We start from the raw sequence: 72,089 nt of genomic DNA, 5'->3' as shown, positions 1-72,089 counted from the left end.
GCAGCGTCTTGTAAGTAGAGAAACATTTTGTGAGAAGGGAAATAAAATATTTTCTAAGTGTTAAGAAAATTTTCAAGCTTCACTCTCAAATCTCAAAATACAGCACACAACTAGCAAACACTCTCAGTTCGACACTGTTCTCAATGATTATCATTATCGTTGCTATTTTCAATGCCGTATGCATTTGGCATTGTCACTCAGTCATCTCTCTTTGCTGATGACACCCAAACACTCGCAGTTCGATGCTATTCTCAATGACTATCACTATCGCTGCTATTTTCAATGCCCTACGTATTTGACATTGTCACTCAATCATCTCTCTTTGCTCCAGTGAAACTAGTCTTGACGAAACCCAAATCGAAATGAGAATAATAGCCACGACACTTTTGATAGCTGAAAGAAACCCAATCTCTTGCCATGAAAGAAAAACAAAATCACAGTTGCCGAAATTGAAACCTTAGCTTTCACTGTCAATTGAAGCTTCACTCCCTCTAGTAAGTCACTGCTATATTTACAGGTATTTAATTTTCATTTCATCAATTAGATTGCCTAAAGCTAACTGATTTATTGTTAGAATTCTGAAGTGGCAAGGCTCGAGATTTAGATGGACAGAGTTTGGTCCCACCACTCCTTACTAGTAATTATAATTTTCACTATTCATTCTACTTTTACGTAAAGTAGTCAATATTACTAAGAAATTGAAAAAGAATCCTATTATATATATATTTTGTTAATTAATTTACTAATATATTTTGGGGATCAGTTAGGTTTGGTTAAAAATTGTGGGTTATGAGGTGCACATGCTGTGGTTTTGGGTAATTATCAATTGTCTAAATTTGAATTCTCACATCTTTGTATCCCATTTACATGATGAAATGAGAAAGGAATTATTTGGATATCATAGTTGTGATTTTCTTTGTGGGTGAGCGAGATAGAGCTTGAGTTTAGATATACTTTGGTTGTGAAGAACTTTTTCCAATTTAAGACTCTCTTTATACCGTCAAATTGGCTTTACCGTTAGTTTTCTTATCCCTTTGCCTGGCTGAAAAAACATTAGTGAGCTTTTAGAAAGTCTATGGTAATAACAAGTGAGCTGTTTTAAGATTTTGCACCATGTTTTAGTGAACTTTACAGTAGATAGGATGGGTTATTGTCCTTTACAGGTGGGCTGCTTCATGTGAATAGATGCCCTGTTTTTTTTGGGACAAAAAGCTACTTCCTTCTAACTTCTAAGCTGTTGTTGACTATATTTTCAGTTCATATTCAATGTTAAGGATTGAAAAGAAAATATTGTTGTTTGTTTTTTCAATTCATTTCATTTAACTGCTTTCACTATTTTTTTTTTTTACTGGATTACCTTTTTAGGTGTGTATATTAAATGAGGCTATTCCAAGGAGTGTCAAGTCAGTTTTTAAAGCATGAGAACAGCGTTTGAATTCTTCTGGGATAATTTGTGCACTTGTACACTCTTTTATGGTTCATCTTTTATCTAGACATTGGCTTGTTTCCTTAAGAAATGTGTATGAAACATGGATGCGTACTCGCAGGTGAATGTGCATGTATGTGATTGAAAAATATTTGTTGCTGCACAGAGTCTAGTCGCTGCTGATTTCCAACTTTTAAGTATGTTATAAATGTTCAAGCATTGAATCATTCATCTAAAGTTCGGTTGATTTCAGAAAAGTCCTCATTCTTGCACCATAACCATAGACTTTTGTACTTGAGATCTAGTTCTATGTCTCCATTTTGAATTAAAATTATGTTGATTGAGTTCCATGTGGTATTGATTTGCTTTCGATTTATTGGCATGATTTTTTCACATTACTATTAGGTAAACATTTCTATTAAGGTGATTGATTATGACTGGTTATTTTTTGAAGTTCTACTGAGGATGCAGAATTATTGAAGATGTGCCTCAAAGATGCTACAGAAAGTTGTTTTATAGTCTATTGGAAGTTGTTTTCTGTTAATTGATTCCTTTTACCCTAGTGTCATTTTACTGGGATAGAATTTCACTTGTAAACAAGTGTACGCATCATTTATATGCCTTTTTTTTGTGAAAGTAATGTTGATATCACACCCTGTGCTTAGGATAACCACCCTAATTAAGCAAAGTAGATTTGGCCGTGATACACAATACTTCTTGCTACTTATATGACTAGTGCTCTTAGATTAATATCTATATCAAACTAGAAAACCGCTATGGTACAGCCTTTTTTTTTTTTTTAATGATAGTGCAATTTGTTTTAGTTATTTATCAATACTAGTCCCGTTATTATTAATATCTATATCAAACTAGAAAACCACTGAGGTACAACTTTTTTTTTTATTGTGCAATTCATTTCAGTTATTTATTAATATTAGTCAAGTTATTATTCTAGTTTGTAATGTTATAAATACACAAATTAATATTCTTACCAGTTTCTAATTCAAAATTGGAAATTGTATTTGAAAAAAGAGAAAAGACGCCAACCTTTTGTCGGAGAAGTTACAATAAAATATGCAAGTCTAGTGGATTAAGATGATGTTTTGGGGGAAATATCAATATTTAGCATGCTATATTTATTTTATGACGTATCAAAACAATTCTTTATCACATTCCCTGTTACGCTCATGTGATCTTCATTGTGGACGCAGGAACATTTGCAAAGTAATGACGGTGATCCAAAGTTACATGTTTATATTCCGTAAATGCCTAGTTTTTGTTTCAAAATCTTTTACCTTTGCTCTAAGAATAAACCGTAGCTGGGATCTCAAGGGTCAGAGAAATAGATATTTATTTTCGTAATCACTCATGTTTCCAAATGTCGTTTTAATTTTGTATCTTCTCATATCCCAAGTGGATTGGTTCTTTCTAAACCCCTTTTATATCCCACCAATCAATATGTCTGATAATAATTTGTATGAAATTGATGTTAAAATAAGCAATATGTTGAAATATTGCTTATGAAATTGATGTTAACATAAACAATATGTTGAAATTTACTAATTTCATAAATAAGCTTTGTTGAATGAAGTGAAATTCATAATTAAAATACTAAGGACTTTTGTTCCAATTATTCATGATGATTAAAATACTAAGGACTTCTGTTGCACTTATTCATATTTTTTTCTCATTTAATGGAACAATAATGTCTCTTACTAGGAACAATCAGAGACCATCTTAGGTCAAAAAGATAATATTTGCTCAACTTTGTATACAAAATCAATTTTTGTTTTTCTACAAAGAATTTGATATCTATATTTCTGCACCTATAATTCTATTACATAAATTTTTTCTTAAAGCCAATCTATTTTTTTCTTAGAGTAAAGATGCTCTCGAAATTAATGTTTCATATTATTTTTTCTTAAGAATTGTTTGCCTAAAGTTTTTTTTTTTTTATGTACTAAAATGCTTATTGAGAATCATCCTTCCACTTGATTTTATGATCAAGAGCATTTCAATTGTTGGTGGTGCTGATGGAACAAGTCCTTCGAAGATGAGAGTGTGAGTTTGAATTTATGAACTTTATGTGATAATGCTCTATCAATAATCAAATGTAATACTATCTAATTTAGAAAGAAACTAAAATAGAAATTGTTCACATCATAGTAAGTGGAAACGATCAAATGATCTTAGAAATATAAATTTTACATGGAATTTTCAATGGCTTATCATAAAATTTTCAATCTGTATTCTTTTTGTGTGTCTGATCTAGGTTAGGATTAGATGGTTAGTGGATTGAGCAAAAATTGCTCAAAGTTAGTCCCTCGTTGCCATGCCATAAAGGCTTTACTCAAATTTTAAATTTTTTTATTTCTAAACCTTGAATTGTTTTTAATAGATTAAGTGTGTATGAGCCTTTTTTTTCTTTTTTTTTCATTTTAAAATAGATTCGTCAATTCAGAGGGCATTGACTTCTCAGATGATCAAGATATGCAAGCTCTTTAGGTATGCCTCATGTTGCCTCATCAATGCAATTTTAACAAAATTTTCATTTCAACTTATCTAACACATTTGTACCATTTGTTCCAAGGAATGAGATTTGATTGAGAATTTACAAGGAGTGTTAGAATACCAAATAAGGTAATCATTGATTACTACTCAATTTTGTTGACATGCAACAAAGGCTTTGTTTTCAAACACTTCATTTCAATACTTTCATCATAAGAGCAATTGAGGCAACGAGGAGTAATCTACTGAATTTGAGTGCTTCCCATATGTTAGCAACTTACCATTGTTTGGTTGATATCGTCTTGTCTTTCTGGACAAAAAATTCCATCTTCTTTTCATTAATTATGAATTGTTTTAATGTCATGTTACTCCAAACCTTAGATATTACAAATTTTAAAGTGTGGCCAATATCACATTACACTTCCCCGACGATTTTGGAGCTGACACAACTCAGATATGCTACATCCTAAAAGGGGAAGCCACCCAGGTTATTTATTGGTTGAGAACAAATTCGATAAATTTTAAAGCTAGCTATTATTCAATTGTATAGTATTATTATCTATATGCATTGTCACAAACTTTGAATTTGATGAAATTATATTTTACTTGTGCAATTACGTACCTTGTTACACTTGTTATGTTGGAATTTGATGAAGATGGTGGTGAAACAATGGCTAGACAACCGAAGAGGGGGGTGAATTGGATTTTTAAAAATTATAAAACACTAAAATAAAAAATTAATGTAAATTTCTAATATGAACAAATCAATAGTAATAAAATAATAATAAATTTCTAATAAAATCAAACAAATAGCAAATAAATACTAGCAATCAAAATGTAAAGAGAGAAGGAAAAGAATACGTAGTCCATCAAAACTTGCCTAGTCCTTGCATCCAAGCTCATCACGCTTGAAGATTCCACTAAAGAAGTCTTACAACCTAAGGTTTCAACAAGATTACACTTGACTTCAAAGGTGTGAATGAACCTTTACAACTTGAGGTACAACCTTCTCATCCTAAGTGTTTCCCACATTCTCAGCTACTCAATTTTGATATTGAGATGAAAGTTACACAGATTTGTCACTCACACAATCTATGTGCTTACAAATGAAAGCTCAAAGTGTGATTTGATAAAGGAATAAATAAATTCTAGCTAAGAAAAGATTGAATATGCAATTATAGGCTTGATGATAATCATTGAACGCCTTCTAATTAGAATCTGAAGAAGTCTTTTAGTAATTTGAGGAGAAAACTGTTGTTACTGACTTTCTGAAAGGAAATCGGATTGCCATTTTGACTTTGTGCAAGTTACTGTTATATTGCAATTTAAATAGTCGGATCACCATTCTGAAGTTGTCAGTTAGCCATTTAATTCTAAAGAGTTCACTAATTGGAGTCGGCTTATCACTTGCAGATAACAGTTTGTTGTTTGATTCAAGAAGCTCACCTGTTTGAAGTCGACTTGCTGTTTGTGATAACGATTTGCCGTTTTTAGATAAATTCCATTATGAAATTTATCGGTTAGCTATTTCAAATAAACAATTCACTGTTTTTCTCCAAAATCTCAAATTTATTTGAAGTTATATCCAATTTTGAAGACTCCAACAATCTTATCTAATAACAACAATTTTTTTAGAAACTTTATTTTATGAAAAACTATTTTGTTAAGAAAAATATTAACCAATTGATTTTCGAACCACATGATTTGTTATCATCAAAATCAATATTATAAAAACATTTATATCAATAAGTGGGTATTGCTAGAGTTGGCTACCTTTTTCTTTGATTAAAGTCTTGGGTATTAATGCAACTTTGCACATTTACCATCTTCTTAGATTAGTAATTGCTATATGCTTCACCAAAACTATTAGAATGGATGTTTTTAGTCTAGTTAGTGTTGTTGGCTTCCTCTTGTGTTGCTAGAAATGAAACTGTTATTGGCTACCTTGTGTTGCTGGAAATGAGTGTGTTGTTGGCTTCCCTATGTTGTTGGGAAATGACCTGATCAAGGTTTATTAATCTAAAAACTGCTAATCTTCTACATGTTGTTAGAATTTATTTTTTATGTTGTTGCACTACTCTTCTATTTATGTTGGACTTGGCACTTGTATTTGGATAAAATTAAGTTTGTTGACAATTATCAATGATTATTCAATGTTATTCATTTCATTTTCTTTGTCAGTAAATTTATAATTACAATATTCGTTAGGGTAAATTTCATCCTACCCCCTTATTAAATTGACATACTTTAATTTCCTCCAAAAGTATAAAAACTTCAACTTAACCCCTAAATCTATTAAATTTAATCATTGACTGACATTGATTCACTAAAGTACGATAATACCGTTGTTAGTTACAGAAATATGTTATCTTATTATTATACTTATGTTGGAGAGATATATCTTTTATACCCCTACTATTTCTATAATAAAACTAACCCAAACTTTATGTGCATCACTAACAAAAATCACCCGTAATCTCATTTTTAGAAAATAAAACAAAATCTCAATAATAATATTTCATAAACCAAGAATATTTCATGTTGACCCAACCAAAAAACACCCAAACACCTCCTTCTACACACAATTACAAAGAAAATCTTACCTTCCCTTACCTATGAAGATTCTCAAATTTAAACAAAACTTATAAATTTTGAAATTAAAAATCTATAAAATTATAAAAAAGGAAATTTCTCTCTCTCTCTCTCTCTCTCTCTCTCTCTCTCTTCATCTTTCTTCTCCATCTTCTTCGATCCATTCCTTGTTCATCTTCTTCTTTGTTCATTTTTTTTCTTTTCTCTTTCGCACAGTTAAGCAACTCTACAACTACTTTTAAATCCAAATCAGCCCAGCAAAGCCATGCTCATTGCCTACCAAAACCCATGTCCGTGCAAGGTAAAAAAATAGAGATTTGACTTTTATTATTTAGATGACCTTAACAAAAATGTATAAATACAATTTTAACCTTTTGATTGTTAAAACTAATGGAAAAATATCAGATTTTAGGGGATAAATTGAAGTTTTCATATTTATAGAGTGTAAATTAAAGTATTTCAATCTAATAGGGGACAAGATGAAATTTATCCTATTCACATTTTAACAATCTAATTAATTAGCTGAATTGTGAAATTTTATTTTCTAAATCAATTGCAGGATTTTTATTAAAATGATAACAATTTCATGGTAGAAACAAAATTTTCATTTTTATTAATTATAATTTTCATTTATGAATCAATTGTAAAAAGAATTCAATTAATTATAATTTCAATTTTCATGCCAAAATTAAGATTTCCGGCCAAACATTCAAAATATAGCGCGTGAAATTCAAGAAAAGAGCTAAATTCAAATTTGTTATATTTCCCTTTAAATAAAATTATGATGGTTGTTTGATTAGTTATATTTATCACAGGCTATGACTATTATTATTCTGTCATCAATTCTTGACGTTAGCTTCAATGATGGTATGAACAACCGTCATCTATCTCCTAAGATGACAACTTTTGCCGGTCATAATATGTGCTTTTTCTTGTAGTGTGTGCAAATTAATTTTATCATAAAATTTTAATTAAATAAAAGACACTAAGGGCTTTTTTTATTTATAAAAGTATGATATTTTCTTAATTTCATATATTTTATAAATTTTGCTCATTTATTTTATGTAACTTAAATGAGACATTTACATTTGAATATAAAAAGTAAAATTTTTATTGACTTTAGTCTGAATAAAGTTAGGCATAAATAAGAAGTAAATATCCCAAAGGTACCTATTAAACAAAAAAATTTCCCATATTTTGAAACCTGATCCCTCTTTTCTTTTTTTTTTCTTTTTTTTTTGGTCCCTTATAATTGACGCTTCATATTATTCTCTCTAAAGTTTCATTTCGTTTATTTTCATTAACATTGGAGCTCTTCTTATATAATACTCTTTTATCTAATTTGTCACGTACTTAAAATTTTGTTTTGGATGTTGAAAGCTTGGCTGATATTGAAACTATCTGTTTCATCTCTTTTTCTTGTTTCACCAACTTCTTCTTCTCTCGTCATCTCTCTTCCTCTCTTTTTCTCTTTTTTTCATATTTTGTCTTTTATAAATCATTTAAGTACTTCTAAAATACTCCTGTAAAATATTTTAAACAGTATCGAGTATGGGCTAATCTATAATAGCTCCATAATAATTTTTAGCCAAAAAAAATAAATGTCTACATTTTTTTTATGAATTCAGTAGAGAAAAATGACTGTTAGACCAGTGGGGTATTTCATATAAGTAAAAACCAAAACTGTAATGTTTCCTGTTGCGGTCTTATGTATCAATCAATATATAAATACTTGAAAAAGAGATTATTATTATTAAAGTTAATGGTAAAGATGTGAAAGTTATGTGTAACTTAACTGGCGTATTAAATGATTTAGTTATGCGGTTGCAACATGTTAGGTAATCATACCTAATGACATGGCCCCTACTGGGCATTGAAAAATTTTAAATACATTTTTAAAATTAGCCTATTATTGATTTGAAACGCCAAAAAATTTCCTCTAAATTTTAAAAATATAAAAAATTTCACGTATTAATGTTTTATGGCTTTATGTGTTTTGAGCTTTTCACTTTTAAAACATAAAGAACAGTAAAACAATCCTCAAATTTTTAATTTGTCCAAATCACTCCTTCCATTCATCGAGTCCCTCCCTCTCCATTTCCTCAAACTTTTACGCAGGGAGATAAATTTCTACACATTTTATTATTTAGTTAATTTGTCATTTCAGTCAAAATTTGAGGTTTTTTCTTTTCTTGTTATTTGCCAAATGGTGTTAATTCGAAAGAATTTGATAGAACTTTTTAATGATTAAGAGGAAAATTTAATTAAGTTTACTAATATATTTTATTAAGTTACTTAATGCTAAGTTGTATTCATATTAGTTGATTCATTAGCTAAACAACATTATATATTATGTTTTTATTGCCATTATGGCCGTGTATTGATAAATATCATTACTTTTCTAGATAATGTGATTAGCTATATTTTTAAAATAGTATTAACCAACAAATGCAAATTTGAAAAATTATAGTGTAAATTTGAATCAACCAAAAAATGCAAGCAACTTCTTTAGACCATTAGATCAAGTTTTAGACCATTAGATCAAGTTTTAAGGCAACAACAACGTTGACCGAAAGTTGACTCAAGTCCTTCCCAAGGTTTTTGGACATGCCGGATCCATTTGTGCTTTCAGAATCTCCAAATTCTCACTCAATCTGTGAGTTATGGCAAACGGTGGTATGATGTCATTTCAAGTTTCACAATTAAAGGGAAGTAAGTTTGACAATTGGAGTATTAAAATAAAGGCTCTATTGGGCGCACATGACGTATGGGATGTCGTGGAGAAGGCTTTATTGTGCCAGAAAATGAAGCCACTTTAACTGCGGAGTAGAAGGAGAATTTAAAAAACTTGAAGAAAAAAAAGAATAAAGCAAAGTATCTCATCTTTCAATCATTATATGAAGATGCTTTTAAAAAGATTGCTGGTATAACCTCCTCAAAAGAAGCATGGGAGAAACTAGAAACCTCTTACAAAGGAGCGGAGCAAGTTAAGAAGGTTCGTCTCCAAACATTACGAGGAGAATTTGAGTCTTTACACATGAAGGCGTCGGAGTCAATTTCTGACTACTTTACTCGGGTTGTGACCGTTTCCAATGAATTAAAAAGAAATGACGAGGAGTTAAAAGAGGTAAGGATCATTGAAAAGATACTTCGATCAGTAGACTCGAAGTTTGACCAAATTGTTGTGACAATTGAAAAATCAAAAGATCTGGAGGATATGACGATCGAGCAACTTTAAGGAAGGTTACAAGCCTATGAAAAAAAACAAAAAAAGAAGCAAGGAATCGAAGAACAACTTCTCAAGATGGAAGTTAATCCAAAGAAAAGAGAAGAAAACTCCGACAACGAGAGAAGACACTATGTCTGAGATAGAGGTCGAGGACGAGGTAGAGGTCGTGGTCATGGACGAGGTTGGAATTTCAACAACAACAACTCCAATTATGCCAAAGGAGAAAGCTCAACCAGAGGACAAGGCAGAGGCAATCCAAGATCGAGATATGATAAATCTCAAGTACAGTGCTATAATTGTCAAAAGTTTGGGCATTATGCTTCAGAATGCAGAGCTCTAAGCACCAGAATTGAGGAGAGAGTGAACTATACTGAAGAAAAAAATGGTGAAGATGGCACACTTTTACTAGCACGCAATGACATAAGTGAAGGTCAAGAAAATACATGGTATCTTGACACAAGTGCTAGTAATCATATGAGTGGAAACAGAAGTATGTTCGTGCAACTAAGTGAATCTGTGAATGGCAGTGTCGCTTTTGGAGATGATTTAAAAGTACCAGTGAAGGGTAGAGGTAACATTCTTTTTCGTGCAAAAAATGGTAGCCACCAAATAATTTTGAATGTTTACTATGTACCCAATATGAAAAGCAACATCCTTAGTTTGGGTCAACTTTTAGAAAAAGGCTATGATATTCACTTAAAAGATTATAGTCGTTTCCTAAGAGATGACAAAGGAAATTTAATTACAAAGGTGAGAATGTCGAAGAATAAAATGTTTCCATTAAATATTCAAAATGATATTGCAAAATATCTTAAAGCCTGTCACAAAGATAAATTCTGGACTTGGCATCTTCGATATGAACATCTCAACTTTGGAGGACTGGAGCTACTATCTAAGAAGAACATGGTGAAAGGCTTACCATACATCAATCACCCTGATCAACTTTGTGAAGGATGTTTACTTGGCAAGCAGTTCAGAAAGAGCTTTCCAAAGGAGTCAAACTCAAGAGCTCAGAAGTCACTCGAGCTCATTCATACTGATGTGTGCGGTCCATTCAAACCAAACTCCCTTGGTAAAAGTAACTACTTCCTTCTCTTCATAGATGATTTTTCAAGAAAAATTTGGGTGTATTTTTTAAAGCAAAAATCAGAAGTCTTTGAAGCTTTCAAGAAGTTTAAAGCTGCAGTGGAAAAAGAAAGTGGATACCAGATTAAAGCCATGAGATCTGATCGAGGTGGAGAGTTCACTTCCAAAGAATTTTTAGAGTTTTGTAAAGCAAATGGAATTCGACGCCCTTTGACAGTTCCAAGATCCCCCCAACAAAATGGTGTTGCAGAAAGGAAGAACATAATCATCTTTGACATGGCAAAAAGCATGCTTAAGAGTAAGAGGCTACCTAAAGAATTTTGGGCTGAAGCTGTTGCATGTGTAGTCTACTTATCTAATCGATCTCCAACAAGTAACGTGTGGGGCAAGACGCCACAAGAAGCTTGGGGTGGAAGAAAATCCGGTATCACCCATCTAAGAATTTTCGGAAGCATTGCCCATGTACATGTACCAGACGAAAGTAGAGCCAAGCTGGATGACAAAAGTGAGAAGTTCAACTTCATCGGCTACGAAAACAACTCCAAATGATACAAGCTTTACAATCCAAACAACAGGAAGATCATGATCAGTTGAGATGTAGTTTTTTATGAAGAAGGAGAATGAGATTTTGGCTCTGGTATGGATGACTTCAACTTCTTTCCCATTGAAGAAGATGATCATACACAAATAAAATAAGTAGACGAACAACAAGAGCCTGCTACTCCACCTATCTCACCAGCATCAACCACATACGGAGATTCACCCCCGTCTTTCTTAAATGAAAGAACAGAAGAACGTACAAGGAGTCTTCAAGATCTCTATGAGGTAACTAAGAGACATGATAATCTCACTCTCTTTTGCCTCTTTGCTGATTGTGAGCCAGTCAACTTCCAAGAAGTTGCACTAGATGAGAAGTGGAGAATTGTAATAGATGAAGAAATCAAAGCCATTGTGAAGAATGATACTTGGGAGCTTACTACTCTTCCCAAAGGTCACAAGGCAATCGGTGTCAAATGGGTGTATAAAATAAAAAGAAATGCGAAGGGAGAAATTAAAAGGCACAAGGCGAGGCTAGTTGCAAAAGGCTATAGTCAAAAGGCCGGAATAGACTATGACGAGGTATTTGCTCCTGTAGCTCGACTTGAAACTATTAGACTTATTATTTCTTTGGCTGCTCAGAATAAATGGAAGATTTTTCAAATGGATGTGAAGTCTGCTTTCTTGAATGGATTCCTTGATGAAGAAGTTTACATTGAACAACCATTGGGTTATGTGGTGAAAAGACACAAAGACAAAGTTTTGAGATTGAAGAAAGCTCTTTACGGGTTAAAGCAAGCACCAAGGGCATGGAATAGCAGAATTGATAAGTATTTTCAAGAGAAAGGCTTCACCAAATGCCCATATGAACATGCTCTCTACGTAAAAAAAAAAGATATAGATATTTTGATTGTGTGCTTGTATGTGGATGATCTCATCTTCACTAGAAGTAATCCAAGCTTGTTTGAAGAGTTCAAGAAAGTGATGATCAAAGAGTTCGAGATGACTGACATCGGACTAATGACATATTATCTTGGCATAAAAGTCAAACAAAAGGAAGAAGGCATATTTATCTCCCAAGAAAGCTATGCAAAGGAAATTCTCAAGAAGTTCAAGATGAATGATTATAAGCCTATAAGCACGCCAGTGGAATGCGGAGTTAAATTATCCAAACATGATGAAGGCGAAGATATAGATCCAACATTCTTTAAAAGTTTGGTCGGAAGCCTACGTTATTTGACATGCACAAGACCAGATATCCTTTATGTTATTGGACTTGTGAGCCGATACATGGAGAATCCAAAGACCACCCATTTTAAAGCTGCAAAAAGAATCCTTCGCTACATCAAAGGTACAACTAATTTCGGCTTGTTATACTCATTTTCTAATGACTACAAGCTTGTTGGATATAGCGATAGTGATTGGGGTGGAGATGTAGATGATCGGAAAAGCACCATAGGATTTGTGTTCTTCATGGGAGATACTGCTTTCACATGGATGTCAAAAAAGCAACCTATTGTCACGCTATCCACTTGTGAAGCTGAGTATGTAGCTGCCACATCAAGTGTTTGTCATGCAATTTGGCTCATAAATTTGCTGAAGGAGTTGAGTTTGCCACAAGAAGAGCCAACCGAGATTTGTGTTGATAACAAATCAGCAATTGCCCTATCCAAGAATCTAGTCTTTCATGATCGAAGCAAACACATAGACACTCACTATCATTTCATAAGAGAGTGTATTACAAGAAAAGAAGTGCAAATCAAGTATGTAAAATCACTAGATCAAGCAACTGATATCTTCACTAAGCCACTCAAGCAAGAAGACTTCGTAAAATTCAAAAGTTTGCTTGGTGTCACAGGATCAAGTTTAAGGGGAGGTGTTGGATCATAAACTTGATCCAAGATGAATAAATTCAAGCCCAACTCATGGAAGATTCCATGAGTAGGTATGGTTGGTGAAGTTTGAATTATTTGTATTAGGTGTGGTAGGTGTGGTTGGTGAAGTAGGTGAGTGGTAGGTTTTAATGAATGGTGAGGATTTATGTAGTAGTTGAATAAATGAATGGTTGTTATTAGTTTGTATCATGTATAAATACCCCCTCTCCCCTTTGGTTTAAGCATCAAGTGAAATAACAAAATCTCTAAGGTGTAGAGAGTGAAAAATAAGAGTTGTAATTGGTGAGGAGTGTTGTTGAAGAAATAAAATAGTGTGATTTGTGAGTTTTATTTGTTAATTCTCCAACACTTACTACCTAATTTTATATAATATGTTTGATTTTAACTATGATGTCCATGTATTTAATGCTTATATTTATAACAGGTATACATAATACTTACAGGGACGTAAATGTTAAATAACCATATTTCAAATATTTGTAATTAAAAAAAAAATAAGATGTCACTCATAATCAGACATTGAAAGAGGAAAAACAAACATGTCATTTGAATATTTCTATTCAGAATCAATTAGACTTCATCTAACTTCAAACAAATTCAGATTTCAAACAAAAAAATAAATAAATAGTACCTATTAAAATGATACGTATCTACAAACAAACTGACAATTTTGATAAAATAGATACGGTCCCGAATATAATTGACATTTACATAAAATAACATAAACAAACTCCTATAAGCTAGTGATTAAGGAGTCCCAAGCACTAAACAATCTCTAAATCATTTAATAAGCGTGCGGGGCGGCAAATCCGTCACAGCGTCCTGATTTCAGTGACATTGTTTCAGCAATAGAGAAATACGATGAGTGTGTGAAAGAAGGGCTTCCTCTCACTTCACATTCAGGACTTGTGAGCCCCAATCTGATTCTTGAACGCTTGAAAGGCTGTGTCTCTATGGGCTCCTCTATACCTGTACATGCCTGGCTGCATTTTTACAAAAGGTATTGCTTGCCATTGTGGCCACGCTAGTAGATATTATATCAGTTCATAATAATCTGTACATATTTTTTAGTTAAATATTTATCTAATTTAAAATATCTAAGGTATGTTGCTGGCGTATCAATGTCATGTTATTGGATTATTGTTTTGGATTTGTGCACTGAAGCCACAATTACCATTCGGTGTGTTCCTATTGCAAAAGTAACCAATTTTTATTGTTTGATTTTCGGTAAAGCAACAATGAAACACAAATGCTTGTTTATGTAATTTTCATAGTTTCTATGGTCATGTATGCAAGAGATATCGAATTGTGGATCCAATACCTCCAGTCTGAGCCGGTATGCTTTCTGAACATCTTTAATATACACAAGAATTGTATATTAAATGCATACTCGAGAACTCGAACTCGAACTCTTAAGCTCATAATGAAATGAACAGATGCTCACCACTTGTTTTAAAGTGGTTTTTAATACTTCATCTTAACTTTCCCTTCCATTTTACCTTAATTCTATATTACACACAAAATAATGAATATAAATCAATTTGTCAATTTTTTGTATCAATTGAACACGCTTTCTTTTCTTTTTCTCTCATAACAAGTTGCACAGAATCATAAATTATGCATATAAACTGGGAATTGCTCAAGGATAATTGGGGTCTAAAGCAAAATATGAATACTAGCCTAAATTAATTTTTTCATAAAACAATAATGGAGAAAAATCAGACAGTAAGACAACATAACGCTTCTTTGCACCGGTTAGGACATATGTGAAAAAGAAAAAGGAAATTGACAATTTTAATGAGACGGATACTTGAGAATAATAATCGACATTTCCATGATTAACAAAATAAGCTAGTAAGGAGACTAAAGCACTAAACAATCAATGGCACCCCATTTCATTAAGATAAGAAGGAATCAAATACAATAAATTATGGACTTCCAATCACTTTCAACAAATAATATTTGACATGAACTAAACTTACTGTAAAAAGAATTGGAGTACAAAAGATGAAAAGACATTGACCGACCAAAAACAATTTCAACATTAACGTTAAGACATTGAACCCCATTTAGCCCTTTCGTTTTCAAAGAATTTTTTCGCCCGTTTTTCCCTAAATGAGGTTACCATATCCATTATTCAGATTCACTAAAGGAAAAGCGCGCACGCATGCATACGAAAGCTTTACAAATTTATTCATTTATATCAAACAACGAACTAAACCTTCCAAATCATGAGTATCATATAAATTTGGTAGCCATAAGCTTGAGTGGAATCTTCTTGTGCATGGCTACACCGGGTAGAATATCATAATCCAAATCTTCATTCTTCATCCCATCTGGCATTTTCCAGTCAAATTTGTAAAGAAGATTGGCAAGTGCAAGCTCCAAAGTGCGCATTGCCATTGATATTCCCGGACAAATTCTTCTGCCGCTACCAAATGGCAGCAGTTCAAAGTGCTGTCCTTGAAAATCAACACAATCTGTTCCCATAAACCTCTCAGGAATGAATTCGTCAGGTTTATCCCATACTTCACTGTCCCTTCCTATTGCCAATGTATTTACGTAAGCGAGCGTCTTAGCTTCTATTTTATAACCATCAACAACGCACTCTTCTGCTGTTGATCTTGGGATCAACGGAACCGGCGGTTGCAACCTGAATGTCTCTTTCAAAACAGCCTTAAGATACTGTAATGTCTCAAGGTCGTCTTCATCTACAAACCCTTTGTTTTTTGCCACACTTCTAACTTCTTCTTGAGCCTTCTTCATCGTTGCGGGATTCCTCATTAGGTTGGTCATGGACCAAACAAGAGTGGCTACGCTCGTGTCCGTGCCAGCAACAAATACGTCCTGGGAGGTGTACGAGGATAAAATTATATGAGTAATGATTTTCAGACAGAATAAATTTGACAGAATGCTGATAGAAACAACCACAAACTTTAATAACTAAGCTGAATGAAAAAACTAGATTAATTACCATAAGCACTGCTTTGATATGTTTCAAAGTCAGATCAATTTTAGTCTCAGAGTTTTTTCTAATTCGAAGTAAAACATCAATTATATCCTCTTGCTGCTGATCAACTTTTGGCCGGTTTGGATCTAAATGCTCATCAACAAGCTCTTGATAGAATTTATCAGAATCTTCAAAAGCCTTTTTAAGGCGACGATTTTTTCCTGTGAGTGTATCGACCCAACCCATGAAAGGAAAAAAATCTGAAAAGAAGAAGCTCCCTGCCATGGCCTGAGTTTCAGCCAGAATATGATGGAATCTGGTTTTGTTTCCAACCCTTTCAGCTTGGCCGTCATCGTCTTCGCACCTCTTGCTAAAGGCAATTCTGCAAATAAGGTTACATAAAAGAGACATTATTATTTCACTTAAGTTCGCCGGTTCTGAAGCACTTGCCGATTTGGATATTTTTTCAATCATACGGGAAACCTCATTTTCTCTAACAGGACGAAACTGGCGCAGCCGATTAGCGTTAAACAAATGGATGACACATATTTTCCTCATCTCTCTCCAGTAATTGCTATATGGCGTAAAAGCCACATCTATGTGTTTGTACGAAAACGCTTTCTGACCTGTCAGATTTGGCCTGCCAGAGAATTGAAGATCATTGGTTCTCATGACCTCTTTAGCCATTTTGGCTGATGAAATGATTAGTGTTGGTAAAGAACCAAAACGAAGATACATGAGGGGGCCATATTTTTTCGACAGCTCCCACAAATAACGTGGAGGGTTCGAGGTATCGTATTGGTGTATGTTACCAATTATAGGGAGACCTGGAGGGCCTGGTGGGAAGGTCTTTTTGTGTTTTCGGAGAAGAAACAGTAGCGAGATTGGGAGAGATAAGAGGATGAGAATAAGCTCAATAGCCATTTTGCTTGTATTGCACTTAGTTCTCCAGTATTCCACATATATACTGCTGAAGCCTTCCTCATCCGTTTGACTAATCCAATTTGTCGACCTCCCTTCTCCCAATGTGTTGACCAATAATTGATTTAAATTGATTTCCGTTTTTGGCAACTAATCCGTTTTTGGCAACTATAAATGGTGGGGACATGAAATTGGCACGTGTGTATGTAAAGGTTGCCTGTTGGGAAGTGGCTGATAGCTAATCCCTTAGTCAAATCTCTTAAATGAAAATAAGAGGTTTAGCCATTTTGGCTGATGAAATGATTAGTGTTGGTAAAGAACCAAAACGAAGACACATGATGGGGCCATATTTTTTTGACAGTTCCCACAAATAACGTCGAGGGTTCGAGGTATCGTATTGGTGTATGTTACCAATTATAGGGAGACCTGGAGGGCCTGGTGGGAAGGTATTTTGGTGTTTTCGGAGAAGAAACAGTAGAAAGATTGGGAGAGATACGAGGATGAGGATAAGCTCAATAGCCATTTTGTTTGTATTGCAATTAGTCCTCCAGTACTCCGTATATATATATATATATATATACATACTGCGCTAAAGCCTTCCTCATCCGTTTGACGAATCCAATTTGTTGTCCTCCGTCCTCCAATTGGCTAATCCCACTTGTTGACCAATAATCGGCTTAAATTAAATTCCATTTTCCGCAAATAATTCATTTTTGTCCTTTTTATTGAATGAACCTCTGTAGTGAATTTTGATTGGATAATAAATTTGTCAAGCTCTCGTTTATGTCTAATTTTACAAATTCTGCCATGAGAATTTTCAAATATATGCCGCTGAATAATTGCCTGCAAATTTTGATCATGTTCTTAGTCCTTAGACCACTTTTGTTTACTTTTTGGAGACGAAAAGGAATTTTTATTTTTGACGTCATAAGTTGTCCAAATTGAACTTCTCGCGTGTTTCAGACCATTTAGTTGCCATATATTACATATTGCTATTGTTTTTTATTTCATTCGTGATTTTGACCTGTTTCCTCACATGATATGCTCTCACTAAGCCACTTGCTCGGTCTCGGTTTCATTCTCTCAAAAACAAGAATAGACTCATCCATCGAACTACATCTTGAGGGGCCTAATAGACTAAGTCAATATTGATAATTGTTCATTAATTATTTTTCGATCTGTTGTAAATATATTGTGTGTATATTTTTGTTACAGCTGTGTCCATAATTCTGAGAATTAGTTGTCACTTATCTAGGAATTTAGTCGGACAATTTTTTTCGGTGAACTCAATAAAAAATGCATGGGCATATTTTATCATTTTTCCAAAACCTGATATTTGATAGTGCCATGCCTTGTCTGCAGCTTTTGCAGCCATTGCGAGAAATAATAATAATAATAATAACAAAGAACCAGAAAGTATTTGAAGGGGCTTTCAAGAAAATCAGAGCGTTCAGGATTTTTGTTTGTTATTGATTTAGCATTTTTTTTTCTTTTATCTGTGGAGCTATTTGTTTTTCTGACTTAATGATATTATTAACTCAATTTCAATCAATTAAATTATTAAATTTATTTATTTTTGAATTTAACGAAAATTTTTAGTCATTAAATTATTAAATTATTAAGTCAATATATTTAGCTTACTTGCTTAATCTAAAAACTCTTGAATGACATCATTGAAAAAATATTCTGTAAGATATCCTTATAAAATTAACTAATTTTTATTCTTACCAAAATAAAGTTTACTAATTAGCATTATTAATCATCTCTATAACCTATGACAATATAGTGGTAAGCTATTATTACTTTTATCTTTCTTTTTTTCAAATTAGCATTATTATCTTTATAATTTTTATATGTATTTTTTTATATAAAACATCATAAACTATAATAAAATTAACATATATTAATTTATAATTGTAGTGATTTAGCACCCTTAAGACTCAAGATAATAAACCGCTGCCCAGGAGACTCTAGCCAAGATCAAACAAGTTGCAGAAGAAACGAAGCTTTGATATTAAGACTCTAACACAGATTCCAATTAGCCCCTAGTCTAAGATTAATATCACAGAGTATAACCTAACCAAGAAGCAACTCACAATACACAAGAAACAGGATCTTACGTGGTTCGATTGTGCATGAAATGCACAATCTACATCCACGGGAAAAGCCACAAGAAACGATTTATTGATGAATCAAGAAGACAAATACAGAGCTTCTAAACAAGAGATTACAAGCAACAAGAAGAACCTCTTTCACTTCTCAATCTCTCTTTTAAGCTCTCAATGAACCCCACGTCTTTCTCCCTCAACAACTAGTTTTATACTCCTGATGCTGAAACCCAGATTGCACAGAATCTGGACACGTGTGTAACGGCATTTAACAACCTTGATTCGTTTCTTCACAAGCTAGCTCACGTGCTCCACTTAAGTTTCTCCAAAACGACAGAGGCTGAGTCGTTTCGTCTTTAAACTTAAATGCCTCGTGCTGCACATGACAAATGACTGAAACCATTTGATCCAAACGAAACCGTTTTGGGACTCTGAGTTTTCGATTCATTGCACTCAAGTCCACAATAATATTAAAGAGTTGTATTCAATTGAATGTAATTCATGTTATAACAATATGTTATCTTTTTTTTTTGTTCTTTAAGATTTTTGTTATCTGTTTAATATTTATAATTTGTAATGGTACAAATATGAAATATTAGTTTTCAGATAACTAATTAAAATAAAAAAGATAATTTAATACTTATTTTTAATAATTCAGATAAAAAAAACATGTCATTTTTATTCAGAAAGTCAAATATAGTCAAAATTTAAACTTATTAGGTTTATTAAGATTTAAAAAATATATATATAAATGCCACATAAGGATTTGTTAAGGAAATAACAATTATTATATATGTAAAGGGTGAGCAGAACTTGTGAAGAAAATTTGGGAGAAAAGCAGAGAAAATGGAACTGGATGTATCAGCCTTCGGAAAGTTTAAGAAAAGGCTGGATTTTTCTTGACAGAGTTCTGGAGAAGCAATGAAGCGGATTTTTTTTCAACTAGAGAATTATAGGCCAATGAATAGAAGTACATGTGATATTATGAAGTATTTGACTTTGTTATAGATATTTCTGTTGAGACACTTTTGTTTTTTGGACTATACCCGGATTTACAAATATGGGACAGGGCTACTTTTAGCTCCATATTTGAGTAATGCTATTGAAGCTCCACACACCATCTCTTAGAACACTATTCGTCTAAACATTTGAGCCTTTTATAACGGGACTCAAATATTTTCAATTAAAGGCCGATGGTCGAAAGCGATAACATACAAATCCTTAATATTCAAAAAATGCGTAGAGTACTAGAAGTCTTAAACTCAATGAGAAAGTGGGCAAATGTTTACCACTCGTTTTAAAGAGTAGTTTGCTACACTCCATCTATACTTTCTTCTATGTTACACACAAAACAATGAATATAAATCAATCTATTGCTATTATATAATGTGTGCATTGAACTCTCTCTCCTTTTCCTCTCATCAAAAGAAATTATTACGCATATAAACTAGGGGTCCAGTTATGTTACAACTGTGGTATGGTACCACAGTTGTTTTCAGCCATTAGATTCAATTAATGCAACTGTGTAATTGTGGATCTAATAACTAGTTGCAAGTGTGGTACCATACTACTGTTGCAACATAATTTTGCCCTATAAACTAGGGATGGCTCAGGAAAGTTTTGGAAAAGGCTGAATTTTTCTTGGACAGAGAGTTCTGAAGAAGCAGTGAAGCGGGTTTTTTTTTTTAAACTAGAAAGCTGTAAGCAAATGACTGGAAGCACACGTGATATGATGAAGTTACTAACTTTCTTATAGATATTTTTGTTGAGGTCCTTTTGTTTTATGAATTGGACCTGGATATCCAATTTGAGTGATGCTATTGAAGCTTCACACACCATCTCTTAGAACCCTATTCGCCCAAACACTTGAGTCTCTTATGATGGACTCATGTTTTCAATAAAACGCTGATGATTGAAAGCGATAACATACAAACCCTTGATATTCAAAACACATATTAGAGGAGTCGAACTCGTAAGCTCAATAATAAAGTCGGTAGATCCTCACCATTCGATACAAAGAGTAGTTTGCAACATTCCATCTTTATTTTGTCTTCTGTTTAACCTTAATTCTATATTGCATACAAAAGAATATAAACTAATCAATTACTATTATACAATGTGAACATTGAATCCTCTCTCTCTCTTTTCTTCCTTTCATCACTAGTTGCACAAAATTATAAATTTTTATGAATATAAACTAGGAACGGCTCAAGGATATTTAGAGTTTAGATGAAATCTTTTATAAGTTTAAATGAATTTTATCATAAAATTTTAATGGAAAAGATAAAGAACTAAGTGTTTGTTTGTAAAAGTTTGAAATTTTCTTAATTTCATATGACTTTTGCCTTTTTATTTCATGTAACTTAAATAAAACATTTACATATAAATAGAAAAAGTGAATTTTCTGTCTTTATTTTGCATAAGATTAGGTCTAATGAGAAATTAAATACTTCATCCAAAAGTACCTATAAAACATAAAAATTTCCCTTATTTTTAAACATAACCCCTCTCTCTTTTTTAATTTTCTTTTGTAATTGATTCTTTATATTACTCATTCTAAATTTTCATTTTGTTTTCCTTTTCACTAACCCATAACTCTTTTTCTTCAAGCATACCAGTAGTTGAATCTCCATTATTAAAGTACTCATTTACTTTTTTTTAACCATTTTTTGCAAATACTCTTTTATCTATTTTGTCTTATAGTTGAATTTTGTTAGAATGTTAAAAAGCTTGACTGATAAATGAAACAATCCACCCTTAATTCCAAGGGTGAGTTTATCTAGTTCCTTCTGACATGACTAGATAAAATCATCAATAAGCATCTTGCCAAAAAATCGACAAAGTCTTCTTTATATTTTTTATATTTCTAACCTATTAATTCATAAAATAAGCACTCCTAAAGTTAATCTGATTCTTAACTAGTTTCCTTCATTGATCTCCTCAACATAATATCGCTCATCGCCATAATGAAATATACTTAAATGATCTCATCCAAATATGACCAATGTTTCCAATATTATCAAAAGAGTATATTGTACTAATGTTAATATACGTTAAACATCCGTAATAATCATACTCTAATTATACAATCTAAAATGAGGCAATAAAGCAGCCCTAATAATATCATTTATGTCTTCTAGCACTGTCTCATGGCCAAAACTCAAAATAATTATAGTCTAATGTACCTGTAACTTTCTGCGGTAGGAAAAATATAGTAAAATGAAGTAAGTATAAAACTCAGTGAATGGATAATAAGTTTTGAACAAAAACTTACTTTAGAACAATTATATTATTGTCATATACAATTTTATCAAACTATATGTAAAAATGTAAGTGAAATGTTTAAACATTAAATAAATAACTAGCATCAAAAGCAAATAAATGTTGTATATAATAATCATAAAAATCATATCAAGAGAGAACATATATCTATTTTTCTAAAGTTATCATTAAACAAGTACCCAAAGGAATAATCTTTTCATACCTAAACCTCATTCAAGAGTTTAATAACGTAGGGAAAGTATACTATTGTGTTTGTACATTCAATAAGCGGACCAATGACATGCCATCTCATATGTCTCATCATGTCCCAACTTGTCAAATGCACAAAAGACATAAGTGCCGAATCACACAACCCAAAAACTTGTTTATACTGAGACAGGCCGCAAATGCTTTTATCTCAATTGTATCTCTATACTATATCTGATAACGAAAGGAATCGTCATCAATATATGCAATCAACCAAGATCATGGAAGATAGTAAAGAGTGCAAGCTTGATAAGGAAAAGAGTCAATAGTCCATTCAATCAATTGATATCCTTGAAACCAATCTTACTGAATGTAAGGCACTATGAAAGGGATTCACACATTCTAGAATAACAAGTCAACGAACATATAGTTAGTGTGCAAGCTTTATATAATCTTGATTGTGTTATAACTCTCTTTAATTATTTTCCTAGACTATAGGAATTCTTACTATATTTTTCATACCCATCTTTGTATATAACATTGTTCAAGTAATTTATTTTCAATTAAAAAGCCTTTTTATTCATCAGTTTCTACATGGTATTAGAGCCCCAAACAAAATCAGAGTCCATGGCCACCAAAAAAAGTTGCTCTTAGCATCCAAACCTTTCACCAATGCACTTCGTTCATGTCCATTAAACTTAATAGATCCAACTATCTATTGTGGAGATCCTAAGTGCTTCGACTTATAAGAAGCATGGGAATCATTCACCACCTAGAAAAAGGAAAGAAACTTGAAACTGGACCAAAGATGGAAGCAAGAGTAAAGCACCATGCTTAGAAGTTGATATGCGAATTGAAAATGATGACTTACTAACTTCATGACTATTAGGGCTCATGGAGAAAAAATTTCTTGGGATGATTGTAGGAGGAGAAACCGCTTTTCAGATGTGGAGTTCTCTTAAGGAACAACTACTTCCTACGACAAAAGAAAAGGAAGTTAATCTGACTTATATAGACTATTATCCTTGAAGAAGGGATTTAGTTCCATTGAAGAATATCTGTGGAGATTCAAGGCACTTTATGATAGCCTTACTGCTACCAAAAGACATGTTGATGACACAGACAAGGTCTTTCAATTGGCAAGAGGTCTAGTTGCTGAATATTGGGGCTTTCAAGTTGCAATACTTGTAAAACCACCTACTCCTTCCTTCAACCAATTTGTTGCAGCCTTGCAAGGCATAAACAAATGCTTCATGTTGAAGTTGATGAAAAAAAACACGTAAATCATGAACATGCAATCTCTGGCCAACGAGGAAAGGGTAAACTTAATGGAGATGGATTTATCCGTAAAAACGTGGAGGTTTTCAGCACACCAATCGCCCTAATGACAGTGGCAATGGGAACCAAAATCAATAAGTGAATCGAAACAACAACAATCAATGGAAGGAGAATCAGTAAAAACAACCAATTCAGGAAAAAGAAAAAAAATCTAAAAGACCTAGATGATGAAAAAAAAGTGATATATAAAGTGTGTTTCAAGGCAAATCACATGACTTTATAGTGCTGGCACGAATTTGACTATTCTTATCAAGCTAAGCAAATTCCACAAGTTCTTGCTGCTGTCAATATGAAAGAAAGAACATCATGATCTTATCTTTTATGCTTATTCGAGTGTCACATCACACATGACTAATGATCCAGGTAATATGCCACATGTTGTTCGTAACAAGGGTAATGATTGAAAGAAAACATAAATGTGTTTTTTGGCTTAAAGGAAAACTACAGAGAAAATGAAGAATGATTTCCAGAAGATTCAATTCTTATTTATTCATCAGTCAACACAAGCTTATATACAATCACTTACATGTGAGAATAACTTATGACTAACTAAATTTCTTAACAAACAAAACCAACTACAATTTGTTACATCACAGTTTCATGAGTTGTCACTCCTCACTGGCAATCTCCTACTGACGTGGCTTTATTAGTGTTGTATATTCTTCTCTCATGGTTGTAAGCCATTTTGGATTTTGGATAGCTTCATACACATAGTCAGGTTCTTTGTGAACAAGGGTTACTGTATAAAGTTTTGGTTTGAAAATACCAGTTTTGCTTCCGGTAGTCATGGGATGTGTATTTGGTTGAATGAAAGTTTATGTGTGTGGTACAGGTTGAGGTGGAGATGATGAAGTTTGAGGCTCAATAAATGGTTCAGTGGCTGGTAGATGTGTTTGCAAATGGGAATGTTGATTGTCAATGTGAGAAGAATTGTCTGAATTTTGTGAGCTGCTTCTGGTATGAATTGCTGACTGAGAATTGCATAAGTTGTTCACAACTGACATTGGTGTTACAGGTAATGTAGATAACTGGTATACTTGTTGAGGTGTAAGAGATGAATTTGAACAGAGTGATAACTCATTGGAATTAAAGGCTGAGTCTGTGGAATAAGGGAATGTTGAATCATCAAATACAACATGTCTAGCTGTGTATATTTTGCCTGATGAATGTAGACACTTGTATCCTTTATGGGCTGGACTATAGCCAAGGAAGATGCATTTGCTTGAGTGATAATCAAACTTGTGTTTGTTATAGTCCTTTAAGTAAGGATAACATATACACCCAAAGCACTTGAGCATGATGTAATCAGGTTTAAGTTTGAAAATTTTCTCATAAGGAGTAAGAAGCTCCAGGGCTGTTGATGGTAGTCTATTGATATGATAAACAGCTGTATGAAAAGCATCCCACCAAAACTTAAATGGTAGCTTGGCTTGTGCTAACAAAGTAAGTCCCAGCTCAACAATATGTCTATGTTTCCTTTCTACCAACCCATTTTGGTGGTGTGTATAGGGGCAGGAATGTCTGAAAATGATTCCACATTGGTTTAAGAATTGTGTAAATGATCTATATTCTCCCCCCCCCCCCCCAATCAGATTGCAGGTTCTTAATAATGGTGTCAAATTGGTTTTCAACTGGCAATTTGAATAACTTGAAAACATCTAATGCTTCTGATTTCAGCTTAAGTGGATAAATCCAAGTGTATCGGCTAAAGTCATCAACAAGGCTTATGTAATAGGTATAGCCATCTCTAGAAGGTGTGGGTGAAGGCCCCCATAAGTCAGTGTGTATAAGTTCCAGGGGTTTTGTTGTTTTAGTTTCTGTGCTGAGAAAGTGTAATCTGTGAGATTTGCCCATTTGACATGCTTCACATAATTTTTCGAGTGCTTGCTTTATGGTATTATGGGAGAGATTAACAGAAGGAACATGTTTTAGTAAATGCATCAGAATTTGAGAATTTAGATGCCCAAAACGTCTGTGTAAAAGCTGAAAAATTTTTTCGAATGCATCACAAGATGAAATGTAACTGGAAAATTTATTGATTGATGCATTACAAGATAAGACACAACTGGAATCATTATTTTGAGTGTTTTTAGGAACACTTGAGTCAAAGGAATATGCAGACAGCATTGATAAAGGTTGAACATGAAAGAATTGAGACAAGTAAGCACAATGAACATATTTATATGGCTTTAGAAGCGGCTTATACAATCCTTTCTCAGCAATTCCTTTCAGAAGCACTTGTTTCTTCAGAGAATCCTTCACATAACAGACATTACCAACAAATTCAACAGAAAGATTGTTATCAGTTGTCAGTTTTGATATGCTTAGCAAATTCTTTGTGATATCAGGCACTAATAACATGTCTTTAAGTAAGATATATGTTGGTTTATATGCACCATTTGACCCTTTATAAGTAAAGCATGCATTACTAATATGAGTTATAGGCAAACCTTGTCCATTGCCAATAACCAGTTGATCATATCCTCTGAATTCATCTCTGACATTCATATTAGCCATATTGTTGGTCAAGTGATGTGTGGCACCACTGTCAAGGTACCACCCTTCATCAGCAGGTCCTTCATAGTTGGAAAGATAAGCTTCAGGAACAGTTGAATCTGCTGCTGGATAGGATGAGTAGGATATAGGATTGTAGCATGGATAAGGTGCAACATATTTTTCTTCAATTTGAGGAACAGCATAACTGGTAAATGGATCAAAATTAGCTACATAAGCAGCTTTAGGTCTAAAAAATTTGCCCTTTCTAAACTGTTTAGGTAATGGTGGATCATCATATATATGCCAATATTCATCTGCTGTATATCCTGTTTTGTGACATATCTAACATATAACTGGTGATTCATCAGCTTGCCTGTTGACTGGGGGATGGAGATTTGTTTTCACAGGTGGCCTAAAAGATTGCATCATTTGTCCTCTGCCATAACCCCCAAAGTTACCAATACCAGTTGAAAAACCTCTTGGATATTATGAAACATGCCTCTGCCAACATTGAAACCTCTATTCACATATCGACCATAATGTCCATTTCCAAAAGCACCTCTTCGAAAATTTCCTCTCATATAAGGATGATGCACATTCATTGTGCTGTAATTTGCATTAAACATAGTTTTGGTACTTTGATTTTGTTCAAGCCTAGCTTCATGTGTCAACAATAATGCATAAGCATCATCATAGCTCAGCTTATTTACAGTAATTATTGAGGCTAGATCTAGAAATCCTGGACCTAATCCATTTAACACTCTCATTAACAAATCCTTCTCAGTAATTATATCACCAGCACAAGCTAATTTATTAGCAAGCAATTTCATTTTGGCACAATATTCCTCAACATTCAATGAATCTTTTCTCAGAATATTCATTTCATATCGAAGCTGCATTACCTTAGCTTCGGATTGAACTCCAAACTGTTTTTCAATAGATCTCCACATATCAAAGGAGGTGACATAGTTGAGAACAGAACTTAGAATACCTTCACTGATAATTGACAATAGCCAGCCGAGAAGTGTTTGATCTTGTGCTCTCTAGTTGATGTAAGCTAGATTTTCAATGCTCTCACCAGATCCTCCAGGTAGATACTATTCTGGAACAACTTGTGGCTCTGAGATAAATCGTTCAAGATGATTTCCTCTTATTGAAGTTAATACTTGCTTACGCCAAAGTAGAAAATTTGATCAATCAAGTTTCACAGTCGCTGCAAAGGTAAATGAAGTTTGCAAAGTTTGAATTGAGTTTATGATTGGTTGATTTGAAGTTGTATTACTTGAGCTAGCCATTTGTGGCTCTGATACCATGAAAGAAAACATAAATGTGTTGTTTGGCTTAAAGGAAAACTACAGAGAAAATGAAGAATGATTTCCAGAAGATTCAATTCTTATTTATTCATCAGTCAACACAAGCTTATATACAATCACTTACACGTGAGAATAACTTGTGACTAACTAACTTTCTTAACAAACAAAACCAACTACAATTTGTTACATCACAGTTTCATGAGCTGTCACTCCTCACTAGCAATCTCCTGCTGACGTGGCTTTATTAAGCTACTAGAATAATGAGCTGCTTTCACAATGATTCAAAAATGTAGGTAATGGGGAAAGTCTAAAGATCACAAATGTTGGAAAAGCTAAGATTACTATTGATTTATTTATTTATTCCAAAAATAAAGAAAAATCTATTATCAGTAAGGCAACTCACTTAAAATCATCCTTGTTTTTATAGAACACTTATCTAATGATATTGTGATAAAGGACAGTCAAGGCAGGATCATAATCAAAGGGCGTAAGAATGGGGGACTTTATGCACTTGGAGAAGCATGCAAGGCAAGCATTGGTAGTATTTAAATCAAATAAAGCTTTAACAAATGGGACATCCACCTATGAAGTTTTTGAAACTCTAGCGAGCCAAGCAATTCATTGGCGTATCTAGTTAGGTGAAATCAAATCCTATTTGTATAAGTCACCAAATGGGAAAGAATTGTAAGCTATCCTTTAACTTTTCAAATAAAATCTCCATGTTTCCTTTAGAGATTATGCATTGTGACCTATGGGGACCAGGACCCGTGACATCCAATCAAGGTTTTCAATATTATGTTATTTTCGTTGATGATAACTCAAGATACACTTGGTTTTAAAAGAAATCTGAATTTTCTCGTCCACACACTCAAAGCACAATGGAATTGCTAAAAGCAATTATAGACATTTGGTTGAAGGACCAACTCTTTTATTTCAAGCAAATTTATTGTTAAAATTATGGGTTGAAGCATTTATCACAGCAGCTCATTTAATTAATTGAATGTTATTATCTTCTTTTAAGATGGAAAAATATGGAAACTCTATTCCACAACTTGTATAAAAGGGATCCTGATTACAACAGCAGCTTAAGGGTATTTGGGTGCAAAACTTTCTTTATTTAAGGAAATAAAACAAAAATAAATGTCAAATAAATATATATTCCTTTCATTTTCATTGGGTATAGTCCACTTCACAAAGGATACAGATGTCTGGATCCTAAGATGAATCGACTATACATATACCGTTATGTAATATTTGATGAGTCTAACCTTCCATATGTTGTTGATTTTTGAACAAAAAACTAAAATTGAAGGCACTTCAGAATTCATTACTTTTCCTTAGTCTGAGGCGTGGATTAATAAGCCAGCAGTAATTGGAGATATCATTGATAGTTTACCAAATTCAACTACACGTTGTAATCCTGCTAATGTTAATGAGACAAAAGAAGCAAAAACTTATTACGGAAGCAAAGAATTATTACAACATCTCCTCACGAAGTTTTATTCCAGTTGATTACGAGCTTATTGAGCTAGTAGAACTTGAAACTAGCAATCATATACACACTCCCTCATATGAATTAGAAAAAGAAGAAATGCCCGCTAATTCTAGAAGCACTAAACCTGCAGAGAAAAATAGTCAGATTTTTCATGTGCTTGATCTAAATGGAATTGGTGATAAATTTTCAATCAAGCAAGAAATATATCATCGACATCAGAAAATTACCATCAGATGATTACAAGGCAAAAATTACGTAACAATCATACAAGACGGCTTTAAAATACCATGCTGGCTAGAAGTTATGAATGATGGAATCGAAGCATTGAAGAGCAACAATACATGGACTTTAGTTGATCGGCCAACAAATGCGAATATACTTGGGTTAAAATGGGTTTTTAGAACGAAATTTAATGAAGATGGCATAGTTGAAAGATTAAAGCTCGCCTTATGGCTCAAAGGCATAGCCAGGTTCATGGTTTGGATTATGATGAGATCTTTAGTGCAGTTGTGAAGATTACAACGATAAGATTAATTATTGCCATTGCTGTTTCTTTGAAGTGGTCCATTAGACAACTTGACGTTAAGAACGCTTTTCTCTATGGACTTCTTAAGGAAATAATATATATGGTACAGCCTCCAGGGTTCGAAGATTTAAAATTCTAAATGGTGTTCGCAAACTCAATCGGTCGTTATACGGACTTAGGCAAACAGCACGCACTTGGTTTGATCATTTGTCGTAATTTTTTCTTCATATTAGTTTCCTTTGTAGCAAAGCAGATCCATCTTTGTTCTTTCTTAAAAGAGGAGAAATAATTGTTTTCATTCTAGTTTAGGTGGATGACGTGGTTCTTAACAGGAAACAGTAAAGATTATTTTGGCAAGCTTATTCAAAAACTAAGGATAGAGTTTGCATTAAAAGATCTAGGTAAGCTTGGGTATTTTATTGGCCTTGAAATTAAGCATTTTTCAGGGTATTTTTATAAGCCAAACCAAGTACACAAAAGACTTGTTAGCTCGTGCAAGGATGCTAGAATGCTCACATTTGGCTACCTCAATGGCTACAAAAGCTACTGCCGACCAAGTTTGATAGCACCACAAGGGATCCAATAGATATCGATGCCTTGTTGGAGGATTACAATATCTTACTTTTTCTCAACGAGACATTGTACATGTTGTTAACAAGGTCTGCCAAAATTTTCAAGAAACCGCTGAAGGTAATCTTTGTTCTATCAGGAGGATACTATGATATCTAAAGGGCACAATGGACTATGGCATTCGGTATCTTCACAAAGGGACTCCAAGTACTAATGGATTTTGTAATGTTGATGGGGGAGGATGTACAGTCATTCGCCATAGTACTACTGGCTACTGCATTTAGCTAGGTGCAAATTGTATTTCATGGTCCTCTAAAAGACAACCTATGGTGCCAAGATCAAGCTTTTAAGCGGAATATCACTCACTTGCATGAACTGCTGCGGATATAACTTGGTTAACTTTTCTTTTTTGAGATATTGGCATAGAGGAAAATTCAAAGAACTCCAGTCCAGAAATTTGAAATCCAGCTGGTAATTGTATAACAAGCACCAAGGGAATCTCCCTTGACTGTAAACCACCTCAGCTATGTTTTGACAACATTAGCACATTTCACATATCTGTTAATCCAGTTTTCTTGCTAGATCCAAGCATATTGAAATGGATTATCACTTTTTCAGAGACAAAGTTGCCGTAGGTGCCATTGTCACACTTTACATGCCCACAACCTTACAAGTAGTGGATGTGTCCTCACTAAAGCCCTTGGAAAATATCCTTTCCTTACATTTCGAAGCAATATGGGAGTAGAAGCCATTCCACATGCCTCATTGAGTGGGGATGATAATGAAAGGAATCATCATCAATAAATGCAATCAGCTGACATGTAAGATAGTAAAGAGTGCAAGCTTGATGAGGAGAGGAGTCAACAGTCCATGCAATCTATTGATATCCTTAAAGCCAGTCTTACTTAACTATCAAAGTGATATGTGTCCAGATAACAAGCAACAGCCAACCAAGCTTCCCACGTACTTGGACCATGCCTGAACTTAGTTTGTTTTGAAAATAAATGGGTTCTGGACATGTGGACCACTAACTACATGCGCAATATTGCCCATCTTTCCCATTATTTCCGTATACCATGCATTATTGAGTTTGTGTGTACCTTTTGTTGTTTATAGGTAGTTAGTAATGTGAATCGTGTGCTCTCACTGACTTTTATAAAAAGCCTAGTAGATGTTTGAACAGGGTACGAAAAAAGGACTATTTTCCCCAAAGCTACTGTCTTCTCTAAATTCTTCTCTCCACTGCTATTGTTACTTTGAATCCTTGCAAATTACATATCACGAAGGGATACACACATTCTAGAATTACAAGTCAACGAACGCATCATTAGTGTGCAAGCTGTAATCTTGGTTGTGTTATAACTCTCTCTAATTAATTTCCTAGATGATAGGAAGTCTTTTCTATATTTCTCATAACCGTCTTTGGATATAAGAAAACATTGTATACAGCCTTAGCAGGCTCGTTCTTTTACCCAAAAAAAGAAAAGAAAACATTGTACAAGTGATTTATTATCAATTAAAAAGCCTTTCAATCATCAATTTCTACAATGTCATTGAAATTGATGAATATTTGTAACTGTAACTTTGAAAATATATGATCTCTACTTATCTGTATATCTAGAGGGGAAGATTGTTGTCTAATAATTTAAAAACAAATTTTATGTGCAAACATAAGAATTTTAATCTGATGCATTTGTAATCAAAATAAATAAAGAAAACCATTCATCAGGTCCCTTAATAAGCACATCAATATGTACATAAAATTTATTTCTTGAAAGAACTTAAATCAAAGCATCAAAATTACTTGGTAAACATATTTTACTTCACTCAAATTAAAATCCTAATAAAAATATAAAAGATAAATTTAGTTTATTCCACCTACAATGACAATGCTCAAATTGGCTCATCTTCATGCCTCGCGTTAATTCACAATCGTGGCTCTTCCTTGGAAAAAAAAAAAAACATAATTATACTTAACATCCTTTAATGAAATAAAGCCAGTTTTCAAGCTATTCTCCATATTGATTACTTAATGACATCTCCTTCTAGAAATCTCACCACTGCAAACTGATATAATATTGACGCCGCTCATATATGTCCTCAAAGGTAAAATTTATAGAATCGATTCTAATCTACCAATTTTCATGATTCTTATATTTATCAATTTATGTTCTAACCCTTCGATTACCTTCTTACCGTCCAATTTCGAATCATTCAAATATGAAATAACAAAATCCCTAATTATACTTCATAACAAAACCTTAATTTCATCAAAAACTCAATTAACCGTAATATAGATACATTTGCCTATTTGGTAACTTTACTATTATCTTTCCTCTTAATCCCTAAGGGAATTCATGGTAAACAATCTAAGTCAATAAAATTTAGAATTAAGAAAAAATTGTTAGAAAATCTCACTTACCTTATTGAAAATGCCAAATGTTGGGAAAATACGCTCTTTAAAAGCATATGTGTTTATTTAATTGTAATAAACAATTTTTCTGATTAATAAAATAAATGAGGTATTTTAATTCAAGTATCTTAATCACATTAATAGTTTGAGTAAAGTCCATTTAATCATATTATATGTATTTATGTAATCACCATGTGGATTCACAGAACACATAAATACAAGTTATCTTATGATTAAATAAATTAAATTCACAGTTGATAAATAAAGTTGGGCACTTTATTTAGGTATGGACTGTAACAAATTCATTGAATGATTTGTCTTAATCATGTATGAATTTATTGATGTAGTACGGCTACATTAAACATGATTACATATGAGATTTAATTAACTTTGCAATAAATGTCAAACTTATTAAATCTCATAGGCATTGATTTTACTGTAATCTTAATCTTGAGTTAGTTATGATTTCATGATTGTAATTGTTATTCCATTTGAGTTACCAATGGGTACGACACACACTTGTAGTTAATATTACCCGGTATCTTGGTGGAAGCAATTATGAGTATTGGAGTAATAGATTAACAATATAGAATTTGTACAACACATCTCTTGATGGGTTTTTGGCACTTGATCATAGAATTCTCTGGTCAAAGTGTGTCAACATATTTAGTATGTTGAAAATGATCATTAGAGAAAACTAGTAAGTATCAAGGAAGAAGATGTAATTAAGTTGATTGAACACTTGAGATATCGATTTAATTAACGATGCGGTACAAAAGATTATACAGTAAAGAAATCAATGTAGCATGGGTCTAATTATTATTCGAAAATACTATCCCAGATAGTATACAATTATGGAGGTCACTTCCCATATTTTAGTGGCAGTAGATTTGGAATTAATTACTTGGGCCAGTTTAATTACAGTCCTAACTATTGTAGCCATTATTGTATGTACCCATGTGATCCCCGAGTTAGCTCATTTAATTAACTGCACTGCTACTGGATTAATAAGTAAGATAACTAGTTATTTGGGTTAAAAGCCTAAATATATTATTTAGTGGGAGGCTCCATTTAATATGCTTGTATGTAAGGGGCCTTGTGTTATTTTACAAGGTGGATCCCTATAACACAAGAACAAGTATTGTTTTTAACTTAAATATAATGTGATTTAATAGAATTAAAAAATTAATAAATATGGAGCCTAGGGTTTCCAATAAATAGAGATATAAAAGGGCTTGTTTTCTCAACAAAAAAAAAGAAGCCACATTATACAGATTAAAGAAAAAGATTTTTTCTCTCTAATTTTGAGAGGAATATTTTCTCTTACTAGTTGCTTTTTGTGGTGATAAAGACGCCCACACATCAATTCATATCAAACCTGAGTCATAGCCTGAAAGATTATTTAGGGACGGATCGTGATCAAACAAGTGTGGTGGTGACGGATCGTGATCTGGGAGCCTAGAGTAATTTTGATTGTTCATCATCTCGGATTGTTAAGGTATGATTTTCTACATTACGAATTCTTATGTACTATATAAGATCGATCCAGAAAGTTTTTTTTTGAGAAAAAACTTATTTTTAACCAACACCAAATTCATAGGACAAAATGCTATCAAGAATCTAAACTTCAACACCATTTGTAGACGATTTCCAAGCTTATAAGGACCCTTTGGAAATTTAACACCCACACTCGTCGTCGTCTCTTACCTAGGGTTGGAAAAATCCAGATCTGGATTCATATTCCTATAGCCGGATCCGCAAAAAAGATGTCGGATCCGAAAAAATTAAAATTCAATAATTTAATATATAATTTAAAAATTCAATAATTTACCTAATAATATCAAATAAAATCCAATCATAATTCAACAATTAATAATTTAACATGAATAACATACAATAAGCTCATAAATCTACAAATAAAAATTAATTTTTTATTTTTTATTTCACTTTCAATGTATATTTTTAATTTAAAATAAAATTTAATAATTTACCTAATAATATCAAATAAAATTCAATCATAATCTAACAATTAATAATTCAACATGAAAAATATACACAACATCATAAATCCACAAATAAAATTTAATTTTTTTAATTTTTTATTTAATTTTTAATATATATTTTTAATTTAATTTTGAATTTAAAATAAAATTCAATAATTTATCTAATAATATCAAATAAAATTCAATCATAATCCAACAATTAATAATTCAACATGAACAATATACAACAACATCATAAATCCACAAATAAAATTTATTTTTTAATTTTTCTTGTAATTTTTAATATACATTTTTTACTTAATTTTTAATTTTAAAAAATTTATTCCAATCCGGATATTCGGTTTTCCAGATGCATGTGCATCCGAATCCGAATCCAAATCCGTGCGAATCCTAAATTTCATATTCAGATCCGCATTTTTTAATATACAAATCCGGATTTTTCCGGATTCAGATCTTTCGGATCCTTGCAGAGATGGGCCGGATCAGGATTTAATTGTCATCTCTATTCTTACCCTCGCCTTCTCTTTTCGATATTTTTTCTGGTCCCTAAATTGCTTAATTATTTATGTTTCTTCTTTTCTTTCGTGATTCATTTTTTTTATTCTTTTCTTCATCTTCTTCTGCATCACTTTTTCTTCTCTCACCATCTTCTTCTCTATTCTCTCGTCACCTCTCTTCTTCCTCTTCACCCTCCACATCCGCATTGTATGAATCATTTAAGAACTTCTAAAATACCCCTCTAAACTACCTTAAACACTATTGACTGAGGGCTTTTCAATAGGTTGTATAATATATCCATAATAAATTCGAAGCACAAAACTATAAATGCTTTCTTGCTATTGTTTTATAAGGATGGTAAAAAAGTCCAACCCGATTTTTGGCTCGATTGATTCTGCTCAAAATTTTCAAGTTTTGACTCAAATGTAAGGGTAAAAAATTGGCTTAAAGATTACAGCCCGATCAAATTTGGTTCAAGGTTCGGAGCCTTATCCATGCCAACCCAAACACCTGAAGATTAAAAAGAGACCACACACACTCTGTACACGCATAACACACTCACACACTCACATACATACACTTTTCACATTCTAAAACACACAAAAAAACTAATACATAGGGAAGCTGTCAAGACCGCTACTGCAACTACAACCTACCGCCATTCATTCGGCCACACAGCCGCACCAATTGTAACTGAGCGCAGTTGCTAGCAGCACAAACTCATGCCACGACAGTCGCACCACCACCAGCCAATTGGCCACTAAAATCAGCCAACTAACTTGTCACGTCGTTCTGCATCACCGCCACAATAGCCGCCTATAAGAGAGGCTTCCATCATCGTCACTGCTTGGTTTAGGTGTAAATGTGTAATGTTTAAACTTTATTTATATCTGCAAAAGGTACCAATTTCGAATTAAATTTTAATTGCATCATATTACTGATGTATAGGTTTGCTAACAGAGTTTACGTGATCATAGAGATGATTTATGGTGATTAGAGTTATTTGAACAAATTAGCAGTAAACTTTACTTCTATAGTGTTTATGTTGCACATTATATACTTTTTCTTGTATTTAACTAGGGCAATTTGTTTAATTCGCGTGATCCTGAAGCCCTTGGTGTTCGAGAGGCCCTTAGTTGGATTAAGCAATTACAGCTGTTCAATATTATCATTGAGATGGATTGCTTAAGTGTGTACAATGCACTAGTGGATAACCTCTCAGGTCCTAGTAGTTTTAGTCTTATTATTGAAGACTGTTGTGCTTTGTCTAATTCTATTCGATATGTTTCTTTCTCATTTGTTAGGCGATCTGCGAATTCCGCTGCCCACTCTGTAGCTCAGGCAGGGAATTCTTTGTCAGGTCATGAAGAGTGGAGATCTGTTCCACCTTCATTCTTATTTGCTGATTTGTTTGGTACTTCTTCTTAATGAATATCCAGTTTCATCAAAAAAAAAAAACTAGGGCAATTTGTGTTAATTGTTGCCCTCAACTTCAATTTACTTTAAACATGTTTTAAAGGTTTAAATTTTAATATATTAGGGGAGGTAAATTTAAATGATTTAACTATTAAAAAATTAAAAAAAAAATTGGTCATACTCAGACAAAGGCCGAGTCCAGCCCTAACTCAATTTGCTCAACCTAAAGGTGAAACAATTAGGTTTTTGTCTGCCTTAGACCCTTTATTTGTGTTATCTAAGGCCGAGCCTAACCCGGCCCATTGTCATTCCCAATATTTTATGTATCAATCAATATATAAATACTTGAAAAATAAATTATTATCAAAGTTAATAATAAAGATGTGAAAGATGTTTGTAACTTAACTAACCCATTGAATTATTTAGTTATGCGAGTGCAACATGCTAGGTAATTATACCTAATGACATGGACCCTGCTGGGCTTTTGAAAAATTTCAAGTACTTTTTTAAATTTCGCCGATTACTGATTTGAAACACCAAAAAAGCCTCTTCTAAATTTTAAAAATATCAAAATATCACATATTAACATTTTATAGCTTTATGTGTTTTGAGCTTTTCTCGTTTAAATGATAAAGAATTGTAAAAAATCCCCAAATTCCTAATTAGTCCAAATCACTGTTTCCACTCATCCAATCCTCTCTTGCCGTTTCTTCAAGCTTTCACGAGGAGAGGTAAATTTCTACACTTTTTATTGTTTAGTTAATTTATTACTTCAATAAAAAAATTGAGGCTTTTTATTATCTGGGTATTGGCCAAATGGTGTTAATTCGGAGGATTTTGATAGAATTTTTTAATGATTAAGAGGAAAATTTAATTAAGGTTATTAATGTATTTTATTAGATTATTTAATGCTTGGCTGTGTTTATTTGATTGTTTCATTAGCTAAAACAACACTATACATTAAGTTTTTTGTGCTATTATGGCCTGTATGGATAAATATCATTAATTTTATAAATAATCCAATTAAAAAATTTTTTGAAATAGTATTATATTTAAAATACGACGGAGATCAATCGAATACCAAGATATTTCCCTGATTGTAAAGTATTACTATTTGAGCTTATCCCACTAAACAATCAATGGCACCACACCTCATTAAAATAGGAAAGACTCAAATACTCTAAATTACGGACTTCCAATCACTTTCAACAAATAATATTTGACTTGGACTGAACTTACTGCAAGAAAAACGTTGACCAGACTCATTATTACAAAAGATGACAAAGACTTTTGACTGACGAAAAACTCTTTTCTATACATTAACATTAAGACATTGAACCCCATTTAGGCCTTTCTTTTTCAAACAATTTTCATTTTCTTATTCCGATTCAGTAAAGGAAAAGCGCGCATGCATGCATACGCGAGCCTTACAAATTTATTGATTTGTTATATCAAACACCAAACTAAACCTTCCAAATCATGAGTATCATATAAATTTGGTGGCCATAAGCTTGAGTGGAATCTTCTTGTGCATGGCTACACCGGGTAGAATATCATAATCCAAATCTTCATTCTTCATCCCATCTGGCATTTTCCAGTCAAATTTGTAAAGAAGATTGGCAAGTGCAAGCTCCAAAGTGCGCATTGCCATTGATATTCCCGGACAAATTCTTCTGCCGCTACCAAATGGCAGCAGTTCAAAGTGCTGTCCTTGAAAATCAACACAATCTGTTCCCATAAACCTCTCAGGAATGAATTCGTCAGGTTTATCCCATACTTCACTGTCCCTTCCTATTGCCAATGTATTTACGTAAGCGAGCGTCTTAGCTTCTATTTTATAACCATCAACAACGCACTCTTCTGCTGTTGATCTTGGGATCAACGGAACCGGCGGTTGCAACCTGAATGTCTCTTTCAAAACAGCCTTAAGATACTGTAATGTCTCAAGGTCGTCTTCATCTACAAACCCTTTGTTTTTTGCCACACTTCTAACTTCTTCTTGAGCCTTCTTCATCGTTGCGGGATTCCTCATTAGGTTGGTCATGGACCAAACAAGAGTGGCTACGCTCGTGTCCGTGCCAGCAACAAATACGTCCTGAGAGGTGTACGAGGATAAAATTATATGAGTAATGATTTTCAGACAGAATAAATTTGACAGAATGCTGATAGAAACAACCACAAACTTTAATAACTAAGCTGAATGAAAAAACTAGATTAATTACCATAAGCACTGCTTTGATATGTTTCCAAGTCAGATCAATTTTAGTCTCAGAATTTTTTCGAATTCGAAGTAAAACATCAATTATATCCTCTTGCTGCTGATCAACTTTTGGCCGGTTTGGATCTAAATGCTCGTCAACAAGCTCTTGATAGAACTTATCAGAATCTTCAAAAGCCTTTTTAAGGCGACGATTTTTTCCTGTGAGTGTATCGACCCAACCCATGAAAGGAAAAAAATCTGAAAAGAAGAAGCTCCCTGCCATGGCCTGAGTTTCAGCCAGAATATGATGGAATCTGGTTTTGTTTCCAACCCTTTCAACTTGGCCGTCATCGTCTTCGCACCTCTTGCTAAAGGCAATTCTGCAAATAAGGTTACATAAAAGAGACATTATTATTTCACTTAAGTTCGCCGGTTCTGAAGCACTTGCCGATTTGGATATTTTTTCAATCATACGGGAAACCTCATTTTCTCTAACAGGACGAAACTGGTGCAGCCGATTAGCGTTAAACAAATGGATGACACATATTTTCCTCATCTCTCTCCAGTAATTGCTATATGGCGTAAAAGCCACATCTATGTGTTTGTACGAAAACGCTTTCTGGCCTGTCAGATTTGGCCTCCCAGAGAATTGAAGATCATTGGTTTTCATGACTTCTTTAGCCATTTTGGCTGAAGAAATTATTAGGGTTGGTAAAGAACCAAAATGAAGACACATGAGGGGGCCATATTTTTTCGACAGTTCCCACAAATAGCGTGGAGGATTCGAGGTATCGTATTGGTGTATGTTACCAATTATCGGGAGACCTTGGGGGCCTGGTGGGAAGGTCTTTTTGTGTTTTTGGAAAAGAAATAATAGAAAGATTGGGAGAGATAAAAGGATGAAGATAAGCTCAACAGCCATTTTGTTTGTCTGGCAATTAGTCCTCCAGTACTCCATATATATACTGCTAAAGCCTCCCTCATCCATTTGACTAATCCAAGTTTTTTTTTTTTTTTTGGTTTTTGGGAAAGGCTATTCCAAATTGTTGAACATTACTAGTTGGCCCAAAGTAATTCCAGTTTCCAGCAAATAATCCAATTTTTTTTTAATTGAATAAATCTCTCTTGTAAATTTCTCACTTTATTTACTCCACTAGCTTAATCCTTTCAGCTTCAACGAGTGATTTTTAATTTAACTCTCTCTAGTTAACCACACAAATTTAAATTGGAGAAATTAGGGTTATATACACACTCTCTCTCTCTTATGGCTTAAATTTTTTTTTTCACACTATTCTAAAATCAAATCCCTTAACTCCATTAAAATTAAAAACTGAAAAATCTCTTCATGACTAATCTTTCATTACAATCATCTTAAAAATTTCTATAGTTGAGTCTCAACTTGAGTTGCAACTATTATGTGTTATTCATTTACTAGAAAATGAAGTTTATAAGGATAAAATTAATACTGTAGCATCTAATAAAAAAATACTTTAATCATTAGAATTCAAATTTAGAATCGACTATTAAGATCTCTAACATTATTTATATCATTATTGTTTTCTCAGATTTATAGTAAACTCATCTATGATACATAATTCTTTTCTATAAAAAAAAATGAAGAAGAAATAGGGCAGACAAAACCCAAACATACTTTTCGACCCCTACTTCTCTCAAAATTAAAATTCGGATCGTCAATTAAAAGAAGTTACTTGAAAACAAGTCTGACTAAATCCCAAAGACATGAATATATGATTGAAAGCTAAACAGTTTCAAGATACGCGAAGACTATGTTGCCTTTGGGGCAACTAAGAACTGACTTAACGTTTTGCTCGTTGCCAAGAGTACCATTAGATTCTACTGAGGTTGATCTAATGACGTAGAAGCACCCGCACAAAAGAATAAAGAGATCATGATTAGCCACTTGTCCCGGAATTAGCAGGTTAAATAAATACAAAATAGAATTAAATTGCCTCAAATAAAAGACCAGTTAGTGGTCATATTAGGTAACAACTGCAGGTTCATAGAAACGCAAGCGGGTTGATAATTGCAAAACATGGGACCTGAAATTGACACGTGCTGGTAAAAGTGTTGTTGAGTTCATTTAAGGTTTGGTGGAAAATTTAAAGGCGAAGCGCGATGTAAATTTAAAATCCCTCAACAGTAAATCAGAGGCTTGGGGTTTGAATTTTGTCATATTATTGTAATAATAATAATAAGATGGCTTGAGTTTAAAAATAATGCTGTAATGAACAGAATCTATTATTTTTATTATTATATAATATGCAATTTACATATAAGTCCGTAAAAATACTCACTAAAGTCGAATAAATATAAGATTTGGAAATCTAATAGAAAAGAATATCATAAAAAAAAACTTGATTAAAATCCAACACAGATAAACTCATGAATACCAATATAATATAAGCCCTAAAGTAAAAAGTGCAATTGAGAAAGTTGAATAAAAAAAAATTAAAGAATATAAACGCTTATAATTACTGAGGAGACTTAAACTCTCTCCCTCAAAGTTGATGTAAGAAACCATCGATTAATCTAATTAAATAATTATTGCATGATTTTAGACTTTTATTTATTTTAGATGGATTTAAATTTATGAACCACTTTCTTATTATTATTATTATTAATAATCTTCTATATTTTCTTAGATTTATAATATTACATATGGCATATCAAAAAATGTATCATCGGGCTTGAGTGTTGTTAGCCATTAACAACTTTTATCTCCATATTTTTTTTTTTACTTTTAAGAAATTAATAAGTAGCACATGACAATAATAAAATGAATGGTCAATATTCTATTTTGTCTTCTTTATTATATATATTTTTTTCACCTCACTTGCCACTAGACTCACCAAATTTGACCTGATTCTAATTTCTGACACCTTCTCCAGGCAGCGACTGCAACTCTCGTTCAAATAAACAAATGTAGTTTATACTGAGACTGCAGGCGAGTTTGACTGAAAATATCTTGTGTTTTATGAGTAGCAGTTTGTTTGGATATTTTTAGTTTTTTATTATTTTTTAAAAAGATGACGTGGCAATATATTAAAATGTTTTATTTTATTGTTGCTCCAACACATGCCAACGCATAATACTTTAGTCATTTCATAATGTCAAGGCAACAATAAAATTGGGCCAATAAGTATTTTTATAAAGAGTATTGATATTTATCTAAAAATAATTTTCAAATGACAGCAGGATATGTATTAACACCATCTGGTGTTATATTTGTTTTTGAAAAAAAAAAAGAAAAAATACATCAATGCTATAAGATGTTATAGTTAATCAAAAAAATATATTATAATCATATAATTTTATAGTTGTTTCCATGATCTTTCTGTAACTATTATGAATAAATATTATTTTCAACATAAATGTGAGACTTAAAGATGAGGGTTCAATTTGTTGTGCAAAATGATGGGTAATTTAAAATAAAAATAAGAGTGATTATTATTTTATTTTTAATTCAGTTGAACAAGCACGGAAAGTCAGTGATCTAGATAAGCAAGAGGACTCTGGCTGCTTTTGGCTGCTTTAGGGAGTAGCGAGGGCGACAATCGTTTCTGTGGCCCGCAGGACACCTGTTGCTACTTGCTAATAAAACAATTATATCCCAATTCCTCATTCTTTCACTAGTTTTGCTTTTGCATGCAAAATTTTCAAAGCATGCAAATCTTTTCCGACTTACATATGCCCCCTTTGTTGAATTTTTTATGACAAGAAGTCAAGTCAAGTATAATAAAAATGAAAAACTTCATCACCTTCCTCTCCTTGTTCCTCCCCGGTGCTTATTCTCGTAATTTGTAATTAATTACTAGGTTTGGTTTGAATTAGTCACTGAAAAAAGCATAATGGATGGCGCTTGTGGGTAAATTTACGGTAAGTGATACAAATCTAAATTTTAGCAAATAAAATATAAGGGAGAAATATATTTAATCATACATTAAATCTGGCTGCTAAATACTCACGTTTGATTGGCCAGCTCCCCAAGGGTGCCATTTGCTTGCTTTGTTTCCACATGCGGGGACACGTGGAGTGCATGGAGTGGGGGGGCGTATGTTACAGAATCTGTAACATATCCACCTCCCTACATCAAATACACAAATATTACACTTGACTTGGCCAAAAAAATAAATTTCGTCTCCTGCTTCTTCTAAATGCTTTTCTTTTGGAATTATTATTGCTTTTCCAGTCGACTAATTCACCCCAAAAATTAGTAATTAATTACAAATTTCAAAGAGTAAAAGAAAAAAAAAAAAAGGTGACAACTCATAATTGGTGGTGATCATTCAAGATCCAATTATTACCCTTTTTCTGTTTCCAATAAAACTCTTATCAAATTTCTTACCCTATCGTCGTTCCTCTCTTCAATGAAAGTTGAGTACCTCATGGTAAACTTATGCACCCTAGTAGTTCTTGTGATCCTTTTTTTGTTCACTGTCAGTCTATCGTATGTTTCGCGAACCGCGTAGAGATATTTTTGGATGGGAACAAAACAATTTCCCACAACTGTCATGATTAATAGAGCTAAATCAAGTACATCATATTGATGTCAGAAAGTTGATTTTTATAGTTTCAAATTTGGCAGACTTGGACGTTTGCTGAAAATCTTTGAAATGATGACAACTTCGGGATTGTGAAACGCTCATCAATGCCCTAATTTCAGAAATCTTGCCATGAGAATTTTAAAGTAGACGCGGGTCAAACGGCTTGCATTGTTTGAACCCGTACTTACACCACTTCTGTTCTCTTCTGTAAAGCAAAAAAAGGTGGTTTAATTTTTAACGTCATAAATTATCCAAATTAAAAAAAAAAAATTAAAATCAATATATACTATTTATTCTCTAATATTTTTATAATCCGTAATAATTTTCTGACACTAAAATTTTATAGTATTATCTTTATTTTCGAATACATTTTTTATATTAATTATAAATTAAATAAATCACATACGTTGTAATTAAAATAAAAGATTGAAATACTAAAAATAAGAAATATAGGTTTCGGAATTAATAAAAAAATTAACAATAAGATATTTTTCTTGTGACTTTTGATGTTTTTAAGTATTTTTATAATAAGTATTATTTTATATTTCCCAACATAGAATATCAAATAAAAGATATATGTATCCCTCTTTTCTCTTAAATTTTTTGAGCTGAGGAATTTTTTTAAATATTATAAAAATAATAGAGGAATAAATAGTGTATATTAATTTTATTAGGAGAGAAACAAACAATCTCCCAAATAAAAGTAGAGTACCTTTTAGTCGCCTAAGGCGAATCTTGATTATTGAAACTCATAACATCACGAAAATAGGGGGAAGCTACCTCACAAGTTACAGGTACGCCACCCCAAAACAAATGAAATAGAGGTCCCATTTCCATTAGAGGGGCGTCCCTTACATAATCTGTAAGGCAGCCACCTCCCACGAAATAAATGAATAAACAAAAACGACTTCAAGCCTCCACTAATATACGAGCATGCTGGAGGCTGTAAACAATTAAACATTCATTTTTATGTTTCACATGCAAATATATATACAATGCATGAGTCAAAAAAAGCTTACATACATACATACAAAATCACGAAATATGTACGCCAAGGCCTCAACTTCAACTGATTGTAATCTAAGTTGCATAAGACCTGGAGGCAACCTGGGCAAAATCGGTTAAAATAAAATATTAACGAGCTTAGAGCTTAGTGAATAAATATAAATTTCGATGTATAAAGTATTACCGGAAAAAGCTGTTACGGAATTTTAATTCCACTCAAGATCTTGTAAGTAAAAATATCAAATAAATAACACTCAATCTCTAAATAGACTTACTGTTTATTTCACACTGGAAACTGTCTACTTACAGAGAACTAATTGCTGTGTTATACCAAGTGTGAGCTCAACCTCCGTATATATAGTAATTCATTTTCTTATACTAGTTGTACTCCTTTCTTGTATGAGAATTATTCACTTTCTTATATTAGTTGTACTCCTCCTTGAATAAATCAAATCTTAAAGGAAAAATTACTTATTCCTTAAATAGAATCCTACTAAATTATAAAATACCCTAGGAAATCCTTATTGAAAAATAAGATATATTTCCTAACAAACTCGTTTAGTCACTATATTTTGAGATTAGTGTTCGTTTAATCACTATATACTTAAAAGTATTTGAAAACATGCTTATTGTTAAAATATTGGCACATCTACCATTACTTTTTGTTTCTTTTTTCTTACTTTTATACTATTACCCTCTTATAATAGTATTTCTTTTTTATGGAGATTAGTAAAAATAATAATAATAATAATAATAATAATAATAATAATAATAATAATAAAATTACCGATTTAACCACAAAAAATAAAATAAGAAAAAAAAGAATATATATTAGTTTTTTGTGGAAACTCACATATGTTCAAAAAAAATTAAATTACCAATTTTTAGACATTAATAAAAAAAACTAATATATTAACTCCTAAGCAAAGTGTTTAACAAAAATTAATATATATTCTATTCATTTTTATTTTATTTTTTATGGTTAAAATTGGTAATTTAATTATTTTTTTTAGTAATGTCCAAAAAAATATTGTAAGAGGGTAATATTATAAAGGTAAAACAAATGAAACAAAATGTAAACTTCACAATGTTTATATTACACAAATAATAATGAAATTATGTATTGCATATAATGGCCTCAAGGGCCTAGCCAAGTGATTTTTAAGCAGCTTTATTTTACCAAAGTTCGAATTTCAAGGGAGATAAACGGTTAAAACAATTATTATTGTGTGTGTGTAGAACATGACAATACACACACACACACACACACACACACATATATAAGAGTAAAAGCATGTTTAGTCTCTATTTTATGATATTAGTGTCTATTTAGTTCTGTAATTTTAAAAATATCTCAAAACATCGTTACGTTAAACTATTGACATTCATACCGTTACTTTTTATTCCTTTTAACTTGCTTTTACAATATTATCCTCTTACAATAATATTTCTTTGTTTAAGTTAATAAAAAGAAAAAAAATTAAATTACAAATTTATCTCAAAAAATAAAACAAAAATAAAAGGAATGCATATTAATTTTTACGAAGGCTCATGTATGCACAAAAAAATGAATATTGTAAAACAAAATTAACAATTTTGTGGACATTAATTTAAAAATAATATATTAACTCCTCATAAGAGTGTTCAACAAAAATTAATATTTTTTTTTATTCTTTTTTTTGGTTAAATTGGTAATTGAATTTTTTTTCTTTTTATTAATGTCCCAAAAAAAGAGGCATTATTATAAGAAGTTAATATTGTAAAAGCAAGTAAAAAAGGAACAAAAAGTATTGGCAAGGGTGTCAATAATTTAATGGTTGGAATGTTTTTGAGGTATTTTTAAAAATATAAGGATTTAACGAGTACTAACTTCAAAATTTAGGGATTAAATGAACTTTTACCTTATAAAATAATTTTCCTATCAAGGATTCCTAATTATATTATAGTCAATAACAAACTAAAAGCTAAAAAAATATAAATTTCAATACAGCGTATTTTATTATGTTGTACATGGAATTTTTTTTTTTTTTTTTTGTCTTTTAACTTATCTATGACTTCAATATGATCAGAGAATCATGATTAAAAGCTCACTCTATATCTATTACATATAATATTCATAATAACACCAAAGTAGTGACCTAGGAAACTCGTGTCATACTCGGTGGAAGTATCAACATACAAGTGGAACTGTATAAATATTAGTTAAAAAATTAAAGAAAGAAACTAAATACTTAACCAATATTATCAATCAATGGCACGACAATGAATCATATGAGGAAATGGAAAAGTGAGTTTTTGGATTGAAGATTAAAAAAAAAAGATTTTGAATTTTTCTATTAATTTAGGAATTCAATGGTTTTAAAGAAAAAGATCACCACCAAAAATTAAGAGTAGAAGTCGATCGAGACTCTCTTTAATAATTCTATTATGACACAACGCGAAGGTCGATTCTCACTTAATACTGAAAGGATATCTAATCTACCTCAAGTAAACCCCTACCTAACTTTATTGGACGTGAAATCGAGTCCAAGCCATTACTGATACCTAAACCCAGGCACTCAAGGATCCTCATGGGTTGAGCCCATTGGCACTAGATGAAGTATGTTATTTTATCTATTAAAAAAATATGTGTGAAAATTTTTTTTTGGGCCTCGACCCAGTTTTGTCACTACTATGTTCCGGCCCGGAACTGAAAACTAGATCTCTCCAATATGTACACCACGTGGGTGCTAATAATAACTCTTGATTTCAAAACAGTTAAACCCAACTAAATTTTAGCTGAAGCCCATTTTCATTTGCTAAATTGGGCCTACTATGGTCAATAAAACAACAACCCAGTTAAATAAAAATGTAAAAAAAAAACCTTGTGTTCCTCCAGAACTCTCTGGTGTCCACTCTCATTCTCTCGGCACCTCTGCAATATTCCGGACTTTTCACTTCCCTTTTCCCAATCCTTTCCACCAACTTCTGACCTTCTCTATACATTTCCACCGCCTAAACACTCGTCATTATATATATATAATCCTCACTAACCCCAATCTTTCACCAGATCAAAACAACGGCAAAGCATTCAAATTCACTACACAAATCACATTCTTGAATTCTCCCTTTCATTCTGTAAAACTGTTAAACACTTTCTTGGTTCTTGAATTTCTGCACAATGGCAGCAAAAACTGAAGGCAAGGCCATCGGCATAGACCTTGGAACGACTTACAGCTGCGTTGGAGTATGGCAAAACGATCGCGTAGAGATCATAGCCAATGATCAAGGCAACAGAACCACTCCCTCTTATGTTGCCTTTACTGACACGGAACGTCTCATCGGCGATGCGGCTAAAAACCAAGTCGCCATGAACCCTCAGAACACTGTTTTCGACGCCAAACGACTCATCGGCAGGCGATTCTCCGACCCGTCGGTTCAGAGCGACATGAGGCACTGGCCGTTTAAGGTTGTTTCAGGGCCTGGCGACAAGCCTATGATTGTTGTTACTTACAAAGGCGAAGAGAAACGGTTTTCACCTGAAGAAATCTCTTCTATGGTGTTGACTAAGATGAAGGAGATTGCCGAGGCTTATCTTGGTCACGCTGTGAAGAACGCTGTGGTCACTGTTCCTGCTTATTTTAATGACTCTCAAAGGCAGGCAACGAAGGATGCTGGTGCTATTGCTGGGTTGAATGTCATGAGAATCATCAACGAGCCTACCGCTGCTGCTATTGCTTATGGCTTGGACAAGAAGGCATCGAGGACTGGTGAAAAGAACGTGCTGATATTCGATCTCGGTGGGGGCACTTTTGATGTTTCGCTGCTGACGATTGAGGAGGGTATCTTTGAAGTGAAGGCTACTGCTGGTGATACTCATCTTGGAGGTGAGGATTTTGATAACAGGCTTGTTAATCATTTTGTTGCCGAGTTTAGGAGGAAGCATAAGAAAGATATTAGTGGCAACGCTAGAGCATTGAGGCGTTTGCGGACAGCATGTGAGCGAGCTAAGAGGACTTTGTCTTCCACCACGCAGACCACAATTGAGATTGATTCGCTCTATGAAGGTATTGATTTCTATGCTACTATTACCAGAGCCAGATTTGAAGAATTGAACATGGATTTGTTCAGAAAATGTATGGAACCTGTGGAGAAATGTCTCCGCGACTCGAAGATTGATAAGAGTCTGGTTCATGATATTGTTCTCGTTGGTGGCTCAACAAGAATTCCGAAAGTTCAACAGTTGTTGCAAGATTTCTTCAACGGCAAGGAACTCTGCAAGAGCATAAACCCTGATGAGGCTGTTGCTTATGGAGCTGCTGTTCAGGCTGCTATTTTGAGCGGTGAAGGTGACCAGAAGGTTCAAGATTTGCTCCTCCTTGATGTTACACCTCTCAGCCTTGGTATTGAGACTGCTGGTGGTGTGATGACGACCTTGATTCCAAGAAACACGACCGTTCCCGCCAAGAAGGAGCAAGTCTTCTCAACTTATGCTGATAATCAGACCAGTGTGCTAATTCAAGTGTATGAAGGCGAAAGGGCTAGAACTAAGGACAACAATCTGCTTGGTACATTTGAGCTGAAGGGCATTCCTCCGGCGCCAAGAGGTGTTCCTCAGATCAATGTGTGCTTTGACATTGATGCTAATGGTATATTGCACGTGTCCGCGGAAGATAAGACTGCTGGAGTGAAGAACCAGATTACAATCACCAATGATAAGGGAAGATTGAGCAAGGAAGATATCGAGAGGATGGTGCAAGAGGCAGAGAAGTACAAGGCTGAAGATGAACAAGTGAAGAAGAAGGTGGAGGCGAAGAACAAGTTAGAGAATTACGCGTACAGTATGAGGAATACAGTGAAGGATGACAAGGTTGCAGGAAAATTGGCCGCAGCAGACAAGCAAAAGATTGAGAAGGCAGTTGATGAGACTGTCGAGTGGCTTGACGGGAATCAACTGGCTGAAGTTGATGAGTTCGAGGACAAGTTGAAGGAGTTGGAGGGCTTGTGCAATCCCATAATAGCAAAGATGTATCAAGGTGACGGTGGGGATGTTCCAATGGGTGGCGGCTATGGCTCCTCCGGGTCTGGTGGTTCTGGTGCCGGTGCTGGGCCTAAGATTGAGGAAGTTGATTGAAGTTAAAACGTTGTCGCTAGGGAAGTCCTTCCTGCTATGTTCCGTTCCTTCTGCTCTGTTTTTTCTTATGATGGTGTGTGTTGTCAAATGATGCAAAGGTTTAGGAATCGTTTGAGAGATAAATATAAATAATGTTACGGATGTAATTTTTTTTTCCCCTCTTTCTCAGAATGAAATAAAAGTACTCGTAATTTTCAATTTGCATCATGTTATATGAGATCAGAAACAAAAGAATAAAGATACAGCACTACAATGGTAAAACAAATTAATATGACTCTGAAACAAAGATTTAAGTTGTGGTGTTTCGGTCCCATGCATTTCTATGAATCACCAATTCCCTGTGATTATCTATCTCCATCTGTAATTTCTTGTCATATAATGACCGATATTATGAATTGCCTCAAAGTTTTCATATGGGAGTCTACTCAGATGAGCACTCGTTCCATCAATTACGCTAGATTATATACAAAATCTTGGAAAAGGTAAGAAAAAAAAAGATACCACGCGCTTCAAGGTTTTTAAATGGGTAACTAAATCACATTGGATCCAACTAAATTAATTTTCGCTTAGTGAATTTTTTTTATAAGGAGAAAAAGAGTATTAATCATTGTTCTGTGTCCACTAAAATTAATTTGATATGATTCCCATCAAGATTAATGTAATATACTTGTTTCATCTCCATCCAAATAGTTGGAAATTTGGAATTCAGTAATCAGAAGGATTTGAAACTATATCAGATGAATTTAGTTATCTATTTTTGAAACATTTTGGTCGTTTGCCTACATGTCATGGGGAGCCACATTATGGCCAGATGAAAACAGGCTTGAGACAATCAAATGTACTGTTAAATAGTTGCACGCACATAATTTATTAAAAATACATTAGCACATTTGAAAATGTGGATTTGAAGTCAGATACAGTTATCTAGCTATAATCTAACATTGTGTTATTATTAGACGATATTGTCTAGTCTCAAATTGCATTTAAATATATGTGTGCGATTGTTAACACTGAAGAATCTAAAAGTAATTTATTGTATCCAATCTCTTGAGACTCTAATAACCACCCTGGAGTATCCAACTGTCAGCATTAACAAGAGGGGGTGGAGGAGTTAGATGGTTGTTTAATTCATGAAACACTGATATATGTATACAACAGTCAGCTGAAAGAGATTGATTCAACAAAAAGCAAAAGAAATTTTTCTTTTTATATCTTCCTGAGAAGCGGGGAAACTAGGCTTTGCTTTCCTATTCATTTTCATCTGCAAGCTGTGGCCACTTTTCCTCTCATTGATTCGGCTTTCTTTCTCAATAATCCGAGTTTCTTGCAATTCAAGCATCGTCTTTTTTCAGAAAATAAACAGTTAGCTGTTCTCTTCCGTTCCTGGTGCTGCTCACAATTCAATTATCCATTTTTTCTTCGCAAGGCCAGTATCACTTTTGCTTGAAGGTACTTTCAACGGAATCATGATCATTTGCAAGCAATGAACAACTACACTGTTATCCTGTTCTAATCAGTTTCACTTTCACTATTGGTTCTCATTGATTTCATCATCAGCATCTTCCATGATTCCAGAATCTTATGTATACGCCTTCTGATTCTGACTCATCATGATATGGATTCTGAGCTAGCAAATCCCCTCCATGAACGACCAATGGGCTCATAGCCCATTGGTGTCCCATGCACCCAGAGAACCTTGGGTGCATGGGTTCAAGTCTTAGTAATGGCTAGAACTCGACTCTTCTCTTGGTAGAAGTTTACTTATCTCTTTGTGAATTATGCTATAATAGAATTATTAAAGTGGAGTCCCGATCAATGTCTGATTGTCAAATATCAATAGAACTCTGATTATAATATATCATTATATCAACAAAAAAAATCTCCTCCATGAACACGAGATATCTTGCCTTCACCTTAAAAGATTTTACACTTAACACAATGATGTAATGCAATCAAATTGTAAGATAAGATAATGGGTTTCTAAGGGGATTAAAATCTTCTCAACTCATGGCCAAAAACAAAATTATAGGAGGGTCAGATGCCTATCGAGAACATTTGAACTTCTCTCGGATAAAGCAGAAAAGCAAGCATCAGATTCTGTCCCAATTTCGTCAAACAAGCACAAACTCGAGCACAAACTCGATCAACTAAAGGGGTGGTTTCGAGAAAAACCAATAAAGCTATAGCCTTTATTCTTTCAGCCAGAGGCCAGCTGGTCTCTTCTGCTACTTTAAGCACTTGTAAAAGAAAGCAGTAAGCTAAAAATAATACTTTACATTCCCTACAAGAAAGAAGCAAAAGGAACCAACAAAGTGTTGGCTCCACTGGCAATGGAGTCCCCTTAAGTGGCTTGACTGGGTTTGCTCCCCAGTTCGAGTCGCCCAGTTCGAGTCGCAGGGAAGTCGCATTTGTTGGAAGAACCTGTGCCTCCCGGTTCGAGCGGGGACTTCTAGTCTGGGTTGTGGTACGGGCTTAAAGGTGCCTCCCACAGTTGGGGCCCTCCCCAGGATACCTCGTGGATAAGACCAAAAAAAAAAAAAAAGAAGCAAAAGGAATTAACATCTCCAAACAGTCCATTAGTTTTCCCCTGTAAATTCCATCATCAATACCTCTTAGCTGTTAGAACGTAGTCATCCCTACCCTATAAACCTCCTTCCCCATCAGAAATTCCAAAAAAAGAAAGATAGGAAAAAAAAGGAAAAAAGTTCAAGAAATAACAAGAGTCATAGAAAATGAAGACAAGATTTCTTCCATGGTTCTTATTTATCTTTTGTGCTCAATCTGTTGCAATCTTGGGTTTCGAAAGCTTTCCAAGGTCAAAAACTGAAGATTTCAATCTTTCAAAACCAAGATTTGGAGGGCAACTTCATGGTATGCATTCTATTTTGATCTTATAAGATACAGATAGAGCTTCAAGAATTTTTGTTATGCATACTGCATGGTGTGTACTAATGTTCATCAGATTCCATACACAGGCGTAAACGTCACAAATGGATTTTATGGAGAAATTGAAAGAATGGGATTGGAGGGAAAGCAAGAAATTCTAGATTCAGTAAAAGGACAGAGAGGGAAGGGAACTAATGGCGGAGGAAATCCAGCTCGTCACCCTCGTTCCAGTAAAGGAATAGCTTCATTATCATCAGGTCCTCGTTACCTCGTCTCAGCAGCTACGCCACACGTAATCTTGGCTCTCATGGGACTTTCACTGCCATATTTTCTCACAGGGTTTTAACCTTTCTATTCAAGTTTTATAATTTCCTTCAGGGTATTGATCTACTAATATTGAGACAAATCGCCGACAAAAACAGTGTGTAAAACCGGCAGTGTCTAAGCATTTTTCGTCAGCGTTCAGTTTCTTTTATATGTGCTGCACTGGGAAGTTTAGGTGGCTTTTTGTTACAAGAGCCCAATTAGAAACTCCCGTATTGTTACAAGTTTTGGTGCATTAGTGTTATTATCATTTTTTATTCAATTAACCAATACACCGTATATACAACAAATTTATATTTTAAAAGATGTAAGCATTTGCACCAATGAATAGTGATTTGGTTAGGGTCGTGAACTTTATTAAACACACAATTTAATAGATTTTTCAAACTTTAACAAATCCATAATCTTGGATTGGGAATATTATACATACATATATATGCGATCGCACTCATTTTTTTAATACGAATATGCTATTAAGTCGTGTGGCTTGACAGAGTTAATTTTTAATACCTACAAACGCGGTTTAATAGAATTAAAAATTATCTCTATTAAAATATATTATTTAAAAACGTGTCTGCATGAAAAAAAAAAAAAAATGAAGATACCCACATTTGAGAAGGACTATACACACACACTTTTTGTTTATGTCGGCTTATATATTCATACCTCAAGGCGTCGTACCCATAATATAGGCATTAAGAAAAATCAATAAAATTTAACATTTGACTATACCCAAATTATGAGGTTATGATACCCGAAAGATACCGCAATCAACGCGCATTTAAAAAATAATAATAATAATGTGCTACAAACAATATAGTGAGAGTGTAATCCAACTAAACTTGCATGGACTACTCGCCATGTCATTAATTGCTTTCTAAAGCATTTAAAAACACTCGATCTGCGCAGCAATTTTGCTAAAAAGTTGTATTTAAATCATCTCCTTTGGTGCGTTCCTTGCAATGAGGTGAGGAGTGGCTAAGAGTAGGGATAGTAACCGGCCTTGCTGGGCCCAACTTTTCGACTCATCAGCCATATCTGGGTAAGGCACAGGCACCAGCCCATTAAGAGCCCATCTGTACAGGCCGCGGGTCTATGCTATTTTTTTTAATATTTTTTGTTTTCCTACAGAAAATTAAAAATTAAATTTAAAATTTCACTTTAATTTTTTTATTTCACATTTATTTCTTTATAGGTAGCGACACTCTCTCACATAATCCAATTCATGAATGTAAATACTAACAATTTAAATTTAAAAGAATAAATATAGGTATTAACAAGGCACAAACTACGAAATTAGAGGGTCATATCGTACTAACCTAATGGTACAATTAGGCCACTATTTAATGGGTTGGACTGTGCCAGGCCAACCCGTTGGCCATCTCTAGTTCAGAGGGTGATATGAATCTATTCAAGACATTTATATAAATTATATACAACATATAAATAGTAACCATATTCAAAGTCCAGAGATGAACATACAATTACGGCAAAAAGTGCTCCCATGAAACAAGCACAAAATCTATTCCAAGACAATCAAATAAACTTTGGTAAGTATTACTAGTACATAAGGTTGTCAAGTTTTATCGAAAATAAATCGGTAACGCAGATAATTAACAATTATTAGGTGTGATTGTCTGCACGATTTAAAATATAAATTTGAGGTTAGTTAGCATTATCTAGCAATAATTTAACATAGTATTATAACTCAAATATGATTGCATTAAGGCTTCTTGGCTACCACAGCACAGCAGTACTCCCAAATGGTGATATAGTATAAAGTTCTTCTTTAACTATTGCATTGCGGCAATTAAATTACTTGGCAATCATAGCGCCGCGTTCCCAAATAGGGCTTAATCAAATAACTGTATCAACTTCTAATATTCTAATGAGCGCCATGGAGTAGTTAACTATCAGCATTGGAATACATGATGGAGTTGGATGGATGTTGATTCATGTGACATTTTAGTATATTTACTCATTTCTCTTCCAAATTATTCTCTCCCATTAATGTGGGAGAAGCATATATCCTTTTCGTATTAAGTAATACTAGAAATTCCAGGCGGTGCTATAATAAACTTGTCAATGATAGTCTCAATAGATTCTTTATTCTCAATATCAATGTCAGTAGATTTTAATTGTAATATATAAGCGTGGAAAAGTAAAAAAAGAAAAAGAAAAAAATTGTCAAGTTTAAGAGATTGCAAAAGTCATATGATTTCAACGAATTCAACAAAAAGCGAAAGTAAGTTCTCTTTTCATATCTTTTGTAAGAAGCAGGGGAAGTTGGTGCCTTTCCTTCCTGTTCCTTTTCATCCAGTAAATACCGGCCACTTTCTTCTAATTGAATCAGCTATCTTTCTCAACAATCCAAGTTTCTTGTAATTCAAGCATCATCTTTATCCAGAAAATCAACAACTAATTAAATCTCTTCCATTCCTTTTGCTTCTTTCATTTGAATTTAATTTCCATCTTAAATGTTCTATGGAAGGCCAGGATCACTTTGGCTAGAACAGAGTTACACCAGGGATCATGATCATGGCAAGCAATAATCATGATCATTGATCCGATCATCAACATCTTTCATGATCCCAGAATCTTACATATACACCTATCGAATCTCTGACACATCATGATCTAGGTATTCTGAGCTTGCAAATTCCCTCCATAAACACAAGATACCTTGCTGTCACCTTACAAGCATTTTATACTCAACGCAGGAAAATGTAATCAAATTGCAAAATAAGACAGGGGTTCTAGACTCTAGAGGGGTTAAAATTTTCTAAACTCATGGCCAAAAAAAAAAAAAATTGTCGGCAGATGCTTATCGAAATTATTTAAATTTTTTTCTGGTAAAACAGATCAGCGAGCATCAGATTCTCTATCCCAAAGAGACAAAGTCGATCAACTAAAACCGTTGGTTCTGATAATAACAATAAAGCTATAGCTTTATTATTTCAGCCACTTTATCAGAGACCAGCTGGTCTCTTCGCTTCTTTAAGCACGTATAAAAGGAAGAGTAAGGTAAAAGTGATACTTTACCTATCTTATATGAATGAAGTAAAAGGATTTAGATCCTGTTTGTAAATGAGCTGCCGTGACTTTTAAGCTATAACTGTTGTGAAATGGGAATGAGGTGTTGTAACTTTTAAGTTATAGTTGCTGTGGAAAAAAAAAAAACTATAACTACGAAATAAAAATTAATAATATATGGCAAATATAAATTTTAAATAATAATTTTGACAAAATTATTAAAAATATAATAATTTTTTTATTAAATAAGTGAAAAATCATATTAACATAACTTTTAAGTTACAGTAACTAGTGTTTACCAAATATTTTAATACTATAACTCTTAAACTACAGCTGTCTAACCTTAATCCCAAACGTATTCTTAACATTTCCAAACAGTGAATATGATGGATAAATTCACATCATCAGAGGACCAGCTGTCATTTGGGAATAAAGCTCGAATGCTCAAATATATCAATAACGATACGAAAAAAAAAATTGATTCGCCATAAATTTTACATTGTAAGGCATCAGAAGTTGAACTTAACGCATGCTATAAGGGCAAAAGTTAAGAGAACCCTGAACAAAAATGTGAAAAAGCAAAGAGCAGGAATCCGAGTGTCTGAAATGAATAAAAGATAAGATGTTCGGCCACGGCCGCCCCAGAATCTTAACTTACAAGTTGAAGCCTAACTTTGAAGTTCAGGTCCTCCAGGATATGCTTGCTGTCTTGACAGTTACAACAAGAAGAATATGAATAATAATCTAGCAAAGCAATGACGTTTTTACAGACATATCGTTGCCTCTTTAAGCTATTACCACAGACCAGTTCTTTCTTCACATAAATTTTTTTTTTTTTTTGGGTTTATGATTTAAAATATGAACTCCTTTTTGCATAGTCTTGATGTATCAAAGACAGCCATGGATCACAAGTATGGGCCACATATTTTGATTCTCCGACTAAAGCAGCATTTTGCGTTGCTCATGACCATTAGTTTTTACCTTTTCCCCTCTACAGAGAGCTTAAGTTCCATCATAAATACCTCTTACCGCTTAGAACTTAATCATCCCGAGCCTAGAAACCTCCTTCTCCGTAAGAAATTCCAATAAGACAGAAAAAAGTTCAAAATAAGAACAGCAAAAGCCGTAGAAAATGAAGATAAGACTTCTTTTATGGTTCTTATTTATCTTATATACTCAATCTGTTACAATCCTGGGTTTTGAAGACTTTCCAACATCAAAAATTGAAGATTTCAACCTTTCAAAACCAAGATTTGGTGAGCAACTTCATGGTATGCGAAATATTTTCATCTTACGAGATACAGAAAGAGCTTTAAGGTTTTTTTTTTTTTTTTTTTTCCCGCAAACTGCATATAGTGTGAACTAATGTTCATCATATTTCCTACAGTGAGAGACACGGGCGTAAATGTCACGAATAGAATATATGCAGAAACTGAAAGAGTGAGATTGAAGGGAAAGCAAGAAATTTTTGATTCGATAAAGGGACAGAAAGGGAAGGGAAATTATGGTGCAGGAAATGACGCCCATCACCCTCGATCCAGCAATGGTGCAGCCTTGTCACCAGCAGGTCCTTATTACCTCATCTCAGCAGCTATGCTACATGTGATCTTGGCTCTCATCGGACTCTCACTGCCATATTTTCTTATCGGGTTTTAACTTTTCTATTCGAGTGTTTATAACTTCCTTCAGAGCATTGGTCTCATTGTGTGGTTTTTAAGATTTTGTTTGCTGTTTTTAATACTATCTTACAAGCATATGCCCTTTTGCTTCAGAGCCAGTAAGATGTTGCTAGCGTCTGCTAGGTTTGTCGTTTTAATTATGTAATTTATCGACTGTGATTGTTTTCTTAAAAAGTGTCAAAATCTCCCTATCTTCTCTTCCTATCTCTAACATTAGCATACAGATTGTATGCACGATTATGAAAACGGATTATATTGAATGAACGTAAAAAACTGCTATAACAGTATCAAAAGAAGAGTTCATATGGTTCCCTTAACTACCATAAGTCATCACGACATATTAAAGCTTGCTAGCTATCTCATCCATTTCCTTGTCGAGGGGAGAAATGAATGGTGAGTTTGGTATTGAGGTTGGGTAGCTGTAACTTAAAAGTTACAGTACTAAAATATTTGGTAAACACTAACTATTACAGCTTATAAGTTATATTGATATAATTTTTCACTTGTATAATAAAATATATATTATATATTTAATAATTTTGTCAAAATTATTATTTAAAATTTATATTTACTGACAAAATTATTATTTAAAATTTATATTTACTATATATTATTAATTTTTATTTAATAATTATAGTTTTTTTTCTACAGCAGCTGTAGCTTAAAATTTACAGCACCTCAATCTCAAACGGGACCGAACATATATTCCTTGGCAATTATGATCAAATGTTGGAAGCTACATTTCTTAAAATGCTGCTTTATCAGAGTTAAAAATCAACCAGAGGCTAAAAATGACAATATGAATTAATTAAAGTTGACGCCAAAAAAACAACATCAGCCTTATTAAATCAGGTTCTCACGGAGTTCATATATGAGAAATAAACAGACAGCATGCGCCAAAGAAAGTTTAATATGTAGGTACATTTCAAACATAAAAAGGTCTGTAATGAACAAAAGATAACAAAACCGCTTTCCAAAAAAATTTGTGCATCTGAAATCGACCTGCTTGATTCACTTCCGATGAGTTTCAGTGGTGGTTTTCTAAATGTCATATATTAACTTCTCAAATAGTTTCATGTGTTCAGTTTGCAGAGAGATGGCAACTGATAAGCTTCCATCATTGGTTGGGCTTGGGATTATAAATGATAAGCCCTCATATGCAATCCCACCAGGTCCCATAAATATGGGACGACCCCACCCGAAATCAGCATCATGTATTGGCAACCTAACCCAGCTAGTAATCCCGAGATTTGGACACCTAAATGTATGGGCACCACGAACCAAAGCTGATAAATCAGGCTGAAGCTCTAAGTAATCAAGAGCTGACCTTAGATAGTCGTTGTCCATCCGAACCAATGCATCGTGGATCCGACTTGCAGCGTACCATATTGGCTTTGATTGGAGATCACCCGTGACTGCCATTGGTGTAGCTGTAAAGATCACGTTCCCAAAGTAACCAGGTGGAAGAGGAGGCCGCAATCTAGCACGTCCATCTGTTGCAATGTACAATTTGGTCTCTTGATCAGCAGTAAGCCCCCGTGCGATGCATGCAGACCTCCACACATGGCCCGCCAACATCTCATATGAGCTATAATTGATAGTGTTACCATCTTCTTTGGCCTTGGCTTTGAGGATGTTGAGTTGGTCCCTGGTTAATTTGAAAATTGAGACAGCTGTAGTCTCAGAACTTGATTTCAGAGGATGTTTCAATGGAGGGGGAGGCTGGTATTCAATATGTTCAAATGCAGGTTGAGGTGGATCTCGGGAGCGAAGCAAAGTTCGATCAATGAATGGTGGGATGGTAAGATCAAGACCACGAGCAAAATCTGACCATGTGTTCACAAAGTGGAGACCAGAAAATCCATCGGCCACATGATGTTGCATACCCACACCAAGTGAGACCCCACCGCATTTGAAGTGAGTGATCTGCAGAGATTCAAAACCATGATTGGTGAGCTCAAGATTTGCAATGCCTCAAAAACTCAAGTGGTATGAGATTACTATATAAGTAATCACTTCTTAGCATTCCTTAAGATTTTGCTGCAACAAGGGTTTCGGATAAGCTAAACGAAATTTTCAAGTAGAAACCCTGTTTCCATAATTTTGAAGTACATTTTAAAACTAAAAAGACATGACCAACAAACCTCAGCCTTCATTAGACAGTAATGAACTTGAATGCCCGCTCTGGTGTTTAAGTGTGAACGTATAACTCATCATTATTGTCTGTTTTTGGATATTTGGAGAAATTTATGCAAGAGCAAAGAACTTAAAAGTTACCAAATTAATAACATTCATAGTTCTCTTAAAATTTTCGAGCAAATAGATCCGAAGAAGTCAGATGCAATTTAGTTTCTATATCCAATTCACTCGTATGATAAGTATAAACATCCTAAAGGCAATTTGGAAACTAGGGGATACAAGCGAACTAATTGTCTAAATCCAAGAAGTTTGACTTCTTACTGCCAAAGTACGACTCTGCAACTCTCATTTCACAACTCACATCGCACCATATTCCTCAAGCAACAGTTAAAAAGTGATATATGGAAAGGGTTATCCTATGTTACATCTGTTGTAACTTGTAACCCAACTAAAACATGCAAAACATGGAGGATTAATATGCAAAATAGTTAATATGGGTTTGATTTCGTTGGAACCGCTCTAAGGTAGAGCACCCTTTTATAACCATATAATTAAAATTATAACGTATTTTTTATTATTTATCACTTTGTGTGTGTAATTATAATTAGAGTAGCTCCAAAATAGCCATCGCCAATATAAAACCACGTAGATTAGCAGTTAAAGTCAACTTTTACTAAGCCACAAGCAATTACAACTGGCACTCTACCAATGAAACTCCCAAATACTTGCCTAATTCTAATGTGAAGTATTATCACTTTTTATGACCGAAGCTGTAGCGTGGCCCAAGTTAGTTGGATGATTAAGCTTGAAGTATGTTAGGTAGCAGATAACTTAACGAAGGTGGCATCAATTTTCATTTTTGTCAAACTCTTAATTACGGCCAAGCCTCCAACGACATAGGCGGTGCACAACCACCACCTAACTCTAAAAAGTTAAAAGGGCGTAATAAAATCCCCCAGAACTGTCCTGTCAAATACTAGTTTGGATAATGGGAAAATGGGGGGCCATAAAATCAATTTGTATTTCATCCAGCTAAAAAGTGGGGGAGAGAAGTTATGTGGTTCATGTGCAATGACATGTCCCTATCCCATCACATGGACATCATTAATTTCTAATCCATGGGAGATGAATCAACATAATTGCTCCTTGCTTGGAAGTTGGAACTTAAAAGTTAGGTTGGATTAACAAGAGTCCTTGACTAAGAATGTGGCTAGTACTCAATTTGGAAGATTCGGTTCCCGTATGTCTGATATCTAAGCATATTGATATTTGTTTCTAATTAATTGCACATGAAGATGAAGTGTCATTTTAATCACTAGCCTTTTTAGGCAAGTGTGACTGTGTGAAGTGTCCATCCATCCCTTGATAGAGGAAAGGTGTCCTATTTTTATATTGAAAAAGAAGGAGCTGGCTACGGTACAACTTCTGTACCTTACAGACCGGGTTAGCCAGCCCTCTAAGGGTGCCATTTGCAGGCATTGTTTTCCCATATACGGACACGTGGAGTGTATGGAGTGGGGGATGTATGTTACAGATCCACCTCCTGAAAAAGAAGACCCCAAGGACACTACATAGTACATACAAAATTAGGTGTGAAAGCTGATAAATTTGACCCGCTGCATACCAAAATTATTAGCAGAAGAAGTCAGTCCTTCGTTTAAGTGACTTCTTCACTCTTTCGTGGTCTATTCATTCCTCCATTTTCATAAAATTACGTCTCCAAATTCTTTTTCTCTTTTAGATTCACAGCAAACAGACAAATTCGTCAAAGCCACCAACTGCTTACGAGCTATTTAATGGCATGAAATAATAATTATTTATATAATTGATGTGTAACCACTAGTTAATGTAGACCAAATTATAATTAAAAAAACAAAAAAAACTATATTAAATAAGGCTTTTGACTTAAACTGAGATCTATTAATGATTTTTCTCAACAAAAGAAAAAACGAAATTGACAACCAGGGCTTGGTTACCTTACATAATCATCAATTGATTTAGTTAGGACATTTATAATACGACTGCCCTTATAAAATGACTGAGTTTTACAACTAAAAATTTATTAGAAATTTGAATTTTTAATCTAAAACTCTACCAAACATTATTCAAAAATCTACATCCACCTCAATTTGAGGAAAAACAAAAACATATCTACATCTATTTACGAACTCAAACAGCGACTCTCATTAAAGCATTGGTTACAATTACCAACCACTAAGTTAAATATTCAGTTCATCAACAAAAAAAAACAAAAAAAGAGTCAAAGACTTAAGTGGATAAATTAATCTTCTAAGTTTTGCGTGTGCAATGCATAAATTAAACAAAAAGCTTAAATAAATATTAACTTTTTTACAATAAAATAAATAAATATATAAACATACCTGCAAAACTAAGAGGGGATAAGTTGATATTCCACCAGAGTAGTCGATCGTTGGGATGAGCTGCTTCAGCTCCAGAGTGGGAGCAAAGTCTCCGAAATCATCGATCAACGACGTCGTTTCTGCCTCGACGAACAAGACGCCCTCAGCGTTGCAGTCAATCTCGATACGGCCGTCGTCGTCCCGCTTCAGCCGGCCGGCCATCGGATAGAACGGCACCAGCGCCTTGCTCAGTGCGTCCTTGAGAACCCCGGCGTCGAAGAAGTTGGCGGCGCCGGTCGGCCGGTAGAAGTAGACGCTCGGCGTGTGGAACCGCGGCACCACCAGGTCGACGTTCGCGTTCCACAGCGCCACCCTCGGCGTCTCCGCCGCCGGCCGCACCATTGTCGATTCCTTCACGTTGATTATCATCGTCTGACAACGTACGTCTTTTCCTCCCTCACAGTTCACTCCGCTGCACAAGGGTGAACCCGGTTCGGTTCGACCGGATTGGACTTGTCTGCAAAATTTCCAAATGTTAGTACGTCAAAACCGCGAATAATCAAGGACACGCGTCAACATCACAGACTCTAAAGTCAAAATTTTTGGCAAAGCACGCGACCCGATGAGAGACTATGAAAACAGAAACCGCCCCCTACTTGTGGGCCCCGCTGTTTTTTCAGAGAATTTAGGTACAGAATATCGAAAAAGATCTGCTGCTTGTTTCTCACCTTAGACAATAGGCACTCAATTAAAATGGAAGTTTCTGTTTTGCCCTAATGGTTGCCCGAATAAGCAAAACCCAAAACGATCACATTATGTTTGGCCGTATAAATTTTTCAAGCTCTATTTACGATCAATTTTAAAAATTTAAATAGAAAATACAAGAAATTGGGGGAAAAAAAAAAAAAAAGGATTACCTGAAGAGTGAGCGCTGAAGAGAGGAGACAATGAGATGGATTGATTCGGCGAGAGAGAAAATAAAATGAAATGAAATGAACTGAAGACGAGAGTTTAAAAGCAAGGGGAACTAAATAAGAAAAAGTTGAGTCACCTAACCCGGCCTAATAACACTGAAGAAAAGAAGGAAAAGTAACTGCCACGTCATCACCTCACCGCATGCCACTTCTCTTCCTTCCACAGAATCCACTTCGCCAACCACTTACTATTATTTATTTATTTATTTCAGGAAGAAAAGTAAGAAAAAAATGGAATTGATAATTAATAATTTTCCAAAAGTTTTGATCTAAATTATTAAAGATTATGGATAATAACAAAAGCGTTAATTAACGGCCATACATCTCTTAAATAGTGTTCATACCAGGGATTACGTTAATAGAGCCATGGACGGCGAAAACGACAATGGAATTAATTTTGATTTTGATTTTGATTGTTGCTAAATATTTATTACAACCAGGGATTTTGGCTTTGATTGCTATATAGTAAAAGTTATTTATTACTAAATAAGAAATTAGGTTTTGTTTGTGAAATTTTTTAAGTATTTAAGAATTAAAAATTTGAAAGGTGTAGCATGAAAATAGAAAAGACTTTAATAACATAAAAAAAATCATTCGAATATATTTAGTTATCCAAAATATATAAACATAAGTTAATTTAAGCTTTTGACTCGTTCGTTATTAGATATTTTAATTTTAATGATGTAATATATACATAGATTTCAAGTATTATACTTGTACTCAATCTTTTTTCGTCGACGATAGCTTAAACCTACTCTATTAGATTTAACCCTTAATCTTTTTCTTTACCTTAGGCCTTAGCTTACGAGACCGATTAAGTGAGCTACCTGCCTATCCACATGGGATGATTATCAAATTTTCTTTAATATTTACGGTAGATTTAATTGGTTGAAAAGAAAAGAGAAGTAGTTGAAGTTGAAGAAGTTGGTGAGATGTTGACCTGTCTCATAATAAAACCTTACCCAAATTCCCAAATTTTTGTGGTGCTAATTTTTGTTATTTGTTTGTTTGATTATTATTAGACTATCATTATTATTATTTTCACTAGAAGCATGCAAGCTCACGCTTTGCAATTGCTGACGAAATGGGTATTCGGCGAGACTTTTGCGTTTCTCACTCATAGGGATTGGCACAGTGGCATCTGAAGCGGCGGGTCCCACCTGGAGTTGGTGAGGCGGTCGCGACTAATATGTATTCTGCTTTTTCGCCATACTCCATTAGGAATCGGTGTAATTGCGCCGATGCACCGATAGTTGTTGGATCCGTTTACCTGATCAAAATGAGGAGCAGGGGAATTTTTTTTTTTTTTTTTTAACAAGTGTTTTAATTAGGGATAACAATGGGGTGGAGGTGGGAATGGGGATGCCCACCCATTTTTCACTCCATTAAAAATTTTATCCTTATTCTCTTATAAATTTAGTGGGGTGGGGATGAAGAATCCCCATGTGGTGAATAATTTTTATATTCCCACTTCATTTCTTATTAATTTATTTTATAATAGATATAGATACATATTTTAAAAAAAATTAAAAACTAAAGAATTAAATAAAATCATTACCATATTATAAATGATTTTTAAAAAAATCTACAAATGTTTGAAATAATATCTTGAAATGATATCAAAATTGAAAAATGTTTGAAGAAAACAGTATATTAAGAGAGAAAATAAAACATAACAATGTTTTAAGTTGATATAAAAATTATATTACATAGTTTTCTTTTAGTTATACCCTATTTACCTCAAGTAAAAATAAAAAGAAAATTTATTAACAACCTTATAACTGATGAAACAAAAATTATTATATAAAAACTAGAAAAAATATTTATATATAATAGGGAGTGGGGTGGGGGTGGGGGTGGGGTGAAGAGTACAAAACCAAACCCCATTCTATTAAGAATTTAGGGATTATTTTTTTCTCATTCTCCAAAAATTATTCAAAATTCACCTCATTTGGGGTGGAACCCTATGGAGAATTTTGTCATCCCTAATTTTAAATAAAACTTATTCATACATTTTTTTATTTATTAAAAATTATAAAATTATTTTAATAGATAAGTTATTTACAGTTATCTTATAAGAAAATGAAATAAAATTGTCAAATCAAACAAAGACATTTTAGACGATTTTAACTCTTTGAAAAAAATCTACAATTTAAGTATAGTTTTTGGAGATTTATAAAAGTATATCAAACATACGCATTAATAGTAATGCTCTCACTCAGTGATCAAATTGAGCTTTCAACATTAAAAAAAAGGAAAAAAAATTGCAATAAATTAAGCGTACTTTAGATAATTTAACACTTAAAAAAAACAACTCTATCTATAACTCTACCTTCAAAAACTTAAAATTTTGATTTTTTTTAGTACAGTCAAAATAATTTTTTTAAAACACACTTTTGACTAGCAGAATAAGCATACCAAACAAGCATCAAGTATTAAGCAAGCAATGGAAATGCTCTTAATCGGTGGTTAAATTGAAACTAAAAAATAGTTGGTGATGTCTTTGGGTACTAAGTAATGGCAAATTGGCAATGCTGTTACTTAGTGGTCAAATTGTAATTTATCAATAGAAATAAGATTAAAATATAATATTAAAAAAAAACTGCTGATGTCCATTCTCAGATATTGGTCGTCAATCCCTCGTTCCTGTACCATATTCTATGGTCATGAAATTTGGCAAGCGGTCATTCACTAAAATAAAAGAATTCCTTTCTCTATGAAGCTTTTGAGCTTATTTTGTTTAGCTCCCTATATTCTCTTTTATTTATAAATGATAGTTTAGTTGGTTAACTTCTTGTAATGAAAGCTACAGATCAAGAGTTCAAGTTTAAGGAGTGCAAGTAACTTTGACAGTAAGGTGTAAAGTAACAAAAAAGCAGGGAAAATATTGATGAATGGACTAATTTTTCTCTTATAAATACTTATATTCCATCAATTTATTTGTTAAATACAGATTATAATCCTACAATGAAAGCTATAGATCAAGAGTTCAAGTTTAAGGAGGAGTCCTGCAATGAAAGCTATAGATCAAGAGTTCAAGTCTAAGGAGTACAAGGAATTTTTCGAGTAGGACGCAAAGCCTCCAGGAAAAAAAGAAAAAAGCACTAAGATTCACGAGTGCACTAATTTTCTCTCTTAAAAGTATGCATATTAAAATCTATTTGTTTGCTAACATACAAAACTAGATTACTTTGTCATATTATTATCTTGCAATGAAAGCTATGGATCAAGATTCTAAGTCTAAGGAGTACAACTAATTTTGAGGAGTAGACTGAAAGGTTACCAAAAATAAATGGACAAGGTTGGTGAGTGCACCAATTTTCTCTCCTAAAAATGCCCATATTAAAATCCATAAATTTGCTAACATACAATTACAAAACTAGGCTCATTTGTTATATTATTATCTTGCAATGAAAGTTAGATCAAGAGTTTAAATTTAGGGAGTACAACTAATTTTGAGAGTAGGGTACAAAATAACCACAAAAAAAAAAGAGAAAATTGATGAGTGCACAAATTTTTTTTCTTGAAAAAAAAAAGAACTCATATTAAAATCTATTTATTTACTAACATACAAAACTAGACTCCTTTGTTATATTATTGTCTTGCAATGAAAGCTATAAAACAATAGTCCAAGTCTAGTCTAAGGAAAACAACTAATTTTGAGAAAAAAATTTGTTGTGAAAATTTTAATATACTCGCAAGTGCACGAATTTAGAGATAGAATAGTGGTAACGAGTTCGATCCTACAGGAATTGTTATAAATTGAAAAGTTTAATTTAAATCTAAAATTAATATTAATCCTGACCTAGTTGAGCAAATTGAGTTTTAAAAGAAATTAAACTAATTAAACTAAGAAAACAATTAAAGTAAATGAGGTTTCAATAAGACAAAAATTACCAAGGTTTCAGAATCTACCACTATTCAACTAGTAATTATCTAATTATTAATTAATCCCCAATTTTAGAGTGACAACTCGAAATCAATCTATGTCATCTCATGAATTTAACAATTAAGCCCAAGTAATTAAATCTAATGTAGGTTCTTTTTCTGCTTAATAATATGACATCTAAGCATCCCATGTAAACATATTGAACAACAAAGAGTCAAAGTTTTCCTAAGTACTCTATGTAAACAATTTAATGAAAGACATAGAATCAAAGATAATCATGTATAAACTTTATAGATCCAAGCATAGATTTAATCGAATATTAATCCTAACAATCAATAATGCATGACAAGATTGATGAAAAAATTTTAATAACATCTAATTAATCATGTGAAATAAAAACAATAATCATTAAAGAACATATATAGGGAATTAATTAAATAAAAAGATAATTATTTTATTGAATATGGCTTCATCCTTAATCTCAATATAAGAAAATTAGCTAAACATACTTGAATTGAGAGCAACAAAAGAAATAAAATCGGCCATGGGAAGCCCAACTGCTGCATATTTTCTTCTCTTTGTCTCGCCTTTTTTTCCTCCACTGGCGGGCGGCGGCTGCCCTCTAATTCCTTTTATATTGTAACGCCACCACAAAATCCTCAAGTCAAAAGGATTTTCAAACAAGCCAAGCACACCCAACTTTAAGCCCATGCACGTGAAAGTGAAACTAGGGGTGGGCGTTCAGTTCGGGTTAACCGGTGAAATCTGAACGGATTCAAAGCTTCAACCCGTTTGGGTTGAAGCTTTTTTTTATTTTTTAAAGATTCAGCTTTTTAAAATTAAAAATATATATACATTAAACAAAAAAAAATCCCTATGGTGGTGGTTAATTATTGCTAATTTGGAGATGTTGTGTTGAGTATTGATGGTGTTGGAGATGGATTATTAGCCTTATTTGTCATGTAGAGATGTTTAATCATGCTTGCCATTTGCCATTTTAATTTTTAGATTTGTAATTTTTGTAGCTTTATTGTACTTGACTACATGTTTTATGTTTTTTTAACTTTAAAAAGACTTGTTGAAATGCTATTAAGGATGATTTGTAGTTGATATTTGTTGTTAAGGATGTTGGAATTGAGATTTTTGGATTTTAAGTGGTCGTTGTTAGAATTTTTAGATTAAATTGTTCCTTAAGGATGTTTGGAATATTTGGAATTGAGAGTTTTAAATTGTTGAAATGTTATTAAGGATGATTTGTAGTTGATATTTGTTATTAAGAATGTTTGGAATTGAGATTTTTGGATTTTAAGTGGTTATTATAATTTTTGGATTAAATTGTTCCTTAAGGATGTTTGGAATGTTTGGAATTTAGATTTTTAAATTGTTGAAATGTTATTAAAGATGAGTTGTAGTTGATATTTGTTGTTAAGAATGTTTGGAATTGAGATTTTTGGATTTTAAGTGGTTGTTGTTAGAATTTTTAGATTAAATTGTTCCAACCCATTCTAATCCGAATTATTCTAACCCAAACTAACCCGAATTAACCCGAACCAAAATTTTAACCTGAATTATCAATCCAATCTGATCCGAATTGCCAACCCAAACCGAACCGAACTGAATTAAATTCGGTTTGGTTTGGTTTAGGTTGGCGTTTTCAACCCGATTAGGTTCAATTCTCCAACCCGAACGGGTTGAAACCCAAACCGAAACCCGAACAACCCGAACCGAAACCCGATTTGCCCACCCCTACGTGAAACCCACTTGAAATTAATGGTAAATGCTTTTCCAACTATTCACGTGAGATGCACAAGCCAATTATTTTCCTTTAAGCATACTTTTTCCTCTTTTCTTTTATTCTTCACAAGCGGCAATTATTTCCATAAACTCTAATTTGTTTCCTTTTTAAGCTTCCTTTCATGAATTGCTTCCACAAATTAATTTGATCTTCAATACTGTCCGGTTATTATTTTTTATGCATTTTTCATCCATAATCTCCAATTAATTCCCTAATCAATAAAATAACTCAATTAATTAAAAGAAACAAATAAAAATAACTAGCAATTATATAATTAAGGGTAAAATATGTATATAAATTATGCTCATCAATGATTCAAAGTAACAAAAAAAAATGGAGAAAATTGATGAGTTCACTCATTTTCTCTCTTTAGAATACCTATATTAAAAGTTCATTTATTTGCTAATACACAGAACTCGACCCCACTATCATACTATTATTATGTAAACAATGAAAATTATTTTTTTAATATTTAAACAATTTTATTACTTCTGGTCAAGTTTATATCATTACTGTAAATTTCCCCCGTCCTTCTTCTTCAATTTGTTCGCGTAGTTTCTTTGTTACAATTTGCCACGTGATGAGGAAGGCAATTGACTTGGGATGACCAGATCAGCAGTGGCTGTAATGGGTTATTTTGGGCTTCAGTGGTGCTGTTGAGCCCTCACTAGATTCTTCATTAGCCCTACTAATTTATCTTTTGTTCAAGGTATGCCAATGTGACATCTTTTGATAAAGACTAGGTAGACTAGTAAGAAAAATAGATGTCAAATTCTCGGAACTTGCTACGGCGCATAATCCGAACCTTGCAGCCCATAAATTGACGATTGATTTAATAATACTTTGCCACTTGTTAAATTAGATGACCTGTTGCACAGTAAAGTTTAAACGCAGTGGTGAGCTTTTTTTTTTTTTTGTCCTTTTAAAAATATACAATTATTTGTTGTTAAAGGAAGAAATGAAAGATTACTAATAAAACACAATGTGTCGATCTAGAGTTTCTAAGTTAGCAAGAGGAGATTGGGATATGCTAGGTATACCAAACAATTAAAAGGGTACATGGATTCCCCTATATTGAAAGTAGAAATGTTGGAGAAAATATCCAAAATATCAAATATAAAAGGTGTCATTACCACCATAAAAGGATATTGATTCATAAGCTAATATTGAGGGATTAGTAAGGAGACATTTTATTGAAAAAGAAGAGGCAACAGGCTGCCACATTTTTGTAGACTAACGCAGCCCACCATAATAGTTGGGACCATTTATCCTTATTTGACACGCCAACCATCGCAGGACAATCTCAGCACAAGCATGCTAAACTACTAGCAAAGTCTAACATGTCTAAGTGTGGACAAAGTGTACAAATGATGCGCTTACTTATCTTCCAAGCATGTGCCCAAGTCTTTAGTGGTCACAAAAGCCAAAAGATAGTAATATCCTTTCCACAACGAGAGAAATGACCAATATAAATGCGCCAAGTGGCATGGTGGCCAAGCACTCCGAGGCACTCCACAAAAAGGTACTCATGTTTTATTCACTTCATTCATTCTTCAACCTCTAGCCACCTTTATTACTAAGAGTTTTCTAGTTCTTAACCTCAAAAACCAACCTTATACTAACTTGAGCATTAATGTGTGGTCGTCAACCACTATTAGCTCCATATCTAACTTATTTTCTTCCTTTTGCATGTTAAAAACAGTCTTTTAAGCCAACTCTCTCCAGATCTAAATTCCACACTACCTCCCCACATCTTTCATTCTTTTTCAAGCTCCACAGAAGGCAAAAAATAGTCAGCATACCTGAATTACTTGGGGCACCACTTCACTTTAATACAAATTTATTGTGCTTAACTAGGTTTTTTGTCCTTTTTTTCCCACCAAAATCTAGTTCAAACACTAGTTACTAAATAAGAGTATAAAATTAATTAAATTTTAACCGTATATTACTATACATAAGGGTGGGCATCGGATTGGATTCAGATTGATTCGATTCGAATACATTCAGATTGGATTGAATTCGGATTTGATCCAACAATCCAATCAGATACTAAATATATAGACAGAGTAAAGTTTCTAAAGTATAAACCTAATTTGTTTTCCCCAAAATCCCCAACCTAAACAGCCGCAAACCACTCAACTCTTTTTCTCATCCCAAAGGCCAGAGATCACCAATCCGCCAATTGATTTCTAGCCAAATTGCTGCCTCACAAATTCTCTACTACAACCTCCAGCCATCACCTCAAAGCTCCCCAGCTACCGTCATTACTGCAGTTGCCTCACAATTAGCTTTCAGTTTGGTTGTTGATTGTAGATGTTTGATTTGTTTTCTAAGAGAGAAAAAAATTGAGAAGATTGGCAAAATGATTTTGATGAGTAGAAGGAGAGGAATTGAGTCAATTTATGAGAAAATTAGGAAAAGATATGGACTCTTTTTTGTTAGCTTTTTATATTGATTGTTTTTGTGCAGAGATGCTCTTCTCTTCTCTAATTGGCGATTTCTCTTTTTCTAGCTTACATATGTTCTTTTTTTTTTTCTTGAGAAATTTTCAAACTTTTATTTGATTTTTTTTTTAATTGAGTTTATTTGCATGTTATGTTGTTTAAATTCTGGTTTCTTTTTATATTTTCTGAAAAAAAAAAGAATTATTCTGATAATTTTCAATGATATGCATGGCAATATAATGAAAATAACTTATTTTTCTTTGTCTATTTGGTTTTGTATCCAACTTGAAAGTTGATTACAAAGATTTGCAAATTATGCAAATTATGTCTTCCACTTAATGCAAGGACCTAAAACTCCAAATTAAATTCAAGATTTATCGATATGATCTGAATTAATTTAAATTATTTGTAAGATATGAATTCGTTCCGAACATGTTTGGATCGGATTCAGATCGAATTTAAGTTCGGATTGCATTCGGATGAGTTTTTTTAATAATTGAACAACCTGATCGGATTAATTTAAATCCAATTTTGTCCATCCCGAACTATACATATACGTGAAGCAAAAAAATATAAAAAATTAAGAACAAAATCTAACTTAATATTAGATCCAAATCCACACGAGTGATTTCAAGTTTCTTAACCAAAGCATGCAATGAATACCAGTAGGTGCGACATCTCTATTACGTTAGAAAGCTAAGACCGTGAGGAAATAACCTAAAGCTGGTAGTAAGAGCATGCCTAGCGGTTGCTACCTGTCAAGAACTGTAAGTGATAAGATTTTTAGGCCACAAATTAAAGTTGAAAATGGAACAGTGGTAAGCTTGGTTGAAATAGCTTGCGGTTGCCCTCACTCAATTTAATTTATTAGTCCATTTTTTTTTAATTAATCTCA

The 72,089-nt window shown here is 33.4% G+C and overlaps 5 protein-coding genes across 6 annotated transcripts; 2 read left to right on the top strand and 3 right to left on the bottom strand.

The window, feature by feature from the left end:
* Positions 1-15,504: 15,504 nt before the first annotated feature.
* Positions 15,505-17,147, bottom strand: LOC18037857 (cytochrome P450 83B1). The gene is made up of 2 exons (XM_006427601.2): positions 16,248-17,147; positions 15,505-16,120 (listed from the first exon to the last, which is right to left on the bottom strand). The coding sequence occupies exons 1-2, from the start codon at positions 17,145-17,147 to the stop codon at positions 15,512-15,514; spliced, it is 1,509 nt and encodes a 502-aa protein (XP_006427664.2). The 3' UTR covers positions 15,505-15,511.
* Positions 17,148-38,214: 21,067 nt separating this feature from the next.
* LOC18036030 (cytochrome P450 83B1) lies at positions 38,215-39,910 on the bottom strand. The gene is made up of 2 exons (XM_006427600.2): positions 39,011-39,910; positions 38,215-38,883 (listed from the first exon to the last, which is right to left on the bottom strand). Exons 1-2 carry the CDS (start codon positions 39,908-39,910, stop codon positions 38,275-38,277), a joined length of 1,509 nt encoding a protein of 502 aa, XP_006427663.1. The 3' UTR covers positions 38,215-38,274.
* A 7,536-nt stretch (positions 39,911-47,446) lies between these two features.
* On the top strand, positions 47,447-49,831 carry LOC18037511 (heat shock 70 kDa protein 5). Its single transcript, XM_006427599.2, has one exon. The coding sequence runs from the start codon at positions 47,719-47,721 to the stop codon at positions 49,669-49,671; it is 1,953 nt and encodes a 650-aa protein (XP_006427662.1). The 5' UTR covers positions 47,447-47,718; the 3' UTR covers positions 49,672-49,831.
* A 6,978-nt stretch (positions 49,832-56,809) lies between these two features.
* LOC18037510 lies at positions 56,810-57,761 on the top strand. Of its 2 annotated transcripts, none has more exons than XM_006427598.2 (2): positions 56,810-57,170; positions 57,302-57,761. In XM_006427598.2, exons 1-2 carry the CDS (start codon positions 57,047-57,049, stop codon positions 57,568-57,570), a joined length of 393 nt encoding a protein of 130 aa, XP_006427661.1. In that variant the 5' UTR covers positions 56,810-57,046; the 3' UTR covers positions 57,571-57,761. The 2 variants fall into 2 exon arrangements, with proteins under 2 accessions (XP_006427661.1, XP_006427660.1); XM_006427597.2 differs by having other exon boundaries at positions 56,813-57,185.
* A 508-nt stretch (positions 57,762-58,269) lies between these two features.
* Positions 58,270-63,206, bottom strand: LOC18035960 (shikimate O-hydroxycinnamoyltransferase). The gene is made up of 3 exons (XM_006427596.2): positions 63,010-63,206; positions 62,114-62,609; positions 58,270-59,519 (listed from the first exon to the last, which is right to left on the bottom strand). The coding sequence occupies exons 2-3, from the start codon at positions 62,519-62,521 to the stop codon at positions 58,635-58,637; spliced, it is 1,293 nt and encodes a 430-aa protein (XP_006427659.2). The 5' UTR covers positions 62,522-62,609; positions 63,010-63,206; the 3' UTR covers positions 58,270-58,634.
* Positions 63,207-72,089: the final 8,883 nt, after the last annotated feature.

Source organism: Citrus clementina, unplaced genomic scaffold (assembly GCF_000493195.1).
Source record: "Citrus clementina cultivar Clemenules unplaced genomic scaffold, Citrus_clementina_v1.0 scaffold_7, whole genome shotgun sequence".
NCBI classification, from domain to species: Eukaryota; Viridiplantae; Streptophyta; class Magnoliopsida; order Sapindales; family Rutaceae; genus Citrus; species Citrus x clementina.
This window is presented reverse-complemented; position numbering and strand designations above follow the sequence as displayed.

Coding starts and splice junctions, on each gene's coding strand:
- LOC18037857 (XM_006427601.2), bottom strand. CDS start 17,147: ATGGCTATTGAGCTTATTCTCATCCTCTTATCTCTCCCAATCTCGCTA. Junction 16,121..16,247: donor ATATCAAAGCAGTGCTTATG/GTAATTAATCTA, acceptor TACACCTCCCAG/GACGTATTTGTTGCTGGCAC.
- LOC18037511 (XM_006427599.2), top strand. CDS start 47,719: ATGGCAGCAAAAACTGAAGGCAAGGCCATCGGCATAGACCTTGGAACG.
- LOC18035960 (XM_006427596.2), bottom strand. CDS start 62,521: ATGATAATCAACGTGAAGGAATCGACAATGGTGCGGCCGGCGGCGGAG. Junction 59,520..62,113: donor ATCCCCTCTTAGTTTTGCAG/GTATGTTTATAT, acceptor GAATCTCTGCAG/ATCACTCACTTCAAATGCGG.
- LOC18036030 (XM_006427600.2), bottom strand. CDS start 39,910: ATGGCTGTTGAGCTTATCTTCATCCTTTTATCTCTCCCAATCTTTCTA. Junction 38,884..39,010: donor ATATCAAAGCAGTGCTTATG/GTAATTAATCTA, acceptor TACACCTCTCAG/GACGTATTTGTTGCTGGCAC.
- LOC18037510 (XM_006427597.2), top strand. CDS start 57,047: ATGAAGATAAGACTTCTTTTATGGTTCTTATTTATCTTATATACTCAA. Junction 57,186..57,301: donor ATTTGGTGAGCAACTTCATG/GTATGCGAAATA, acceptor TATTTCCTACAG/TGAGAGACACGGGCGTAAAT.